Genomic DNA, 53,668 nt, shown 5'->3' with positions numbered 1-53,668 from the left:
AAGAGAGAGACCAGTTACAGAATAGTCTAAATACCAGGACCACAGAGAGAGACCAGTTACAGAATAGTCTAAATACCAGGACCACAGAGAGAGACCAGTTAAATACCAGCCTTTGGTCCTATGGTGAGTGCAGTCTTTTATTTTCTTAATTTACCTAGTATCATTTTATTTCATACTTAGAAGAGATTTCATATATTTGTAGACTTTGAAATGCCTTCTGTTCTATTTCGTTTATTTCAGAGAAACCCTGTCTGAATGAATGGTGGAAGTTTGGCACCAGCTGTTATTATGTCTCCTCCACGAGGGACTCAGGCGGGGACGGTCAGCGGCAGTGCAGAGTAATGGGTGCTGAATTGGTTGTTATAAACAGCAGAGAAGAACAGGTAATAGAGAATACATTAGCGATGCTATAATACTACTGTTTCTTTATTATTATTATAATTATTAATCATTATCTACATCTCTGATTAGTATTCAATATGTGTAAATAATTGTATCTCCAATGTTCATGTCACTGTCAATTTATAGAATATACTTCCTGTCAGCAAAGCAAGTTTGCATGAGATTATATCTATACCTATACTATAGTATAGCAGCTGAGGCTGAAACCTGATCTCATAGTTTCACTTCGACATTCGACGTAATCTGAATGAAAGTCTATTTTTGACGCATTCATTCCATGTGGTTACAGGGTTAATTCTGTGAGGTTACAGGGTTAAAACAGAAACAACTCAAAGGGTTATGGTTAGGGGTTAAGGTTAGGGCAATTGGTTGGGGAAGGCTTCAAACAAAAATGATTAAAAACAACGCTCTGTTTCCATCAAGTACTCTCCCTCTTGCCTGAGCATTGTGAACTGCCGTGGCGCAGTCGTCAGTGCAGATTGGTCTGTGTGGTGTGAGCACGCTTCCCCTCCAAGCGTCCTGAGTTTGCGCCAGTGCTCCGCAACATTTTTGTATTTTTTTGTGAGCGCTGAAGAAGGCATATATCAAAGTTCTCAGGACCTTTTCAAACATCCTAAATCCCCTTGTATTTCTATTGACCAGGCTCAGTACATTATACTACTACTACTATTATTATTTATAAAAATGTAAAAGTGTTTCTCTGCTGTGGAGATTAAATAATGGCCAATAATGCGGAAGACACATTTCAGTTGAATGCGTTCAGTTGTACAACTGACTAGGTATCCCTTTCTGTTTGCAATAAGGCACTAAAGTAAAACTGCTAAAAATGTGGCTAAGAAATGAAATGTATGTCCTAAATACAAGGTGTTATGTTTGTGGCAAATCCAACACAACACATAACTGTATACCACTCTTCATATTTTCAAGCATGGTGGTAGCTGCATCATGTTATGGGTATCCTTGTCATCGGCAAAGAAGTACAGAGATTTTTAGGATAAAAAGAAATGGAATACAGCTTTATCACAGGCAAAATCCTAGAAGAAAACCTGGTTGTCTGCTATCCAACAGACACTAGTTGTCACGATCGCTGACAGATGCGGACCAAGGCGCAGCGTGATAGGCGTACATACTTTATTGTGTACACACCAAGAACCAAACAACAAACGAAACGTGAAGTCCTAGGTTAACACAAACCTTCCGGAACAAGATCCCACAATGACTAGTGAAAACAGGCTGCCTAAGTATGGCTCCCAATCAGAGACAACGAGCTACAGCTGCCTCTGATTGGGAACCACCCTGGCCAACATAGATCTAAACGATCTAGAATGAAAACATGGAACAACTAAACATAGGAAAATCCACACCCTGGCTCAGCATTTAAGAGTCCCCAGAGCCAGGGCATGACAGTACCCCCCCCCCAAAGGCGCGGACTGCGACCGCGCCACACCAACACAAGAGGGTAGGGGCCGGGTGGGCATTCCGCCTCGGAGGCGGATCCGGCTCTGGGCGTAACCACCCCTCTATCTCTACCCCCCCGTAGCGCCCCTGGTCTGGACTGGCCCCGCTGGCCGGAGCTGGACTGGACACCGGTGGAGTGGATTGCTCTGGCTACGGTGTGGAGCAGCTGACCGGTGCCGGAACAGGCACGGACCGTGCCGGACTGACGACACGCACCACTGGCTTGGTGCGGGGAGCAGGAACGGGCCGGACCGGGCTGGCGACGCGCACCACTGGCTTGGTGCGGGGAGCAGGAACGGGCCGGACCGGGCTGACGACGCAGCACCACTGGCTTGGTGCGGGGAGCAGGAACGGGCCGGACCGGGCTGGCGACGCGCACCACTGGCTTGGTGCGGGGAGCAGGAACGGGCCGGACCGGGCTGACGACGCGCACCATTGGCTTGGTGCGGGGAGCAGGAACAGGCTGGACCGGGCTGGCGACGCGCACCACAGGCTTAGTGCGGGGAGCAGGAACTGGCCTGACCGTACTGGGAACACACACCACTGGCCTTGTGCGGGAATCAGGAACGGGCCGGACCGGACTGGTGACACACACCACTTGCTTGGTGCAAGGAGCGGGACTGGGTTTCCTCATAAACCTCCGCTCCCTCTGCTGCCTAACCAGTTCCTCTCGCCGTGCCTCCACACTCTCCTTCTCCCTCGTGACCAGTGGCCCCCGTAACCTGGCGGCCTCCTCTGCTAACCTGCTGAACCGCTCTATCGCGGCCTCCTGCTGCCTCGTCGTCCACGGCGTGAGCCCCCCCCTAAAAAAAATTTGGGCTTGTCTCTCCCCCGTGAACATGGCCTCCAAGGCTCTCGCCAGACTCTCACTCTTCTCCTCCCAAGTCCATCCTCTCTCCTCTTCACGCTGCTTGATCCAGTCGTGGTGGGATCTTCTGTCACGATCGCTGACAGATGCGGACCAAGGCGCAGCGTGATAGGCGTACATACTTTATTGTGTACACACCAAGAACCAAACAACAAACGAAACGTGAAGTCCTAGGTTAACACAAACCTTCCGGAACAAGATCCCACAATGACTAGTGAAAACAGGCTGCCTAAGTATTGGTCCCAATCAGAGACAACGAGCTACAGCTGCCTCTGATTGGGAACCACCCTGGCCAACATAGATCTAAACGATCTAGAATGAAAACATGGAACAACTAAACATAGGAAAATCCACACCCTGGCTCAACATTTAAGAGTCCCCAGGGCCAGGGCGTGACACTAGTAGACAAATGCCCCTTTCAGCAGGACAATAACCTAAAACCCAAGGTCAAATACACTGTAATTGTTTACCAAGATGCCACTGAATGTTCCCGAGTGGCCTGGTTACAGTTTTGGCTTAAATTGGCTTGAAAATCTATGGCAAGACTCGAAAATGGCTGCCCAGCAATTTTCAACAACCAACTTGACAGCACTTGAATACTTTTTTTTTTTTTACAAATAATGTGCAAATATTGTACAATGCAGGTGTGCAAAGCTCTTGGTGACTTACCCAGAAATACTCACAGTTGTAATCGCTGCTAAAGGTGACTCTAACATGTATTGACTCAGGGGTGTTAATACTTGTGTAAATGAGATATTTCTGTGTTTCATTTTCAATACATTTGCAAACATTTCTAAAAACATGTTTTCACTTTGTCATTATGGGGTTTTGTGTGTAGATGGGTGAGAAAACAATAATTGAATCCATTTTGAATGCAGGCTGTAATACAACAACATGTGGAATAAGTCAAGGGGTATGAATACTTTCTGCAGTATTATAGCACTGCAATCACTGACCTGTTTGAATATACTGATTATTGCTGCAAGGACTCATTCACATAAACACAATGACACAGCTATACAGTATGTGAGAGAAAAGTGTATTGCATCTTTGTCAAAGAACATGTAAAGAATGACTTGATTTATTTTTAAAATCTCAGCATTCTTTTATTATAGAAACATGCAACATATCTCGATTCATCTGCTAAACATTACACAAACAAAGATGTACACGATTTATCATTAAGTACTTTTTAAAATAACAATTGTTTATAGGAAAATAAATGAACACATAAAAAATAAATACAACTCATTGAATGAACATTATTTCTAATTGTGGGGTTGTTCCCAAATAAACTACAATAAGTATGAACACAGAGAGGAATGGAAAGTAAAAGGACTGAGGGAGACAGAGAGATGAAAGAGAGAGGAAGAAAAGTGTAGAAAAAAGTGGGTTGAGAGAATTAATTCTGTAATTTAATATCTGTGACCAATCTCTTTATATCATAAACACATTGAATTTAATGAATATTGGGACTCTGTACCGCTTTGAAATCATCCATGAGCTCCTTCACTCTTATAATGTCTGCTTTCTGACAACATTTAGGACCATCAGATCCACAAAGTCCTCTGCTTCCACCTAGAGGAACAAAGGAGTGATTACAACTGTCACAGGGACGACAAAAAGCTAATAAGAATACTGTATGTTTTCTGGTCTATATTCGTTTGTATGTCTGTATGTTACCACCATTTAACCAAGAGTTGAAGACATTTCAACTTGATAAAATATTTTAATGGAGAATAAATATTTAAAATAGAGTTTGCGGCGTATGCCAATGTCAAGATTTATCAGATGTGTTGTTTTTTCTAGATGTTTTAAATTAATTTTACACTATCAATGTTTGACAACACGAAGCTAAAACCTCTGTCTCTTAGAAAAACGTAGACCTGTTGTATTTTTACGGGGGGAGTGTTCAGCTGCAAAGTGTGGTAGGACCGTGAGATGATGGAAGCAGATGTGTCGTTTGAAGCTGAAAGCACGTCGAGGACAGTTAGCGAGAAAGATGAGTGGACAACAGTGAAGTCCAAGAATGAAACAAAAAGGGTTACAATTGTTGTGGGAAATGAGTCTGATGAATAGTTCCTTGTTGGAGGATGTTTTTTTGGATAAAAATGTTTATTTGGGAAACCCTTTTGAAGTCATGAGGATGGTGAAGAAGGCTTTGGGAAAAGTGGATGCAGTCAAAGTAACCCGGAGTGGTATGGTGTTGATATCATAGTAACCAGGAGTGGTATGGTGTTGATATCATAGTAACCAGGAGTGGTATGGTGTTTATATCATAGTAACCAGGAGTGGTATGGTGTTGATATCATAGTAACCAGGAGTGGTATGGTGTTGATATCATAGTAACCAGGAGTGGTATGGTGTTGATATCGTGTCTATCTAAACAGCAAAAGGAGTGTGCATTGTGGCTCGAGAAATTATTGACACATGACGTGAAAAGCTTTGATTTTCAGAGCAGGTCACTGGTAAAATGTGCTATTTCCGGCGTCCCGTTGGACATTGATAAACAATATCTTAGGCTAAAAAATCCAGGAGTAGTTAATGCACGTCGCTTGGCCCGTATGAAGAATGGGGAAAATGAGCAAAGTTTATCTGTACTATTGATATTTGAGAATTTACCACCCTATGTAAAGTTGTGATGTATAAGATACGCCGTAAGAGTGTTTGATGAGTATTTACCACCCTATGTGAAGTTTGGATATATATATAAGATATGCCTTAAGAGCGTTCGTGCAAAACCCTTTGCAATGCAAGAAGTGGATAAAGTGTGGCCATGTTTCAAGTGTTTACAGATGGAAGGAATATGTTATTGAAGAGTCTGAATGTAAAATGTTGAAACTGTGGTGGGGATCAAATTTCCGAATTCCCTGAGTGCCCTGTTAGGGTGAAAGAGGTTGAGCTATCAAGCAAATATCCTATGTGGAGGCGGTGAAGAACGTTGAAGGGGAAAGAGGCCACAGTTCTGAAGAAGATATGGCGGTGGATGCACCACAACCAGTTGCACATGTTATACATCAACCAAGTGATCTGGATACACTTATTGTGAAGAAGGTGCATTTTGTAGTATTTATAGCCACAGTTATTCATTGTACTGCACAAGTGTCCAAGAAGCTGGACAGCATTATATCTGCATCCGATACGTTTTTGGGCCTTCAAGACTTAACAGCAGAAGCACTGCAATGATCCTTATTATCTACCTGTACAGTAGGTGGCGGAATGCAGATACAATTGTTGCGAATGCCATTATACCAAAGAAGAAGAGGAAAGTCAATTCGACAACTCTTTTACGTGGCTTTACCCGAGTCTTCATGACAGCAGGAGAAATGGTAGGTTCATATTTTTATTAAATAAGTCAGGTGTAAGATTCTTTAGGAGTGCATTGTTATTTATCCCAACGAAACGTGAACATAATGGCCGATTTTTTACTTCTCTTTCTAATAAATGGCAGGTAAAAATATCAAATACCCAACTAGGCCCTCTACTGCGGAGTGCGCACAAGGAAGTCTACGAAAGGTGTTGGCTTTTTTCACAGCGATCTGAAGCTGACATGTAATCTATTAAACTGATATATTGATCCTAAAATAATACATGCTGATGTCGAAAGAAACAATAGGCAATCGTGCGTATACAGTGTATTTCTTTCAAACGTTGATAGGTGGTCATGTCGATGAGTGCCCTGTAGGCCTAATTGACTTGCGGTACATTTTTACTGTGGCCGTGTCCGAATACCCATACTTGCGTTTAATTAGTAGGCATTTTAGGTATGCGAAAATAGCGCGTTTTTTATATTATGTGAAATTTCGAAAATAATGTAACATTTCGAAAATTGAGTGCTTTAAATGCTAGGATTTTATACTCATTTTGGCTTTGGTAGAATTCGCTCCACACTTAAGATAATCGTCTTTACAGACAGGTGTTTGACAGATGGTTATCAGATTAGGGGAAGCAGTGTACTTAGTGCATACATTTTTACTAAACAGTACGTTCTAAATAGTACGTATTACGATTAGTACACTATGTAGTTTTAGTAAGTAGTGGACAATGCACATTTCAGACATGGCCTATGACTTCCAGGTAAAAATGACAAATACCCAACTAGGCCCACTATGGCAGAGTGCGCACAAGGAAGTCTACGAAAGGTGTTGTCTTTTACACAGCGATCTGACGCTGAGATGTAATCTATTAAGCCGATATATTGATATATTTATCCTAAAATAATACATCCTTATGTCGAAAGAAACAATAGACAATCGTGTCTATACAGTGTATTTCTTTCAAACGTTGATAGGTGGTCATGTCGATGAGTGCCCTGTAGGCCTAATTGACTTGCGGTACATTTTTACAGTGGTTGTGTCCGAATACCCATACTTATGTTTAATTAGTAGGCATTTTAGGTATGCATTTCGAAAATGGAGTGTTTTTAGTAAGTAGTGGGCAATACAGATTTCAGACATGGCCTATGACTTCCCGTCGCAGCTGCACCCAGTCAAACCGGACAACATGGACGCGTAAAAACGCATCCATTTTCGGTTTAAGTTGGAACCATAGAGCTAGATAGAGGACTCACCCTTGTATCTATTCTATTTAGCATCTCTGACATCATGGGCAGCGCCGATGAGGCTATCTCCATTTTAAAGGAGTACATTTTCTTCTTCAGCCAGTGATGTTGGAAGTCCCACCCAGTTGACTACATTAATATGATGGCATCCCTCAATGGCGCTGCCCATTCTAACGTGGCCTTCTGGCCGCTAGAGGCCTCTATCATTCTCTATGGTTGGGGAGTTTGGGCTAGAAGGGATACCATTTGTCAGAAATGACCAGGTTTGACTTTTCGTAGCATGTTGGTTAGGATAAATTCTGCAGCAAGTTAGGATAATTAAGGTTAAGGTTAGGAAACGGGTTAGGGTTAACTTAAATGCAAAAGGAAATCATCTTTTGACGTCAATTCGACATAAACTGTATCAGGTTAGGTCGAATTGGTGTCCAGCCTAGGCCTGGATCATTTCTACAATGCGTTTTCTGTCTCCAGGAAATATCAATTCTTATTTAGTTTAACATGTGGATTCCAAAAGGCTTTAAATATAAGGTCCGCCGTCCTTAAAAACACAAAAATATGGATCTTGAAAGGGAAGTGTATGTATTTTGAACACTTTTCAGTGGATGTTGGTGTTTTTGCCATGTCCCCGGGTGTTATTCATCAATTTCCACAAGAAATATAAGCCATAAAATATTTAATCTTTCTTCATTCTTTTATAGTCCAAGTTAAATTCTCTCATCAATAATGTTTTTTTATTAATTATTATTGTATTTAAGATGTTCTGTGTGTCCCTGATATCACTTTCCACCCTGTTAGTTTGTAAATCTCCATTTAAGAAAACCACCCTTTCCTACAATGACCCCACATTCAGGAATTATCATAATTTCTTTGGTGGGAAAACAATGGTCTAAAGCTACATGAAAATTAACCACATTTCAAAATGTTAAAATATGTTTGATAGAGAAGTTAAAATCATGTTCAAGGGTCCAACATTATGCTAGCTCAAACTTGTTCACTCACAAAACTATGGCTAATTTAGACAACAAATGTCCACCCAGTTAGTTTCCACCCTGTTAGGATTATGCACCTAACAAGTTGGAAAATGCACCAAAAAAATTAAGTGCCTGAGTTTGACCAATATATTTTTCTGAAAGTCAGACGTCCTTTTTCTGATAGAATACTACACTAAATTATTATTTGTTTTCTCCAAAAGTTATGAGGTCCAAAATGCACCACATTGTAGGAATGACCCGGCTAATACAATTTCCTAAAAGATGACCGACATGGCATTGGGTTTCATCTTGTTTCATTACTCAGGGTTGTACAGTACAGTTCTGAGGACGCTGAAAAGTTAGATCAGGTACAGTATCAGCAGAACTATTGTTGCAATGTGTGACGGCACCGTCAGTGTTTTATCCGAACATGTCTTTTTCTTTTATTGCAATGAAATGTGCAATTGTGCTTGTTTCTTTCACCGTGGCAAAACGTTCAGGAGAACTTCAGTGCCCGTATAAGTCGGAACGCTGTGGAGAAATATGTATGAAAATGAAAAAGTATGCACTCACTAACTGTAAGTCGCTTGGATAAGAGTGTCTGCTAAATGACTAAAATGTAAATGTAAAATGATTATACAGGTATCTGCCTAAATAAAGTATCTTAATAGGGAGTTGAGCCCCACGAGCTACCAGAACAGCTTCAATGTACCTTGACATAGATTCTACAACTGTCTGGAACTCTATTGGAGTTCTTCCACAATAAATTCTATAATTTGGTGTTTTGTTGATTGTAGACCTCCCGAGTGGCGCAGTGGTCTAAGTGTGCCACTAGAGATCCTGGTTCGAATCCAGGCTCTGTCGTAGCCGGCCGCGACCGGGAGATCCATGGGGCGGCGCACAATTGGCCCAGCGTCGTCCAGGGTAGGGGAGGGAATGGCCAACTGCATTCATATCCAACTGCATTCCAGGAACAGACCCCCTCACAGCCATTACTGACGACTGCCACAAAACCTTCTCAAACCTGCAACCTGGCACCGAGTACACTGTTAGTGTTGCAACTGTGCTGAGCAATGGGGAACAGAGTGAACCTGTCTCTACAACAATCTGCACTAGTAAGAGATCTTCCCCCAATTACAGCTCATCATCTCTTTACCAGAAACGATGGTGATTTTGTTGCATTACAAATAACATTTTTGTTTTGTTGTTAGTGTTCTGTTATGTTTTTTCTTTGTTTCATTTTTTCCCCATATCAAAAGCCCTGGATTTTTGTACTTTTCCAACTGTAAGGCAATAAACATTTTATTAAATTTTTTGAAAATGAGGTGAGCTAAAATTTAAGGTAGAACTAGGGCTTGCATGTACAGTAACAAACAGTTACATGACCTTTCAACATCTTCATATCAGAACCATGGACAGTGTCATGACTTGACTTTAACATTAATCTGAGGACTGTTATTTATCTAATCAACTATGATTAATTGTTACCCGATTAAATTAATAATGTAACAATTAACTCATAGGGATCTGGGGCACCACGAGAGCGGTTCTTTAAAGAGTCACCATCTCCCAAATTAAACTCTAAAAGGTCTTTATCTATCACATCTATAAACAGTCAACGTATTAATCATAACCTCGTATCATATCATCATTCTGAACAGTCATAACCTCCTTTCATCTGCAAAAACCCGAGCCTTACTTATGATTCAGTACTACAGAAATTAGTTTAATTATTTATTTAGTAGCTAATTAAATGGGAACACAGGATAAACACACCCACTGTACTGGTTATTGACTGGAAACTTAATACGATGAAAACAGGTCCCTAGTGGAATGACATCAACATTGATGCTTGTTAAAGAAGAGAGGGAGAGAATCACTTAACATTGCCACATTCGGAAACTACTCTCTTCTACTGTAACCATATACTTTGCACACGAACCGCCGCCCTCTTTGAAATGCCTGGTTCGCCATGTATCTCTCTCGGTGGACAGGGCCGCCTTGGAAAGGTAGTTGGGCCTTTTCGCGGCACGCTTTTAAGGCTCTGATTCTCCGAAGGGGTTCCAACAAGTCTTCTGTTTTTCTCCTCTGTAGTTGTCCGGTATCCGGTGACTTGTCATGTAGTCCTGAACAGAACTACAGAATTGATATTCCTTCCATACGCTCTTGAAGTTGCTTCTTTGAAGATAGGCTAGCCAGCCGTATCGATGGTTCCCCAGTGGGGTGATGAGAGTAGCGTAATACGGTGGTTTGGGCAGGGTAGCAGATGGTCCCCTGTGATTTTACCCACGCACAGCTACATATTATTCTGAACAAAAATATAAATGCAACAATTTAAACAATTTTACTGAGTTAAAGTTCTTATAAGGAAATCTGTTAATTGAAATAAATTCATTAGGCCCTAATCTATGGATTTCACTAGACTGGGCAGGGGCGCAGCCATGGAGGGGCCTGAGAGGGCATAGGCCCACCCACTTGGGAGCAAGGCCCAGCCAATCAGAATGAGTTTTTCCCCACAAAGGGCATTATGACAGACAGAAATACTCCTCAGTTTCATCAGCTGTCCGGGTCGCTGGTCTCAGACGATCCCGCTGGTGAAGAAGCCGGATGTGGAGGTCCTGGGCTGGCATGGTTACACACGGTCTGTGGTTGTGAGGCCGGTTGGAAGTACTGCCAAATTCTCTAAAACGATGTTGGAGGCGGCTTATGGAAGAAATATGTTCAAGTGAATGTTTCTTACTGGCTGTAAAATGGTTGATTGCCATAATTTCTTCGAGTCATTGCTGAATTATTTTATTATTTAAACATTAAACCTTGTAAACAATTCATGGTAACCTCCTAAACAATTAATTTAAACCAGGCGTTTATTTGAAACAGGCGTTTATAGACTGAAATGTGTTTTATTGTTCGGCTATTAAGAAGAACAGGAGGCTATTTGAGACTCAGCATTTCATAGAAGTTTTATGGTATGTTAATTCACGGTCAATTACCGTGAGACCGGCAGTCTATTGCATGACAATAACCAGCTGACAAAATGTCATGACCTCCACAACCCTAGCTAGAACATCTTAAAATACTACGGCAATCTTAGTGCAACACTGAGCCTAATCAAGAGATTTTTGCCTTTTGGGGACGCTGAAAGAAGCAACATTCAGCCAATATCTGAGAGGAAGTTGTGTATCTCTTTATCAAAAGCTTGAGGACTTTCTTTTTTTTTACAACTTTTACATTTTTCTGATTTATAAAATTGAGAAATGTTAAGTGGGACATTTGTTAAATACTTTATTACATTTGAGTGTACAAACATTTTGCCTTCAGAACAGCCTCAATTCATTGGGTCAGACTCTACAAGGTGTCGAAAGCGTTCCACAGGGATGCTGGCCCATGTTGACTCCAATGCTTCCCACAGTTGTGTCAAGTTGGCTGGATGTCCATTGGGTGGTAGTCCATTCTTGATACACACGTGAAACTGTTGAGTGTGAAAAAAACAGCACCGTCGCAGTTCTTGACCAAAATGTATGCTCCTGGCACATACCATACTCCGTTCAAAGGCACTTAAATATTTTGTCTTGCCCATTCACCCTCTGAATGGCACATGTATAAAATCCATGTCTCAGTTGTCTCAAGGCTTAAAATCCTTCTTTAACCTGTCTCCTCCCCTTCATCTACACTGATTGAAGTGGATTTAACAAGTGACATCAATAAGGGATCATAGCTTTCATCTGGATTTACCTGGTCAGTCTTTCATGGAAAGTGCAGGTATCCTTAATGTTTTGTAAACTCAGTGTATATCTGGAGTTAAACTGTAGCATTGACAATAATGTATTTATCTTCCCTTAGTACTTCCTGCTCCAGACCAGCTGACTGTTGACTCATTGGACACCACATCAGCTACTGTTAGCTGGAACCAGCCACCAGGATTGGACCAAACCCAACATCGTTACCAGATCTTCTACCACTGTCAAGGGACACAACCCCACTACACCACCACATCTTCACACAGAATCACTCTCTCTGACCTGCAAGGTGGTAGTCGGTACTTTTTCAATGTCAGCACTGTGCTGGAAAATGGAAGGCAAAGTAAACTAGTGTCAACAACCCTCACCACAGGTAAGGAAGTACCCAACTTAAGTATTATGTCTGGTGTCAAAGTTTATTTTTATCTAGTTATCAAAATGACTGAACTAATCATAATGGATTTGTCAGCATTGGATGTAAAGGTACATTATATTTTCTACTTTGACTAATATTCTACTTTTCCTCCTGTTCAAGATGATAGAAATCCTCATCATTTGAGCGTAATTATTTCTCTATAGCCTTTACTTTCTCACTCTGAACGCGAATGGGATAGGTGCGGCTTCTTGACAATGATCGCAAAGGCTCCAATGCACAGCGCCCCTGGAGCAATTAGGATTAAGTGCCTTGCTAAAGGGCACTGCAACATATTTTTCACCTTGTCTGCTCCGGTATTCGAACCAGCAACCTTTCGGTTACAGGCCCAACACTGTAACCTCAAGGCTACCTGTCTCTACCTTACCCCTACCTACAGTGTCCTCTGTTAATATTGAGGCTACCTGTCTCTACCTTACCCCTACCTAAAGTGTCCTCTGTTAATATTGAGGCTACCTGCCTCTACCTTACCCCTACCTACAGTGTCCTCTGTTAATATTGAGGCTACCTGCCTCTACCTTACCCCTATCTACAGTGTCCTCTGTTAATATTGAGGCTACCTGCCTCTACCTTACCCCTATCTACAGTGTCCTCTGTTAATATTGAGGCTACCTGCCTCTACCTTACCCCTATCTACAGTGTCCTCCGTTAATATTGAGTCTACCTGCCTCTACCTTACCCCTACCTACAGTGCCCTCCATTAATATTGAGTCTACCTCGCTCTACCTTACCCCTATCTACAGTGTCCTCCGTTAATATTGAGGCTACCTGCCTCTACCTTACCCCTACCTACAGTGTCCTCCGTTAATATTGAGGCCCTTCTGCCTTTACCTTACCCCTACCTACAGTGTCCTCTGTTAATATTGAGGCTACCTGCCTCTACCTTACCCCTGTCTACAGTGTCCTCCGTTAATATTGAGGCTATCTGCCTATACCTTACACCTATCTACAGTGTCCTCTGTAGTTATTGGGACAGTGCAGCATTTCTTCTTATGGCTCTATACTCCAAAAGTTTGGATTTGAAATAATGACTATGAGGTTAAGGTGCAGACAGTCAGCTTTAATTTGATGGTATTTTCATCCATGTCGGGTGAACCATTTAGAAATAACAATGTGTGATAAAGTAGTTAAAAGTTTATTATTCTCAGAATATCAGGCGCGGGCTGAAAATCGACATCTTCACATTGCATTTTTTTTAGGGGGCAGGAGAATTAAGGAGGATACATTAAGCGCTTTAATCATAATCTTTACATTGCAAACAGTACAGGTTCTGTAACGCATCAGTCCAAACTGGAGAGGTCCCGGATCCTGTGGTGGTGGTGGTGGAAGAGACTCTCTGGATTTTTGGCAGTGGGTTTTCTACTGGGTCTGATCATAGGCTGTAAGTGTTTTTTTTTTTTTTACTAAAACATTTGTAGTCAATGTTGTGACAGTTACACATTTTGATTGACTTTTCCCTTTTACAGATGCCACTGTAGAGCGAGACCAGCTACAGAGTAGTCTAAATACCAGGACCACAGAGAGAGACCAGCTACAGAATAGTCTAAATACCAGGACCACTGAGAGAGACCAGCTACAGAATATTCTAAATACCAGGACCACAGAGAGAGACCAGCTACAGAATAGTCTAAATACCAGGACCACTGAGAGAGACCAGCTACAGAATATTCTAAATACCAGGACCACAGAGAGAGACCAGCTACAGAATATTCTAAATACCAGGACCACAGAGAGAGACCAGTTACAGAATATTCTAAATACCAGGACCACAGAGAGAGACCAGTTAAAAACCAGGCTTAGGTACTATGGTGAGTGCAGTCTTTTATTTTCTTAATTTACAAGTATCATTTTATTTCATACTTAGAAGAGATGTAATTTATTTGTATAATGTGAAATAACAATGTGTGATAAACTAGTTAAAAGTTTAGTATTCTCAGAATATCAGGCGCGGGCTGAAAATCGACATCTTCACATTGCATTTTTTTTAGGGGGCAGGAGAATTAAGGAGGATACATTAAGCGCTTTAATCATAATTTTTACATTGCAAACAGTAACAATAATTTTTCATGCCACGAAAGGTAGCGGATCCGGCCAAATAGGTTCTGTAACGCATCAGTCCAATATGGAGAGGTCCCGGATCCTGTGGCGGAAGAGAGACTCTGGATCTATTGCATTGGGTTTTCTACTGGGTCTGATCATAGGCTGTAAGTGTTTTTTTTTTTTTGTACTAAAACATTTGTAGTCAATGTTGTGACAGTTACACATTTTGATTGACTTTTCCCTTTTACAGATGCCACTGTAGTCCATCTACAGAATAGTCTAAATACCAGGACCACAGAGAGAGACCAGCTACAGAATATTCTAAATACCAGGACCACAGAGAGAGACCAGCTACAGAATAGTCTGAACACTAGAACTATGGAGCGTGACCAGCTACAGAAGGAGATAGAAAGGCTGAATTGTAATATCAAAGGTAAGGACAGCCCTGTTTTAAATACAGAGAAATAAACACATACCTTTGAAGTCGGAAGTTTACATACACCTTAGACAAATACATTTAAACTCAGTTTTTCACGATTCCTGACATTTAATCCTAGTAAAAATTCCCTGTCTTAGGTCAGTTAGGATCACCATTTTATTTTAAGAAATAATAATAGTAGAGTGATTTATTTCAGCTTTTATTTCTTTCATCACATTCCCAGTGGGTCAGAAGTTTACATACACTCAATTAGTATTTGGTAGCATTGCCTTTAAATTGTATAACTTGGGTCAAACGTTTCGGGTAGCCTTCCACAAGCTTCCCACAATAAGTTGGCTGAATTTTTGCCCATTCCTCCTGACAGAGCTGGTGTAACTGAGTCAGGTTTGTAGGCCTCCTTGCTCGCACACGCTTTTTCAGTTCTGCCCACAGATTTTCTATAGGATTGAGGTCAGGGTTTTGTGATGGCCACTCCAATACCTTGACTTTGTTGTCCTTAAGCCATTTTGCCACAACTTTGGAAGTATGCTTGGGGTTATTGTCCATTTGGAAGACCCATATTGCGACCAAGCTTTAACTTCCTGACTGATGTCTTGAGATGCTGCTATATCCACATAATGTTCCTTCCTCATGATGCCATCTATTTTGTGATGTGCACCAGTCCCTCCTGCAGCAAAGCACCGCCACAGCATGATGCTGCCACTCCTGTGCTTCACGGTTAGGATGGTGTTCTTCGACTTGCAAGCGACCCCCTTTTCCTGCAAAAATAACGATGGTCATTATGGCAAAGCAGTTCTATTTTTGTTTCATCAGACCAGAGGACATTTCTCCAAAAAGTATGATCTTTGTCCCCATGTGCAGTTGCAAACCATTGTCTGGCTTTTTTATGGCGGTTTTCGAGCAGTGGCTTCTTCCTTGCTGAGCGGCCTTTCAGGTTATGTCGATATAGGACTCGTTTTATTGTGGATATATATACTTTTGTACCTGTTTCCTCCAGCATCTTCACAAGGTCCTTTGCTGTTGTTCTGGGATTGATTTGCACTTTTCGCATCAAAGTACGTTAATCTCTAGGAGACAGAACGCGTCTCCTTCCTGAGCGGTATGACGGCTGCGTGGTCCCATGGTATTTATACTTGCGTACTATTGTTTGTACAGATGAACATGGTACCTTCAGGCATTTGGAAATTGCTCCCAAGGATGAACTAGACTTGTGGAGGTCTACAAAAAAATGTCTGAGGTCTTGGCTGATTTCTTTTGATGTTCCCATGATGTCAAGCAAAGAGGCACTGAGTTTGAAGGTAGGCCTTGCAATACATCCACAGGTACACCTTCAATTGACTCAAATGATGTCAATTAGCCTATCAGAAGCTTCTAAAGCCATGACATCATTTTCTGGAATTTTCCAAGCTATTTAAAGGCACAGTCAACTTAGTGTATGTAAACTTCTGACCCAATGGAATTGTGATACTGTGAATTGTAAGTGAAATAATCTGTCTATAAACAATTGTTGAAAAAATTACTTGTATCATGCACAAAGTAGATGTCCTAACCGACTTGCCAAAACTATAGTTAGTTAACAAGAAATTTGTGGAGTGGTTGAAGAACGAGTTTTAATGACTCCAACCTAAGTGTATGTAAACTTCCGACTTCAACTGTGCATTGCCTTCGGAAAGTATTCAGACCCCTTTTTCCACATTTTGTTACGTTACAGCCTTATTCTAAAATGGATTAAATAAAGAAAAAATCCTCAGCAATCTACACACAATACCCCTTGACAAAGCGAAAACAGGTTTTTAGAATTTTTTTGCCAATTTATAAAAAATTTAAAAACAGAAATACCATATTTACATAAGAATTCAGCCCCTTTGCTATGAGACTCGAAATGTATCCTTGAAATGTTTCCACAACTTGGTTGGAGTCCACCTGTGGTAAATTATACTCATTGGACATGATTTGGAAAGGCACACACCTGTCTATATAAGGTCCCACAGTTGACAGTACATGTCAGATCAAAAACCAAGCCATGAGGTCGAAGAAATTGTCTGCTGAGCTCCGAGACAGGATTGTGTCGATGCACAGATCTGGGGAAGGGTATCAAAAAATGTCTGCAGCATTGAAGGTCCCCAAGAACACAGTGGCCTCCATCATTCTTAAATGGAAGATGTTTGGAACCACCAAGACTCTTCCTAGATCTGGCCACCCGGCCAAACTGAGCAATCGGGAGAGAAGGGCCTTGGTCAGGGAAGTGACCAAGAACCTGATGATCACTCTGACAGAGCTCTATAGGTCCTCTGTGGAGATGGGAGAACCTTCCAGAAGGACAACCATCTCTGAGGGACTCCACCAATCAGGCCTTTATAGTAGACGGAAGCCATTCCTCAGTAAAAGGCACATGAAGACAAGATTACCTGGTCTGATGAAACCAAGATTGAGCTCTTTGGCCTGAATGCCAAGTGTCACATCTGGAGGAAACCTGGCACCATCCCTACGGTGAAGCATGGTGGTGGCAGCATCATGCTGTGGGGTTGTTTTTCAGCGGCAGGGACTGGGAGACTAGTCGGGATCAAGGCAAAGATGAACGGAGTAAAGTGCTTATATCCTTGATGAAAACCTGCTCCAGAGTGCTCACAACCTCAGACTGGGGCGAGGTTCACCTTCCAACAGGACGACGACCCTAGGCACACAGCCAAGACAATGCAGGAGTGGCTTCGGGACAAGTCTCTGAATGTCCTTGAGTGGCCCAGCCAGAGCCCGGACTTGAACCCGATCGAACCTCTCTGGAGAGACCTGAAAATAGATGTGCAGCGACGCTCCCCATCCAACTTGACAGAGCTTGAGAGGATCTGCAGAGAAGAATGGGAGAAACTACCCAAATACAGGTGTGCCAAGCTTGTAGCATCATACCCAAGAAGACTCGAGGCTGTAATCGCTGCCAAAGGTGCTTCAACAAAATACTGAGTAAAGGGTGTGAATACTTATGTAAATGTGATATTTCTGTTTTTTATTTTAAATAAATTAGCAAAAATGTCAACAACAAAAAAATGTCTTCCCTTTTGTCATTTATGGGGTATTGTGTGTAGATTGATGAGGTAAAAAAAAACAATTTAACACATTTTAGAATAAGGCTGTAACGTAACAAAATGTGGAGAAAGTGCGAAGGTATATGCACAACTACACAGACACAAGACATACAGTGCTGCTTGAAAGTATGTGAACCCCTTGTGCAATTACAGATTTTTATGTTTTTACCATGAAATCTTCATTTAATCAGAACCAGTCTTTTTTTATCTTACATAACAGGTTTATATTTACCAATACCATATGTTGGTGTAGAGGAAATCATGCCTGTAGTAGAAAGACACAATTTAAAAGGAATTAGTGCAGGTGCAAAAATAAGTGAACCCCAAGTTGCATTGATTAAATCAAGTAGGTAAGTAGAATCAGGTGGGTAAATAATTAGCAACCAAATGAACCAATCAAAGGAGAGATCATTAGGAAAGAGTTTGGGCGGGTTTCTGATAAATAGAAACCTGGTCAGTTTGGTGTTACTCATCCAGGTGAATGCAAAGCACTCCATGCCGAGAGGAAAGGAGATCTGAGGACATCAGGACGAGGGTAGTGAGAGCACATGAGTCTGGGGAAGGCTATAAAATCATCTCAAAAAGATTTGAGCTCCATCAGTCCACTGAGGCAAATCATTTACAAATGGAGAGCATTTAACATGACAGCAACTCGGCCTAGGAGTGGATGGACTTATCCCCAAGGTCCACAAGAACAATCATAAATCAGGTAAAAGCCAACCCAAACATCTTAGAGATGTGCATACCTCCCTTGCTGCTTCTCAGATAACTGTGCATGCTTCAACAATAAGATTACTGAATCGAAATGCCATTCATGGGAGGGTTGCTAGGAAGAAGCCTCTGCTGTCAACAAAGAACCAAACTGCCCATCTTAACTTTGCCATGGACCACTTCGACAAACCTGAAGGTTTCTGGAAGTCCATTCTCTGGACCAATAAGTCCAGAATTGACCGTTTTGGTCACAATCAACACCCCGCGATGTTTGGTGAAAACCCAACGCTGCCTACCACTAAAATAACCTTAACCCAACGGTCAAGCATGGTGGTGGGAATGTCATGATCTGGGGCTGCTTTTCCTCCTCTGGACCTGGACGACTCCAATCATTAAGGGAACCATGAATTCTGAGGTATACCAGGAGATTATTGAACAGAAGGTCAGGCCATCAGTCAAGGAACTAAAGCTGGGCCGAAAATGGATCTTCCAACAAGACAACGACCCAAAGCATAAAAGCAAATCTACCAAACAATGGCTCAAGAGAAAGAAGATTTGTGTTTTGGATTGGCCAAGTCAAAGTCCTGACCTAAATGACTAAAATGTAAAATGTAAATCCAATCGAGATGCTGAGTAAGGAGGAGTGCGCAAAAATCCCTCAAATGAGATGTCAGAGACTAATTACTGGCTATAGGAGTTTAGTCCAAGTTATCGCTGCTAAAGGAGGTGCGACAAGCTATTGACTGAAGGGGTTCACATATTTTTGCACACAACAAATCTGAGTTTCTGTTACAGTGAGGGAAAAAAGTATTTGATCCCCTGCTGATTTTGTGTGTTTGCCCACTGACAAAGACATGATCAGTCTATAATTTTAATGGTAGGTTTATTTGAACAGTGAGAGACAGAATAACAACAACAAAATCCAGAAAAACGCATGTCAAAAATGTTATAAATTGATTTGCATTTTAATGAGGGAAATAAGTATTTGACCCCTCTGCAAAACATGACTTAGTACTTGGTGGCAAAACCCTTGTTGGCAATCACAGAGGTCAGACGCTTCTTGTTGTTGGCCACCAGGTTTGCACACACTCTCAGGAGGGATTTTGTCCCACTCCTCTTTGCAGATCTTCTCCAAGTCATTAAGGTTTCGAGGCTGATGTTTGGCAACTCGAACCTTCAGCTCACTCCACAGATATTCTATGGGATTAAGGTCTGGAGACTGGCTAGGCCACTCCAGGACCTTAATGTGCTTCTTCTTGAGCCACTCCTTTGTTGCCTTGGCCGTGTGTTTTGGGTCATTGTCATGCTGGAATACCCATCCACGACCCATTTTCAATGCCCTGGCTGAGGGAAGGAGGTTCTCACCCAAGATTTGACGGTACATGGCCCAGTCCATCGTCCCTTTGATGCGGTGAAGTTGTCCTGTCCCCTTAGCAGAAAAACACCCCCAAAGCATAATGTTTCCCACCTCCATGTTTGACGGTGGAGATGGTGTTCTTGGGGTCATAGGCAGCATTCCTCCTCCTCCAAACACGGCGAGTTGAGTTGATGCCAAAGAGCTCCATTTTGGTCTCATCTGACCACAACACTTTCACCCAGTTCTCCTCTGAATCATTCAGATGTTCATTGGCAAACTTCAGACGGGCCTGTATATGTGCTTTCTTGAGCAGGGGGACCTTGCGGGCGCTGCAGGATTTCAGTCCTTCACGGCGTAGTGTGTTACCAATTGTTTTCTTGGTGACTATGGTCACGCTACAGAAACAGGAGCAGGAGCCTAGATCCTATGAGCTGTTCCGGACTCTCTCAAGCCAAGGCTCGTGCAAAGCTACTCACTTATTGAATGTGTGATTAAATAGTAGTTGCAAAAGTTACATTTAATGTGAAAATGTCACACATACACTGAAGAAAAGAATATATAAACGCAACATGTAAAGTGTTGGTCCCATGTTTCATGAGCTGAAATAAAAGATCCCAGAAATGTTCTGTATGTACAAATTTGTTTACATCACTGTTAGTGAGCATTTCTCTTTTGCCAAGATAATCCATCCACCTGACAGGTGTGGCATATCAAGATGCTGATTAAACAGCATGATAATTACACAGGTGCACCTTGTGTTGGGGACAATAAAAGGCCACTCTATAATGTGCAGTTTTGTCCACTACACAATGCCATAAATGTCACTTTACATTTACGTCATTTAGCAGACGCTCTTATCCAGAGCGACTTACAAATTGGTGCATTCACCTTATAGCCAGTGGGATAACCACTTTACAATATATATATATATTTAAAAAAAACATTTTGGGGGGTGGTGTAAGGGGGGTTAGAAGGATTACTTCATCCTATCCCATGTATTCCTTAAAGAGGTGGGGTTTCAAGTGTCTCCGGAAGGTGGTGAGTGACTCCGCTGTCCTGGCGTCGTGAGGGAGCTTGTTCCACCATTGGGGTGCCAGAGCAGCGAACAGTTTTGACTGGGCTGAGCGGGAACTGTGCTTCCGCAGAGGTAGGGGGGCCAGCAGGCCAGAGGTGGATGAACGCAATGCCCTCGTTTGGATGTAGGGACTGATCAGAGCCTGAAGGTACGGAGGTGCCGTTCCCCTCACAGCTCCGTAGGCAAGCACCATGGTCTTGTAGCAGATGCGAGCTTCAACTGGAAGCCAGTGGAGTGTGTGGAGGAGCGGGGTGACGTGAGAGAACTTGGGAAGGTTGAACACCAGACGGGCTGCGGCATTCTGGATGAGTTGTAGGGGTTTAATGGCACAGGCAGGGAGCCCAGCCAACAGCGAGTTGCAGTAATCCAGACGGGAGATGACAAGTGCCTGGATAAGGACCTGTGCCGCTTCCTGTGTAAGGCAGGGTCGTACTCTCCGAATGTTGTAGAGCATGAACCTACAGGATCGGGTCACCGCCTTGATGTTAGCGGAGAATGACAGGGTGTTGTCCAGGGTCACGCCAAGGCTCTTTGCACTCTTTGCACTCTCGCTCTCTTGAAGACGGAAGGGACATAGCCAGTGGTCAAGGATGTGTTGATGAGCAAGGTGAGGTAAGGGAGAAGGTCACCGGAGATGGTCTGGAGAAGAGAGGAGGGGATAGGGTCAAGTGGGCAGGTTGTTGGGCGGCCAGCCTTCACAAGTCGCAAGATTTTATCTGGAGAGAGAGGGGAGAAAGAAGTCAAAGCATAGGGTAGGGCAGTGTGATCAGGACCAGCAGTGTCATTTGACTTAACAAACGAGGATCGGATGTCGTCAACCTTCTTTTCAAAATGGTTGACGAAGTCATCCACAGGGAGGGATGGGGAGGAGGATTCAGCAGGGAGGAGAAGGTGGCAAAGAGCTTTCTAGGGTCAGAGGCAGATGCTTGGAATTTAGAGTGGTAGAAAGTGGTTTTAGCAGCAGAAACAGATGAAGAAAATGTAGAGAGGAGGGGGTGAAAAGATGCCAGGTCCGCAGGGAGTCTAGTTTTCCTCCATTTCCGCTCGGCTGCCCGGAGCCCTGTTCTGTGAGCTCGCAATGAGTCATCAAGCCACGGAGCAGGAGGGGAGGACCGAGCCGGCCGGGAGAATAATGGACATAGAGAGTCAAAGGATGCAGAAAGGGAGGAGAGGAGGGTTGAGGAGGCAGAATCAGGAGATTGGAGGGAGAAGGATTGAGCAGAGGGAAGAGATGATAGGATGGAAGAGGAGAGAGTAGCGGGAGAGAGAGCGAAGGTTGCGACAGCGCATTACCATCTGAGTAGGGGCAGAGTGAGTAGTGTTGGAGGAGAGCGAGAGAGAAAAGGATACAAAGTAGTGGTCGAAGACATGGAGGGGAGTTGCAGTGAGATTAGTAGAAGAACAGCATCTAGTAAAGATGAGGTCAAGCGTATTGCCTGCCTTGTGAGTAGGGGGGGACGGTGAGAGGGTGAGGTCAAAAGAGGAGAGGAGTGGAAAGGAGGCAGAGAGAAATGAGTCAAAGGTAGACGTAGGGAGGTTGAAGTCACCCAGAACTGTGAGGGGTGAGCCTTCCTCAGGAAAGGAACTTATCAAGGCGTCAAGCTCATTGATGAACTCTCCAAGGGAACCTGGAGGGTGATAAATGACAAGGATGTTAAGCTCGAATGGGCTAGTGACTGTGACAGCATGGAATTCAAATGAGGAGATAGACAGATGGGTCAGGGGAAAAAGAGAGAATGTCCACTTGGGAGAGATGAGGATTCCTGTGCCACCACCCCTCTGAACAGATGCTCTCGAGGTATGCGAGAACAGATGGTCAGACTAGGAGAGAGCAGTAGGAGTAGCAGTGTTTTCAGTGGTAATCCATGTTTCCGTCAGCGCCAAGAAGTCGAGGGACTGGAGGGTTAGCTAGAAAGCTAGAATAGTTAGCATACTAGCTAGCCATTGCTTTCAGACAAAGAAGAAACCCCTCCTCCCACGGCACGAACACACAGAGAGAGCCAAGCTAACGTTAACTAGTCACACGTGTCCTGAATTCCCTTGAACGACTCTGGCTACCAGTATGTAAAAACAAAACACAAATGTAGGTTATAACTTACCCCTAGCAGCTACTGTTAGCTAGCCAAGTGCAAAGCTAGCCACTGAATTGACTCAGCCAGTTCGCGTCTGTTCGCTAGGTCGTTCCAGCTATTGTTTAGTAGCTATCCAGGTAGCAACAAGCTAGCTAAATTTCAAGCACAGTAGCCACTTACTACCTAACGTTAACGCTTCAGAAGAATGAGGTTAGAAAAACAGCTGAATGGTAGGCATTATTTTATGTAATTATTGTAGGCAGCTAGCTGGCATAATTACAGGTACTCTCAGGCGTGAAACAACTATCCACAGTTGCTAATACTTACCAGTAGCTACCCGCTAGCTAGTCCAGGTAGTGGGTTAGCTAGATTCGTGCTTCACCGGGCTCAGCCGAATACAATACTAACCTACAATAATTACATACAACAACCCACGATAACTACCTACAATACCTAACTACAATCTAAATACATAGTTTAAGCTTTACTCGACAAAGCCCAAACTATGTATATAAGCCATATAAGCCAAGCTTACCTCCCGCCAGAGAGAGACACAACCTCACCCGACGACGACGACTCTTCACATGTCTTGAGGGAGCATGCAGTTGGCATGGTGACTGCAAGAATGTCGGCCAGAGCTGTTGCCAGATAATTGAATGTTCATTTCTCTACCATAAGCCACCTCCAATGTCGTTTTAGTGAATTTGGCAGTACGTCCAAACGGCCTCACAACCGCAGACCACGTGTAACCATGCCAGGTCAGGACCTCCACATCTGGCTTCTTCACCTGCCACCCAGACAGCTGATGAAACTGTGGGTTTGCACAACCAAATAATTTCTGCGCAAACTGTCAGAAATCGTCTCAGGGAAGCTCATCTGCATGTAGCAAGGATCTGTACACAATTCCTGGAATCTGAAAATGTCCCAGTTCTTCCAAGGCCTGAATACTCACCAGACATGTCACCCATTGAGCATGTTTGTGATGCTCTGGATCGACGTGTGCAACAGCGTGTTCCAGTTCCCGCCAATAACCAGCAACTTTGCGCAGCCATTGATGTGGAGTGGGGCAATATTGACTGATTGCCTTATAAACTGTAACTAAGTAGAATCTTTGAAATTGTTGCATGTTGCGTTTATATTTTTGTTCAGTGTAAAAGCTATAGGCAAACAGGCAATTCACACAAACAATTGCTCTGTGAAATCCCCAGAACATTTGAATTATTACCTAAAGCTGCAAGGTGACATCTCAATCAGCTCATTGGAAGAGTTTATTAGAATATTTTATTTAAATATTTTTACTTTTCTATGTCATGCCCTTTTTTAATTTTTCATACATTCTTTTTTGTAACATTCGAGTGTCAAAGATAGTAAAAATGTCAAACTTCTAGGGTCCTGTCCTGAAGGATGGAGAAGGTTTGGCTGCAGATGTTACTATCTCTCTACTGAGAGGAAATCCTGGACTGAGAGTAGACAGGACTGTCTGGAGAGAGGAGCAGACCTGGTGATCATTAACAGTGAAGAGGAACAGGTGAGAGACAGAGACAGAGAGAACTACTGTATTTATCATGTATTATTAACAATGCTTTTTCTGTGCCACCACAACAGGCATTCATCAATGGGATTGAATCAGTCCGTTATGTCTGGATTGGTCTGACTGACTCTGTTACTGAGGGGACCTGGAAATGGGTGGACGGCACCCCACTGACCACCCCAAGGTAAGAGACTACTGCTCTAATAACACTGACCACCCCAAGGTAAGAGACTACTGCTCTAATAACACTGACCACCCCAAGGTAAGAGACTACTGCTCTAATAACACTGACCACCCCAAGGTAAGAGACTACTGCTCTAATAACACTGACCACCCCAAGGTAAGAGACTACTGCTATAATAACACTGACCACCCCAAGGTAAGAGACTACTGCTCTAATAACACTGACCACCCCAAGGTAAGAGACTACTGCTATAATAACACTGACCACCCCAAGGTAAGAGACTACTGCTCTAATTACACTGATCACCCCAAGGTAAGAGACTACTGCTCTATAATAACACTGACCACCCCAAGGTAAGAGACTACTGCTCTAATAACACTGACCACCCCAAGGTAAGAGACTACTGCTCTAATTACACTGATCACCCCAAGGTAAGAGACTACTGCTCTAATAACACTGACCACCCCAAGGTAAGAGACTACTGCTATAATAACACTGACCACCCCAAGGTAAGAGACTACTGCTCTAATAACACTGACCACCCCAAGGTAAGAGACTACTGCTATAATAACACTGACCACCCCAAGGTAAGAGACTACTGCTCTAATTACACTGATCACCCCAAGGTAAGAGACTACTGCTCTATAATAACACTGACCACCCCAAGGTAAGAGACTACTGCTCTATAATAACACTGACCACCCCAAGGTAAGAGACTACTGCTCTAATAACACTGACCACCCCAAGGTAAGAGACTACTGCTCTAATAACACTGATCACCCCAAGGTAAGAGACTACTGCTCTATAATAACACTGACCACCCCAAGGTAAGAGACTACTGCTCTAATAACACTGACCACCCCAAGGTAAGAGACTACTGCTCTAATAACACTGACCACCCCAAGGTAAGAGACTACTGCTATAATAACACTGACCACCCCAAGGTAAGAGACTACTGCTCTAATTACACTGATCACCCCAAGGTAAGAGACTACTGCTCTATAATAACACTGACCACCCCAAGGTAAGAGACTACTGCTCTATATAACACTGACCACCCCAAGGTAAGAGACTACTGCTCTATATTACACTGACCACCCCAAGGTAAGAGACTACTGCTCTATAATAACACTGACCACCCCAAGGTAAGAGACTACTGCTCTAATAACACTGACCACCCCAAGGTAAGAGACTACTGCTCTAATAACACTGATCACCCCAAGGTAAGAGACTACTGCTCTATAATAACACTGACCACCCCAAGGTAAGAGACTACTGCTCTATAATAACACTGACCACCCCAAGGTAAGAGACTACTGCTCTAATAACACTGACCACCCCAAGGTAAGAGACTACTGCTGTAATAACACTGACCACAGTGTAAGGAGTAGGACTGACTCTCTGTGTTGTTCATACTCTAGGTTCTGAGAGAGTGGCCAGTCTAACTCTGTTGTTTCTACTGCAGGTATTGGGGGAGTGGAGAGCCTGATGGTGGTAGAGTGGAGAACTGTGGGGAAATCTATTACATGTCACCAGGCCAAAGAGTATGGAGGGATTATAAGTGTTCATTTCCACAACAATGGATCTGTGAGAAAGAGGCTTCTCATAGGTAATTTCTCTGCACTGCTGATTAATCTACTTTATGTTAATGATGGTCTGAAGACTGGCGTGATTTGGTAGAATGGTACTCTGAACTACAGGTAGGAGACAAACACACATTCAGACGTGCGCACACACACACACACACACACACACACACTGATCTGAACCTGAGTCTCCAACGGGAGAAAACAACCTCTTAGTTAGAGGAAATTCACTTTTGGGCCGAGACACTGATTTTGAAGTTGCAGGCGGGGCTACCTCATCACGTGACCATGAGCAACCAATCATGACCGACACATGTCCTCTACACAAGCTGACACACAATCATTTATTAATATGTCAAACAATGAGTTGTATAATAGGGGTATATCATTCAATAGCCGCTGTCAATCAATTACTGTTAAGTTTTACAGTACTAAATACATTTGAAATGACTGTATATGTTTCAGATATACTGTATGTTTGCTTCTTGTGCTTTTATCATACTGAACGTAAACAATGTCTACGTCCTGCTATTTTAATAAATCATTTATCCTAGATTAAAGACACTTCCTTTCTAGTACATTATTGTTCTGTACTCTGTTTTATCTAACATGGAATCTAGAAGGACAAGACACCTCTGTTTTATACTTTATCTAATATTAACATGGAATCTAGAAGGACAAGACACTTCTCTGTTTTATACTTGATCTAATATTAACATGGAATCTAGAAGGACAAGACACTTCTCTGTTTTATACTTTATCTAATATTAACATGGAATCTAGAAGGACAAGACCCCTCTCTGTTTTATACTTTATCTAATATTAACATGGAATCTAGAAGGACAAGACACTTCTCTGTTTTATACTTGATCTAATATTGACATGGAATCTAGAAGGACAAGACACTTCGCTGCCACTTATGGATAGAGTGTGAATGTTACTGTTTCCATTTTAACTCATATTTTTAACCTCTTTGCAGTGACAACACCAGAATGAAGGGTTGGATCATAAATAACCATCAGTTATGAAAACAGTGTCTATGATTTTGTTATTAAACTAACTGGGACTAATCATTGACTACAGTAGGACAGGTGGCAATGACCTCAGATATCAGAAAGACAGCCTTAGGCATGGTGTGTCTGAGATTCATGTATGATTCATGTAAAAGTATATACATCAGTGGAGGCTGCTGAGGGGTGGACGGCTAGTAATAATGGCTGGAACAGAGCAAATAGAATGGCATCAAACACATAGAAACCATGGGTTTGATACCAATTCCGCCAAGAGTGTGCAAAGCTGTCATCAAGGCAAAGGGTGGCTATTTGAAGAATCTCAAATATAAAATATGTATATATATGTTTTTATTTGTTTAACACTGTTTTGGTTACTAGATGATTCCATATGTGTTATTTAATAGTTTTGATGTCTTCACTATTATTCTACAATGTAAAAAATAAGATAAACCCTTGAATGAGTAGGTGTCCAAACGTTTGACTGGTACTGTACATCGTTACTGTTGTTGGTTAGATAGCAAATTTTACCCATATACAGTGAGGGAAAAAAGTATTTGATCATTCTGCTGATGTTGTACGTTTGCCCACTGACAAAGAAATGATCAGTCTATAATTTTAATGGTAGGTTTATTTGAACATTGAGAAACAAAAAAATCCAGAAAAACGCATGTCAAAAATGTTATAAATTGATTTGCATTTTAATGAGGGAAATAAGTATTTGACCCCTCTGCAAAACATGACTTAGTACTTGGTGGCAAAACCCTTGTTGGCAATCAGAGGTCAGACGTTTCTTGTAGTTGGCCACCAGGTTTGCACACATCTCAGGAGGGATTTTGTCCCACTCCTCTTTGCAGATCTTCTCCAAGTCATTAAGGTTTCGAGGCTGACGTTTGGCTACTCAAACCTTCAGCTCCCTCCACAGATTTTCTATGGGATTAAGGTCTGGAGACTGGCTAGGCCACTCCTGGACCTTAATGTGCTTCTTCTTGAGCCACTCCTTTGTTGCCTTGGCCGTGGGTTTTGGTTCATTGTCATGCTGGAATACCCATCCACAACCCATTTTCAATGCCCTGGCTGAGGGAAGGAGGTTCTCACCCAAGATTTGACGGTACATGGCCCCGTCCATCGTCCGTTTGATGCGGTGAAGTTGTCCTGTCCCCTTAGCAGAAAAACACCCCCAAAGCATAATGTTTCCACCTCCCATCTTTGACGGTTGGGATGGTGTTCTTGGGGTCATAGGCAGCATTCCGGCGAGTTGAGTTGATGCCGAAGAGCTCGATTTTGGTCTCATCTGACCACAACACTTTCACCCAGTTCTCCTCTGAATTATTCAGATGTTCATTGGCAAACTTCAGACGGGCATGTATATGTGCTTTCTTGAGCAGGGGGACCTTGCGGGCGCTGCAGGATTTCAGTCCTTCACGGCGTAGTGTTACCAATTGTTTTTTCCTTGGTTACTATGGTCCCAGCTGATTCCTCACCATTATCATGATCATTGCATCTCCATTAGGTGAGATCTTGCATGGAGCCCCAGGCCGAGGGAGATTGACAGTTATTTTGTGTTTATTCCATTTGCGAATAATCACACCAACTGTTGTCACCTTCTCACCAAGCTGCTTGGCGATGGTCTTGTAGCCCATTCCAGCCTTGTGTAGGTCTACAATCTTGTCCCTGACATCCTTGGAGAGCTCTTTGGTCTTGGCCATGGTGGAGAGTTTGGAATCTAATTGATTGATTGCTTCTGTGGACAGGTTTCTTTTATACAGGTAACAAACTGTGATTAGGAGCACTCCTTTTAAGAGTGTGCTCCTAATCTCAGCTCGTTACCTGTATAAAAGACACCTGGGAGCCAGAAATCTGATTGAGAGGGGTTCAAATATTTATTTCCCTCATTAAAATGCAAATCAATTTATAACATTTTTGACATGCGTTTTTCTGGATTTTTTTGTTGTATAAATTTTTTTATTTAGTCATTTAGCAGACGCTCTTATCCAGAGCGACTTACATTTCTCTCTCTCACTGTTCAAATAAACCTACCATTAAAACTATAGACTGATCATTTCTTTGTCAGTGGGCAAACGTACAAAATCCGCAGGGGATCAAATACTTTTTTCCCTCGCTGTATTTCCCCGGGTGCCTTGTAGTTTCCAGTGTGCCTGTTTTCCCCACTGGAGTGTTTTTAACGCATTACCGCGTAACTCTGTATTCACAGAATAAAGCTTGTTATTCTGTGATTTACCCTCCTGCACCTGACTACTTCAACATCACCTCAATGAATAGTTATGCACGCTCAAGTTTCAGTTTTTTTTGTCTTATTTCTTGTTTGTTGCACAATAGAAAATATTTGGCATATTCAAAGTTGTAGGCATGTTGTGTAAATCAAATGATACAAACCCCCCAAAAATCCATTTTATTTCCAGGTTGTAAGGCAAAAAAAATTGGAAAAATGCCAAGGGGGGTGAATACTTTCGCAAGCCACTGTATGTAAAGGGAAATTGATCCAAAATAAACAAAGGCAAACAATTCACACAATTAAACAATGAATGCTCACGAATTGGCGGGAGACAGCTGAGTGCATTCTGGAGAGCTGCTGAAGTGCATGCATTCTGGAGAGAGACATGCCATATATCCGCCACACACCCCTCCCTTTCTTCTTGTTGCAACATTTTCAATTATACTCAAGACTCATTATCTTCACACATATTTTTTATGCTTTTCACTGACAGCCGCAACTCAATCAGCTAGTCCTATTGCCACGCACGCTTCCCAAATAGGCCTTGGCCTAGGCACTTGTGATTTGTATCAATCCACAGCAACAACAAAAAAATGGTGGCGAAGTCTTGCTCTCTGGTGAAGTATTTTGAATGATTTTATTTAGGCTGGCGTAATTGTATAATTTTGGTACAGTGTGCACCCGGCAACTTTCCCTTCCAATTCGCAAGAGGCTGAAACCAGAGATCTGTATATAATGACATGAGGCTCATGTCTCTGCCCTAACAATGGGATAGTTGTCCCAAAGGCAGGAAGGCAGGCTACAAGCTTAGGTCTGCATATTATGCTCATAGAAACACATTGGGTTAACTCTGGACAGATTTTGGCGAGAGTGAGCCCTCTCGCTTCGCCTCTTCCTCTCCGCTGAAGCTATCTCACGGGAGAAAGCATCCGAGCGAGCGAAACAGCGCCCCTCTGTCTTACTACACAGTGTGTAGCCCATGTCTCTAATGTTGTCTGGCCAGAAATGGTATGACATGCCATACTCTTTTGGTCCAGACAGCATCAGATACACGGTCTACACATACTGAGACAGAGGGGCGCTGTTTTGCTCGCTTGGACGCTTTATCTGAAATGGATGCTTCTTTCTGTCGGCACGCAACTGGGTCAAATAAATGATCAATATTTTAATATTTTATTTGGACGGGCAAGGACGTACGGTAGGGCGGGCCAGGCCTTCTAAGGCCCGCCCATAACGCCGGCCCTGTTGCCAGGAAACAAAACCAAACATTGATTGCTGTCATTAAAAAATAATAATAATAATAATACTATGTCCATAGACTGCTTACAGGGTAAGGAAACCAATATGTAATTTTGTAATTTGGGTGAACTATCCCTTTAACACATTTAGATTTTAGATAATGCACTTTGCGTTTGCATTACCCATATAGTTGTTTAAGGTCATACAAAGGCAGAGTGCAGTATCAACATTTTAGGGGTCATGTGTTCATGGTTGATATGCATACAAAATTACTTCATAATAAGATAATAGTCCCTCGGTGCATTATCTCTTATCTACCTACAATATATTTTTCTGGACAGCCAAAACACTTTAAAAGGGCCAAAGTTGAGGGATGGGCCTGGAGAAATGTAGCCACTCTCAAATTCATAGACAAAGCCATGGATACAAGGACTGACCATCCATGATATCAACATTATAGTTTTAACCATGTTTTGAGGCTATACAGTGTTTGTTTACATTTACATTGTTTAAAAACATTGGAGTAAAACAAGCTTTTATATGTTGAGTTCTGATCTAAGCTCATGAGGTATTTATAAGTTATATTCTTCTAGAATAAATAGGTATGTATCATTCATAAAAATTAAAATAAATGATGTAGCAACAGCCCTATGAAGCTATTTTTCTCAGTTTCGCTGTTTGCATAGTTACTGCTCTTTGCCTTTGTAGGGCAGTTATTGACCTCAGGTGGCTGCCCTTCCCTTGTCCCTAGTCTGCCTCCTTTCCCTCCTATCACCATGGAGACAGCTTCCTGACAACAATGGCACTGTACTTCGCTTAAACCTGTTCTGTCAGTTCATGTACTTAAAGATTAGAATGTTCCAATGTGGTTTGCCAAAAAGATGACAAGACAGTCATCCTGGATGATGACTGTGTGAACTGTCTAACAGATAAGTCACATTTCTGGTTCGTCCATAACTTCTTTCATGCTTGTAGAAGGGTGCGTTTACATGATTTCATGGACATTTTTTATTCAGTGAGGGTGTGTAATGCAAGTCAAGGTATCCTTGGATGATTGTTTTAAGATGGTCATACCAAGGATCATTTATCTATTTGATTTTGAATTTTAAGACCCCTGTAGGTATATAAAAAAAATGAATTTAGCCTTACTGCTATTAGCCCATAGAAACACACTGAATAACAAACCAGATAGTTAGACATTTATTAAAAAAGGAAATATGTTTTAAATTGTCTGTCCTATATCTGAGATATAAGAAAGCTCAGGAAATTATTATATATTTATTTTACCCATATTTAACCCCTTTTTTGTCATTAAAGTAATTCAATTATATTTTTTAAACTGGTACCTGGTTCAGACGAGTCCTGTGAGGCTTGTGTTCATCGCAGAGCAAAACAACTGACATGTATGTGTTCATGTGAGTCTCAGCTTTCGATGGTGGGGTTTGTGGTTTGAATTGAAGAGGGCAGTCCATAAACGCAGATGAAGGATATCAAGGATAAGGAAATATTCTGTATGGAGGAATGGTCTAAGATCCCTCCTAATATGTTCTCCAATCTCATATTTTGTTGTGGTTGAAAAAAGGCTCAGCGTCGTTATGCTTGCAAGGGGAAGGTGATAGGGTATTGAAAACAGGGCATCCAATAATTTTGACACCTATCTTTTTGATATTGCTTTTTTTATTACTTGTTATACAAAATCTCTTTCTCTGAGCAATTGAATTAGTATATTTATATATATATAATTATGTATTGTTTTGCATACAATATTTGTATGATTTATTTTATAATATTTTTTGCTCATCTTTATCAAGGGATCCAATAATTCCGACCCCACTGTATGTGGGTGAGTCAACTTATTTGAATAACGATATTGTGATATGATTTAATACATGTTCTCCATTTGAAGAATACATTGAAAGTAAACTTTATTAGATTAAACAAAATGTTTAATCATTTTGAGACTACAGGAAATAGGTAGACTGCTATGTTAAACAACTGCATTCACGGTTGCCAACAGCCTTGTAGCTGTTGTAGTCTTTTGACCGTAGAAAAACAGGACTCTCTAAATTTGTCCCAGGTGAGGCAGGAGGCATGCGAGGGAGGGGCAACTGTTCCTGCACCTGAACTAGACAGACTGGAACAACCTTCATGATTTACAAGAAATCACCTGACTGACTACAAAAGAAAAACCTTCAAGCTAAAGGTGACCAATCACATCATGAAGTACAACTAGGCCCCACATCGCTATAAAGCGTCAACTGCATCTCCACTTGTAGACATATGATTCTAGATACCAACTCAACAGGCAAAGGTAAGGACATCTATAAAGTTACTATTACAAGACACAAGCCTGAAACAATACATGGGTGTTTTGTCTTTCAAAATGGACATATAAAATGAAGTATGACTTTTGTAAAGACATTATGTAATTTATTTTATACAAAGCCTTCCGTAATAAGTTTATTGTTATGATAATAACAATGCATACATTTAATTAGTAAATATAGGTATTATATAAAAGGCATTATGATGTGGGCATAATGATAAAGAAATGATGATGATGACATTATGCCCATTCCTAAAAAGGGACTAATATGGACTTAAATATTTAATACACATTCTGCTGTCTGGCAATAAATTCAACAATTTCAGCCTGCACTATAAATGCTCTCTCACCCTTTTAACTGTGCATTGGATATGCTAAGGGAATCTTTGAAAGACAGTTTTGTACTATACTTACAGTACTGCTAAATATTTAAAGGAGGGTTCAGCTCTTCTTCCCGAGCAGTAGCGTCTGAGCGTTGTCGACTTGTGTCCCCCGTGGCTGTGGTCTCGGGGGACACAAAACAGGCAATTAGAACGTACACTGAACAATTGGATTTAGACTCTCACTTTAGGAATACAGCCAGATTGATGTCAAAATTGGACATCAAACCATGTCCCGAGGACGTCAGAAAATGCTTTCAAAACTGTCCACTAGGGACAACAGTGAGCACTATTACCATCAATTGGGCTTTAGTTTTGCAGAAGGTTGCGTGTTCAATCCCTTGTTTTAAATTGTTTGGTTTTAACCATGTCCCAAAATGTAACCCTTACCTTAACCATTTGGAATGAGTGCCTAAAGGTAATGTTTAATCCTAATCCCAAAACGTACCTTAACCCAGGGCATCCAAACTTATTGGGCCCACGACCCAATTTTGATATCTGAAAATTCTCGCAACCCCAACCATGTGAAACATTTGAAACATTTACGTAATTAACTGTCAGTGTTTACTTTTTTAATTGGAGCTATGGCAGTCAATTGCAAATTGGTCTGACAATGTATCTCATCTCACCACCACTAATGACATGGGTGTGCTTGATGCATGACGCGCTGGAGCTTCTCAAAGTCAGGGGGCGTGGTCAACAGTGCACACCTCATCGCTCCTGGATCGATATTTGTTTTTAATACAGACGAGAGCACTGAATCAGCGTAGCATGAGTTGTAATGTTCGGAGGGAGACGGCACAGTATTCCCTTTGAGTCAGGAACCAAAACTCCTCCATAGTGACTCGTGAATGAGTTGTCTGTAGCATTCAAACACATGACAGCTCCATCAGCTGTTCAATTTCACTTACTGGCACGTCAACTGAGCCAGGATTACAGTCAAACGGATTTCGCTGATTCGGTCACTCATCTGTAGATTTTTTTATTTCCCCTGCATGCCTGCGTTTAGTTCGTTCAGTTTTCCAAATATGTCTGTTACCTTCGGCAAGGAGACACATTTTATTTTCATTAGAAAGTCAACAAAGTCTGTTTTTTATATCCATTGCGAATAACAGTTCCTGTCTCAATTTGAAAAATTGTTCCAACACTACCCCTTGATAACCACCAAGCCTGGTGTGAATAGAACATTGTCATGCTCTGATCCCATATCTCCACAAAGTTTTGCGAACAGGCGTGACCGATGTAGTTTACAATCAAAGTTACCTTCTGCATATCTCTGAGTTCTACGATCAGCTCTTTTGCCACCAGTTGCTCTCGGTGTATCCATTATAGCTTAGTGGGTGTATCATACAATGGTCCATATGGCAGAGGGAGACACATTCATAACTAGAGTGCAGAGGCCTGCCCGCCGTCCCGTGATAGATGGAGCCCCATCTGTGCAAAAGCCCACCATTCGATCCCATGGAATCTGTTTTTTGTTAATATAGCCACGCAGCACACTGAACATCCCCTGTGCCGTTTCATGCTTGGAAATCGTGAGACAGAACAATTATGTCCTCATGAATAGCAGCCCCTGACATGTAGCGAACAGAAGTCAATACATCTCGCCCCTCACAGCTAACATCTATTTGGAGAGCTTAAGGCGGAGCTCCCGATTGGCGCAGCGGTCTAAGGCACTGCATCTCAGTGCTTGAGGTGTCACTACAGACCCCCTGATTGGGAGTCCCTAGCTAAATAACGGTTAAATAAACATTTTAAATTGTTGAGTAGTTCAGTCAGTTTCCTCTTGATTGCTAGTTATAGCATAAATTCTTAGTTTCACAGTGTTATCTGACAAAGGTATTGATGTGAGTTTCTGTGCCTCCCCAGGTCCCCACACATTGTTTTCACCATATCAATTGCGGCCAGTAATATCAAAGTCTCTGCAATAGTGTGTGGTTTCATAACATAGTGGGCATAGCCATTCACAGTGGGAATGATTCAAATGCAACGGTCAAGTGCTGCCTTTTCCTACGATCTGAGGGTGCTCTCTGGTTGAACTAGAACTTTTAGATTTAATTAATTTTCATTTAGATTTGTTAAGGTTAACCACATTACAATGATTTTGAGAGACAAAGATGATTTAATATACCAGGATTTTTTAAATTCTCCCGCGACCCCATTTTCATTTCACGCGACCACACATAGGGTCTCAACCACTAGTTTGGGAACCACTGCCTTAACCATTAAGAATAAGTGTCTAAACTTAACCCTTAACTTTGAAATTTGACGTTTGGAGAAATGGAACGATACAGAACAGCAGAAGCAACAAAAACACTTTGACATTTGACGTTTGGGGCAACTTCCAAAATGTAACGTTTGCAGAACCTGGACGACCGTCTAATTCTGCAGCGAGACAGAGCTTGTTGAGGTATAAGCACTTTCCTTTAGTAGTGCTATAGAAAGCGTTGAATGAGTTGAGATCTTGGCAGCCTGGCTCGGTTTTCGGTTGCTGCTTGCTGGGCTGTTTCTCTGTCGGCGACGAGCCTGCTGGGTTGTAGCGTTGGGTATAGCCTCTCGCAGCTGCGTCGGGCCTGTCCCAGGTGTCTGTACACTAAACATACAATCAGAGCATGTACTGGCCAAAAATTGGAGTCACTCACACACTGGAAATTAGTGATGTTACGTTTGCTACTGGAGCTCTGACACATGTCTCGTAATCGCTAAGCAGCTAACTTCGATGCAGTGTGCGGATACGTGTATCACTTTATCAGAAGGATGTCATCAATGACGTCTGAAGCTTCGTTTGATCACATGCTTTTCACACAGTGTTGCAAAATGCGAGATCCCACTGATTTCACCATGGTTCTGGTGCTTTCTCCGATTCTAAGCTACTTTCAAACACCAACCTCTATTGGACACCATACTTACACATATAGTTAGGATTTTCTACATGTAGTTTTGCCTGACTGGTAGCTTAGCAGGTAGAATAGGGAACTATGGAACATTCAGGTACATAAGGGTATGAGGTCCAACCCTGTCAAAGGCAAAATCTTTTAGATTTTGTTTTCATGTGAAACCACACTTAATGCATAATTTGTTTTATTTAGTATAGTATAAGCTTATATCTTACGCATCCTAAATAATGCCATAGATTATTTTTCTTTTTTTTAAATAGTCAACTTGAAGGCAAAAAAGGGAAGCGTGATGTAAAGCTCCACAGCCTTCAGAAAGCCTCAGTTTCCCATCAGTACTTTGATCATGTTGATAATTTGTTGGAGGGTATTTTGTACTTTAAAACAGAATACATTTTGATGTATCTTTGCCCAGTTGTCTTGAGTGAATGATCAACCAACACTAATTGTATTTGTTTTGAGAATAAACCACTAACAATGTTTATTACTTTACTTTGACAAACTCTGAAAAACATGTTTTCTTTAGAAGACTGTTGCAGCCCATCCATCTTTAGGTGTTGGGATTCCCCACCAGGTGGGGTTATAGAGGTGGAGAGGCCTGATGATGAGGGGTCACCAGGTGGGGTTATAGTCATGGAGAGGCCTGATGATGAGGGGTCACCAGGTGGGGTTATAGTCATGGAGAGGCCTGATGATGAGGAGGGGTCACCAGGTGGGGTTATAGTCATGGAGAGGCCTGATGATGAGGAGTCACCAGGTGGGGTTATAGAGGTGGAGAGGCCTGATGATGAGGAGTCACCTGGTGGGGTTATAGAGGTGGAGAGGCCTGATGATGAGGGGTCACCAGGTGGGGTTATAGTAGTGGAGAGGCCTGATGATGAGGAGTCACCAGGTGGGGTTATAGTGATGGAGAGGCCTGATGATGAGGGGTCACCAGGTGGGGTTATAGAGGTGGAGAGGCCTGATGAGGAGGAGTCACCAGGTGGGGTTATAGTCAGGTGGAGAGGCCTGATGAGGAGGAGTCACCTGGTGGGGTTATAGTCATGGAGAGGCCTGATGATGAGGGGTCACCAGGTGGGGTTATAGTCATGGAGAGGCCTGATGATGAGTCACCAGGTGGTGTTATAGTCATGGAGAGGCCTGATGATGAGGAGTCACCAGGTGGGGTTATAGAGGTGGAGAAGCCTGATGATGAGGAGTCACCAGGTGGGGTTATAGAGGTGGAGAGGCCTGATGATGAGGAGTCACCAGGTGGGGTTATAGAGGTGGAGAGGCCTGATGATGAGGAGTCACCAGGTGCAGCAGGTGGTGAAGGTGGTGGCAGAGACACCACACCTGTTTACAGCACTGGCACTCCTGATAGCATACCAGATATGTTAGCAATGCTACAGGGCTTCATGTTGAATCAACAGCAGCAGCAACAGGTGCAGAAGATGCAGCAGCAGATCAGCCAGCTGCAGGAGGAGGTGCAGAAAGGAAAGACAAAGCAGCAGTGTGTTTAGCAGAAGTTGCACCTGTTAGAAATAGCGTTAGTTCAAATCTGGTATTGGAATAAGAGAAAACATGATCAAGAGGTATTCAATTCAAGCTAAAGTTATTATATGCAAATGTAATATGATAAATTTGAAGGTTCGTATACGGGCTCACTGAAATACCACGCAGGGCAGACAGAGAACTAACTTCCTTATTACAAGCTCTTCTTTACATACCCTGACAGTGATAGTTCCCGCTCCTTGCTGGGCCTATCAGGGTAGAGGCTGAGTGTGGTTTAGACTTACTCAGCCTATCGTTGGTGCACAGGCTGGTCCCAGACCCTTGGCGCTTCACTGTTGCCAGGCATAAGTTGTTATCATCACAACTTGTCAAGAGAGTCGGCACTTTTTGCAGTACACGTCCTTGAGCGCGGTTTAACAAAGAGGCAGTGTTCGTGTATGTGAGACACAAGTTCCTATCTCCCCCTACTCCCTAACAGCTCCTCACATGAATCACAGCTTGTTATGTTAAACAGTCTATATCAGTACAGCACAAACCTATTATGTTTAATCATTAATATATTCTTTCTAAGCTAGGCATCACATCTAGTTATAAGAAAATAGATTCCCACAATCCCCCTTTTCACACCCACTGGGTGTGAACCCAAAATAAGAGAACCCAAAATAAGAAATTTCAGGGAAATTTAGGGTGTCACTCATTAAAATACAATACAAACAAAAATAATCACACTTTTATTGATAGGCAATAATGATAATAAATAGGCCTTCAGTTCTTCCATCTACACCCAACTTGTACTAAGTTGGCTACCAGCCACCCAGGAACTTCAAACCTTCACATAAGGAAAGACAAACATTCACAATGGTTAACTTGATTAATAAAGCATAAAACACAGGATTAATAAAACATAAAACACAAAGATTAATAGAACATAAAACACAAACAGGGAAGTACATTTTGGCCCCCTTTAGACACCCTCTATGGTTTCACTCCACCACCTCACCAATAGCAAACCAAGGGTCATCCTTTGTCAACCCCATCTCAGTGTCTGCATCTCTTTCTTGAGCCCCTAGGAGCGGCATCATACCAGCCGTATGCACGACATCTGTAACATACTTTCTCAGACAAGGAATTACACAGGCAGTACAGCACATTAATATTAGAAACACAACTACTAGGGTCAGAAATCCAGTAACCACCATAACAGAGTACCCACCAAACCAATCACCCAACCAGGAGAACAGTCCGTTTCCCTCCATTCCAGCCATGCTCTTCATTTCAGCTGATAGTTTATCGAAACCAACTAGGGCTTTAGAGATACTCCCGTCAGGACTGGTATTGTTAGGGATAAACGTACAACAATGGCTTACCATTCTATAGACACCACCCCTTTCTGCCTGATCTAGAGCCAACCTCTTTTTACTAAGTCATAGGAGTGAGATGGCGGATAATTGTTCAAAAGATCCCTTCCGTTGCATCCCTAGTCCAGCCAATAAATCGTTGTTGGTCGTAATAGATATAATTAATCCAATTCACAATTTTGTTTATTGTCACCCACCAAAAGAACGTGGTAGTAAACCCTTCCCCTAATTGTTTCATAGCTCGGTATCCATCCGATACCCCCCTTGGTATCCCAATCGCATCCATCTAAATAGGGCTATTCTCCTTCTTGTTAAAACTCCTCCTACATCTGTTTATTCCTTGGTTCCTGGTGACTAATTCTAACTAGTTGAACCAGTATAACCAGGGCGCATGTATCTAGCCACCCCTTTGGAATTCTCTGCCTTACACTGCCCTTACTGGCACACGCCCACCACACATCGGTTACAGGGGCTGTAAGGTTCAGAATTCTCTCCTGTGCTTCCGAACTTAAGTCTCCAATTGATAATTGGTGATGTCTTTATTTCTCTTTACCCCCCTTCTGGATGTTCAGTCCCCCTCGGTCTCATATCCCCATCCCCAAGTGTATTTCAACACTTGAGTCTAGGAACAATCCGCCGTGGGGGCCAAACACGAATATAATAGGATTTTATAATCCCAATTTGCTTATTGACATGTACCCCACCCATTGGCTACGTCCCCAACCCTTATTTTGAATCTGACAGTCTGCCCTTCTCTGACTCCCATTTTGTAGGCCACTCGTCCTTGACGGTCAGTATGTCGGGTCGCTTCTCTTCTCTTTTACTTCTTAACAATGGTAAGGGCATAGCATAATTGGTGGTGGATCTTGACATATCAAGACCATTACCGAGACTATGATGCAACTCAAGTTATCCATATTCCCAAAAACCGCCAACCCTCTCCTGTCCTCAGTCTTTCTGCTTGGTACTATCCCATACTCACACCTCTATAAACACCCCACAGTGATGAAAGGTCGGGGTAGGGGATCTTCATTAACAGAGTTTACCCCCAGACCCTATTGGTTCCAGTTCTTCTCTTTATCTCTGTGTGTGTTCAACAGTGTTGGTATGTGGGCCTACCTTTTTGCAGTGGGTAACGTTGACCCAAGTGGCTCTTTCAGCTATTCTAATGGCAAAGGCAGTGACCAATATAACCTAATAGGGCCCTTCCCAACAGGCCTGCTTCCAGTTTTTCTTCTTTAGGGACTGGATGCTCACCAGTCACCTGCTTAGATAGAGTGGGTCACCTTCTCCTTTAGTTCACCTGTGGGGCACAAAACCTCTGACATACGGGTGTGGTTAATAAACTATCTTCACACATGTTCAGCTCTCAATTTCTATTCCAAACTTTTTTTTTTTTTAAGTATTTTGTCCTCTCCTTCGTATATATTTATTATCTAATCCTACCATCCCCTTTTTGACACATATTTTGCCCATGTGTCAATATTACCACCTACCTAAACAATCACTTAGGTAATATTGGTAATTTATCATCCAATTGCCATCCCTTATTTATTTTTGAGACTGTCCCTTGCTTCTTTATTGCTCCTATCTTCCTGATCTCATTACTAAATAAATGATCTAGGTTATAGCTGTTTCGCATTAGATTGTGCCTTCCTCTGATTACTGCAGCTCATTGCATTAATTTAGTTTCAAATACCAACTTGTTGTTTATTAAAGCATACTAAAAATGAAATTTAAATGACAACATTTGATAATACCTCAATTTACTTTTATCCCGTAAAAGTAATCCAAGATTAGTCTGCTAAATGACTAAAATGTAAATGTAAATGTAATTAGTACAATTGACTAGCAACAGGTATCCCTCATTCAGGGAAAGCTCTCTCTCTCTCTTCTGTTATTTTATGGTTCAAATCACATATATTATTACCAAATTATAATCTTCTTCACACTTTTCACAGTATTATAAATTACCCTCAATTTAGTAAAATAAACTATCTTATAGTCCTCCTCTCATGCCTTTAGAATGTACTAGTGTGGATGATTAATTAACACCAGAAAGTTAAAACAGAGTTCAGAGGCAATTGAAATTATTAAACGAACTGTTCCATCCCATAGTATACCAAACATTACCATTAATCTAAATATTTCATAAATGTTACTTATCCCAAGTGTTCATTAAGTCCTCATGACATTCATTCTCATAAGAAATCATATATACCCCAAACTCAGCCAAAACCGAAAAACTCCATAAAGTTCACTGTGCGTGCTCCTCCAAGACCTATCACCCTTGACCTGCTGAAACCCCCCCAAAATTGAAACAACAAGGCTTTATAAACATCATACTAGGTGTGTTGTTTTTTGTTTGAAAAACAACAACCACAAATAGCCAAGCCTCACTTGATTTGGTAGCTCACTTTTAATACTGCCTAACTTCACTACTGCTCCCCCTAGCCCTGGGCAACATTCTAATGAGATAAACTAATCTCTTTCTCCTGGTTATAATCTAAAGATGGTAGTCCACACAAAACATGATACAGATATCCCCATTCCTAACCCATCAATAATTGTTTGTATCAATCTAATTCCTCATAACTAATCCATAAAACCACTCAAAATTCCTCGAGTATACAATGATTATTTAATTGATTACCCTAAATCTGCTACATGTGATCTCATCTCAAATGATCCATTATCAATTATTTGATCAACCCCCTAGGAAAATCTGACTCCCCTTCTATTGTTCCTGTCCCCCCTGTAAATGTCATATTTCATTTTTTAGCCAATACAATCACGGTTACATCAAATGTTCCCTCAGTTAATGGTATTTTCTCCCTAATATATCTTCATACTCTTCCTCTTTCCCTAAATGAGATTTAATCCCTTGCCTTTCCTCTACTATCCTTCTATCATTACTGGATCAATGATAATAACTGTAATAACTATTCATAATAATTGTAATAACTATTTCACATTATATTGTGCCCTTTTTCTGATAATGTTATAATTGTAGCCTATTGCATTACTTTAGTTTAAAATATAAAAGTTTCTTTATTTAACAAATCTAGAACCTACCACACGCTGGCGCTATTCCCCCAGCACAACAGCCAAAGCCACTTGCATCCCCTGGTCCCCGTAACGAAAATAAATTATCGTCCTAGAATTCACCAACTATTTGCATACACCACTGGCGTCAAGCAACCCATCGAATAAAGTAATAACAATTAGAATTTATCAAAGCACTGCCTTCCAGTCAAGCATTCAGACCTCCACTTGAAATCCCACAGCTCAACCCAACTCGCTTGACTGTCTCTATTTTTTTCTTCTAACCAGAGCCATGAATTACTCTCCTTTGTGCTCAACTCAATTTTCACAGCTCTATCGCCATTTCAGTTCGCTATTCAATTTCTTTAACTGTTCTCTCTGATTTGGCCAAATTAATAAAACAAATACTTGCTATCGTTGATAAGCATACATTTAATGATATTCCTATCATTTGAACTCTCTCTCACCCCTCCCCATGCTCCTTCCTACACAACGGGGAAGGCGCAAGGGGACCTTGTAACATATTTTCATAGACCTTTCTAGCATACTTCTACTTAAGCTATCTAATTCAACCTTTCACATTTCTCAATCCACGTAGTAATCTAGGTCTATAGCCCCAATGCGAAAGCTTTACCCACTGTCCCTACCTGTGTTCGAACCAGGGACCTTTAGATACATTGCCAGTCACCCCACACATTCCGCAATGCTTTCAAAGTACGCCAAACAACCACTTCCATGTCGCACAACCAGCCACGTCATCACTCCCGACTAGCCAGCCCTTTCATCTCAAACACTAAATCCCCTAGTAGCAAAATTAAAACACACTCCTTCAAGTCGCTCTGGACAAGAGCGTCTGCTAAATGACCAAAAATGCAAATGTAAATATTCTCTACTTTATATTTCAACGATAAACCAAATTATTTCAGTCTAATTATTTAACCAGTATTTTGCAGGGTCAAACATCAACCGTTAAATTAAATAATAAACCAAATAGCTTCAACTTAATTATTTAAAATCAGTATTATGCTTTCATAAAAAAATTGCTTCAACATAATTATTTAAAACCAGTATTATGCTATGTCAAACATCAAATGTTACAGTTCAATTATATCCATTCAAACGTTTCAGTTTAGTCATACTAGTTATTCATTATTTTACCTTTATGTTCCCAATTGTTATTAACCGGTTATACGGTTCAAGCACCCACAAACCCAACAGTTGTTCACAAATTATACAGTTTGGACAGCCACAGACGTCTTTAATTCCTAATTAGTTTTCTATCAAGGTATACAGGTTTGTTAACTTTAGTAACCCGCATTCACTCTTTTATTTCGTCTGCAAACACTCTTTTATTACACTGGGATCATTCGCACTCTCATGCATACGACAACACTCTATACTGTAAAGTGTCCCTCTGATCCTAGCCGTACCTAGCCTTTGCTGATACGTGTCAATAGCGTCACCCCTTTCTTAAAGAATTTTAAGTGCCTCCTATGAACCTAGTCATATCTAGTCTGAACTGATATGTGCCATAGCGTCGCACCGCCTATCTATTTAAAGTACCTCCTATGAGCCTCAGTCATAGCGTCGCACTGTCTAACTATTTAAAGTACCTCCTATGAGCCTCAGTCATAGCGTCGCACTTATGATCATACAATTCCCATGGGTTTAACCATCACAATTGTCAAACATTTGCATAGTATATTATGAAATCGAAGTAGTATACTGTAATCGTTATTTATAGTACAATAGGGTACACTTACATCAAACAGGTGCTTCACAAAATTAATTTGGATAAAGCCAATGTGCAGAACTTTAGTTACATAACAATAGGTGTCTGCTTACCTGTTTTTAGAAGCCTGGGCACTTTGTGAAACACACCGTCCGACGACAGCGATGTCCAATGGGCTGGATGAATTCCAGCGAAGTTCCGCTACCAGATCACGTTGGGGTCACCAATTGTTAGAAATAGCGTTAGTTTAAATCTGGTATTGGAATAAGAGAAAACATGATCAAGAGGTATTCAATTCAAGCTAAATGTATTATATGCAAATGTATATATGATAAGTATGAAGGTTCGTATACGGGCTCACTGAAATACCACGCAGGGCAGACAGAGAACTAACTTCCTTATTACAAGCTCTTCTTTAAATACCCTGACAGTGATAGTTCCCGCTCCTTGCTGGGCCTATCAGGGTAGAGGCTGAGTGTGGTTTAGACTTACTCAGCCTATCGTTGGCGCACAGGCTGGTCCCAGCCCCTTGGCGCTTCACTGTTGCCAGGCATAAGTTGTTATCATCACAACTTGTCCAGAGAATCGGCACTTTTTGCAGTACACGTCCTTGAGCGCGGTTTAACAAAGAGGCAGTGTTCGTGTATGTGAGACACAAGTTCCTATCTCCCCCTACTCCCTAACAGCTCCTCACATGAATCACAGCTTGTTATGTTAAACAGTCTATATCAGTACAGCACAAACCTATTATGTTTAATCATTAATGTATTCTTTCTAAGCTAGGCATCACATCAAGTTATAAGAAAATAGACCCCCACACACCACAGGTTCAAAAGTGTAGTCACAAATGTGTACATGTGTACATCTTTTCTGGGGCCTGGGGTTTTTCCTGACCTCATGACCTGGTCAGCTAAAACCATGGGTCCCATTCATAGGCTATGAGTATCAGTTGGCCAAAAATGTACTGTCCTGAACCAAATTTCTACTGGCCCAGACATGGTGTAGTTTCTAAATGCATTAGGGTCATACAGGGTCATAGGTTGGCATGCTTTCTCTCTATATTCAGCTATTAATAGGCTATATTTGGTTATTGTGATATGCATTAAAAAGCTGTTTAATATAATTTAGCAATGTAAGTCGTCTATTCTTTAGAATTGCATTGCATTTATCTTTGTAATTTAGAGATTTTTTTTATGCATCTCAAAATAGGACACTGCCCCTTTAAGCGAACTGCGTTCCAAAAAAGTATTCCAGAAGGCTAGGCAAGATGAAAACTGGAATGTATTTTAGTAGATTTATTTTAGCAGACTATCAACAGTAGCCAGCATATTGGTAGTATGTTCAATATTGAAGATCACTAAACCTCAAATAAATAAACTCAGAGAGTAGATTGATTATTTTTGATCAGGACAGCTTGCGTGTGCTGTGTGAATGTATCAACTGCTGTACTGCTCGAGAAGTTGTGGCTTGCGGGAGCATAGTGGCGTTTGAATGAATGGCCAATCATATATACGGGTTGGTTGTTTAGCAACAAAACCGACTCGTGCACAACCATGGGGCAAAACAGACGGGGTTGGTTTAGATTGTTGACAACAAGTAAGCTACATACCTGCCAACTTTTCAAAAAACCTTGGAGTGAGATTTTGTCCTGGGTCTGCCTGGGTCCTGCAGTCGGTGAAAAGCAATTGCACTGCCTGCGTCTCAGAACTGCGGCCGCCTTGATCTCATGAAGTTATCGTTGTCCACGTGTGCATGACGTCAGAGAAAGTCGGGATCAAGTCGGACACAAATCTAACCAGCATGCATTGGGCGGTGATCGCCGGTGATCGATTCTGCGCAGACCTGGCTCATCTCAAATCAGCCTCTTGTCTAGGATCTGTCGGCATGGTTATACTGGCCTGTGGCCTTCTTGGAGGCCTTGATGATATCGGAGGGGGGCTCCCATTTGAAGCAGGGCTCCAGATTGGCCATCTTTATGGTCATTATTGAGGACAGGGTGCCATCCAATGCTAGGCTGTTTCTTCTCTTGGTTTTGTTCAGTCCCACAAATGAAAACACCCTCTCAGCATCTGCATTTGCATGGGGCAACACCAGGACAAGCTTGGCGAAGGCAGCAAGCCTCTCAAATTCTTTGGCTCCTGTCACCTATGGAAAATGCACCAAAACACAATGGAAAAACATACCTTGATTTTTGATTGATTAATACTGTAAGTATACTGTAGGTTGATCCATTAACAAAGTTCAGATAAAAACATACATAATTTGCAACATGCATGACACATATACAGTGGGGGAAAAAAGTATTTAGTCAGCCACCAATTGTGCAAGTTCTCCCACTTAAAAAGATGAGAGAGGCCTGTAATTTTCATCATAGGTACACGTCAACTATGACAGACAAAATGAGCGAAAAAAACCCAGAAAATCACATTGTAGGATTTTTAATGAATTTATTTGCAAATTATGGTGGAAAATAGGTTTTTGGTCAATAACAAAAGTTTCTCAATACTTTGTTATATACCCTTTGTTGGCAATGACACAGGTCAAACGTTTTCTGTAAGTCTTCACAAGGTTTTCACACACTGTTGCTGGTATTTTGGCCCATTCCTCCATGCAGATCTCCTCTAGAGCAGTGATGTTTTGGGGCTGTCGCTGGGCAACACGGACTTTCAACTCCCTCCAAAGATTTTCTATGGGGTTGAGATCTGGAGACTGGCTAGGCCACTCCAGGACCTTGAAATGCTTCTTACGAAGCCACTCCTTCGTTGCCCGGGCGGTGTGTTTGGGATCATTGTCATGCTGAAAGACCCAGCCACGTTTCATCTTCAATGCCCTTGCTGATGGAAGGAGGTTTTCACTCAAAATCTCACGATACATGGCCCCATTCATTCTTTCCTTTCCACGGATCAGTCGTCCTGGTCCCTTTGCAGAAAAACGTCACCAAAGCATGATGTTTCCACCCCCATGCTTCACAGTAGGTATGGTGTTCTTTGGATGCAACTCAGCATTCTTTGTCCTCCAAACACGACGAGTTAAGTTTTTACCAAAAAGTTCTATTTTGGTTTCATCTGACCATATGACATTCTCCCAATCATCTTCTGGATCATCCAAATGCACTCTAGCAAACTTCAGACGGGCCTGGACATGTACTGGCTTAAGCAGGGGGACACGTCTGGCACTGCAGGATTTGAGTCCCTGGTGGCGTAGTGTGTTACTGATAGTACGCTTTGTTACTTTGGTCCCAGCTCTCTGCAGGTCATTCACTAGGTCCCCCCGTGTGGTTCTGGGATTTTTGCTCACCGTTCTTGTGATCATTTTGACCCCACGGGGTGAGATCTTGCGTGGAGCCCCAGATCGAGGGAGATTATCAGTGGTCTTGTATGTCTTCCATTTCCTAATAATTGCTCCCACAGTTGATGTCTTCAAACCAAGCTGCTTACCTATTGCAGATTCAGTCTTCCCAGCCTGGTGCAGGTCTACAATTTTGTTTCTGGTGTCCTTTGACAGCTCTTTGGTCTTGGCCATAGTGGAGTTTGGAGTGTGACTGTTTGAGGTTGTGGACAGGTGTCTTTTATACTGATAACAAGTTCAAACTGGTGCCATTAATACAGGTAACGAGTGGAGGACAGAGGAGCCTCTTAAACAAGAAGTTACAGGTCTGTGAGAGCCAGAAATCTTGCTTCTTTGTAGGTGACCAAATACTTATTTTCCACCATAATTTGCAAATAAATTCATTAAAAATCCTACAGTGTGATTTTCTGGATTTTTTTTTCTCAATTTGTCTGTCATAGTTGACGTGTACCTATGATGAAAATTACAGGCCTCTCTCATCTTTTTAAGTGGGAGAACTTGCACAATTGGTGGCTGACTAAATACTTTTTTTCCCCACTGTATGCATGCAACAATTTTAAGCAACAGATGTAGCCAAGCCACACCTGCCAAAAGGAAAGACAAAAAAGGAAAATATGTTTACCTTATGTGTCACGATCGTCGAAGGGAGTAGACCAAGGCGCAGCGTGAGATTTGTACATCTTATTTAATTAAGTGCACACACAATAAACAAAACAACAAACGATACGTGAAGTCCACGGTACAAACACAAAACCAACTGGAACAAGATCCCACAACACCTGTGGGAACACAGCCTTTCTAAATATGGCTCCCAATCAGAGACAACCAGCAACAGCTGACACTCGTTGCCTCTGATTGGGAACCACTCTGGCCAACATAGAAACACAATACTAGACAGTGAACATAGAACAAAACCACATAGAATTTACACACCCTGGCTCAACATATAGAGTCCCCAGAGCCAGGGTGTGACAGTACCCCCAAAGGCGCGGACTGCGACCGCGCCTCAACATAAACCAAACAGGGGAGGGCTGGGTGGGCATTCCTCCTCGGAGGCGGTTCCAGCTCCGGGCTTGCCCACCACCCTCCAACAATCCCCCCGTAGCGCCCCTGGTCCGGTCTGGCCCCGCTGGCTGGAGCTGGACTGGACATCGTAGGAGCGGATTGCTTAAACTCCGGTGTGGAGCAGCTGACCGGTACCCGACCAGGCACCGGTGACCCAGGCACAGGTTGTGCCGGACAGACGACGCACACCCCTGGCTTGGTGCGTGGAGCAGGAACGGGCCGGACCGGGCTGACGATGCGCACCCCTGGCTTGGTGCGTGGAGACGGAACGGGCCGTACCGGGCTGACGATGCGCACCCCTGGCTTGGTGCGTGGAGCAGGAACGGGCCTTACCGGGCTGACGACTCGCACCGTAGGTTTGGTGCGAGTGGCAGGAACAGGCCGGGCCGGGCTGGCGACGCGCACCGTAGGCCTGGTGCGAGTGGCAGGAACAGGCCGGGCCGGGCTGGCGACGCACACCGTAGGCTTGGTGCGAGTGGCAGGAACAGGCCGGGCCGGGCTGGCGACGCGCACCGTAGGCTTGGCGCGAGTGGCAGGAACAGGCCGGAACGGGCTGGCGACGCACACCGTAGGCTTGGCGCGAGTGGCAGGAACAGGCCGGGCCGGGCTGGCGACGCGCACCGTAGGCTTGGCGCGAGTGGCAGGAACAGGCCGGGCCGGGCTGGCGACAGCGCACCGTAGGCTTGGCGCGAGTGGCAGGAACAGGCCGGGCCAGCTGGCGACGCGCACCGTAGGCTTGGTGCGAGGGGCAGGAACAGGCCGGGCCGGGCTGGCGACGCGCACCGTAGGCTTGGTGCGAGGGGCAGGAACAGGCCGGGCCGGGCTGGCGACGCGCACCGTAGGCTTGGTGCGAGTGGCAGGAACAGGCCGGGCCGGGCTGGCGGCGCGCACCGTAGGCTTGGTGCGAGTGGCAGGAACAGGCCGGGCCGGGCTGGCGACGCGCACCGTAGGCTTGGTGCGAGTGGCAGGAACAGGCCGGGCTGGGCTGGCGATGCGCACCGTAGGCTTGGTGCGAGGGGCAGGAACAGGCCGGGCCGGGCTGGCGACGCGCACCGTATGCTTGGTGCGAGGGACAGGAACAGGCCGGACCGTACTGGGAACACACACCACTGGCCTTAAACGGGGATCAGGAACGGGCCGGACCGGACTGGCAATACACCTCAGTACCTCTCGCCGTGCCTCTACATCTTCCTTCCCTCTTCTCACCAATGGCTCCCGTAACCTGGTGGCCTTCTGAACTCGCCCCTTATCTGCCTCCAGCAGCCCCGACGTCCATGCCATGTGCCCCCCCCCTAAAAAATTGGGGGGTTGCCTCTCGCCTGTCCGACGTTGACCCGTTTGGCGCCGCTGCTCCTCTCTACGGCGCGCCTCCACCGTCTCTTCCCACGGACGCCGATCCATCCCGGCCTGTATCTCCTTCCAAGTCCAGGACCCTTTCCCGTCCAATATCTCCTCCCATGTCCAGGCTGCCTGCTCCTGGACACGCTGCTTGGTCCTGGTATGGTGGGATCTTCTGTCACGATCGTCGAAGGGAGTAGACCAAGGCGCAGCGTGAGATTTGTACATCTTATTTAATTAAGTGCACACACAATAAACAAAACAACAAACGATACGTGAAGTCCACGGTACAAACACAAAACCAACTGGAACAAGATCCCACAACACCTGTGGGAACACAGCCTGTCTAAATATGGCTCCCAATCAGAGACAACCAGCAACAGCTGACACTCGTTGCCTCTGATTGGGAACCACTCTGGCCAACATAGAAACACAATACTAGACAGTGAACATAGAACAAAACCACATAGAATTTACACACCCTGGCTCAACATATAGAGTCCCCAGAGCCAGGGTGTGACATTATGCTTCCGGGTTCCCATTTCAGCCCAGAAGCTTTCCATTTCAGTTACGTCCTGCAGGGATATCATTGGCATGGTCTGATAATTTAGAAACTCCTCACCCAGAAGGTCATGCTCCTCTGGCCCATGGTATGGGAGGAGATGGGGAAACCTATTTATGAAAGTAGAGTTACAAGTTGTTACGTTTTAGGTATATAGTCATCAACCAGCAGCAGTTCATACACATCTTTGAGGAGAAGCCACATAAGAATATCTCATGTGCAGTTTAGGAGTGAACACACCTCATCATAAAACACAGGGTATTTTAGCTAAGATGATAGACAATAATTAGAGAAAAAAAACTAACCTTTCAACAAAGTACAGGACATCTTCGATGTCACTTTCAGCCCTCTGCCGTACATCTACAAATTGTGCGTGCTTGATCAGTGGCTCTTCCAGTGGCAGCTACTTAAGTGCATAGTCCACAGCACTTGTCAGGAAACACAACACAGCTTCATGGAATGAATCCACCTGCTGTGGTGTGATGTCACCCTCGTCGAGTAATCAGTTAAATTTAGCCCTGGTTGTGAACCCAATGTTCAACTTTCTTCCTGTCAAAGATACAGCATATCGGTATAAGGTACAAGGCTAAATATCACATATCACAGTGTTTGATCATAATAATAGTCAAATACTAACCTGGTAAATGGTTTGCCTTTTCTTTAAAGGCAATTTCACAAGGCTCCTCATGGCACTGCAGAGCTGCTGGAACCATAAACTTGGAACATAGCTTGCGTTCGAATTTCACCATCTATAACAGACATTTACAAAAATAGTAAGTGAAACCTGTTTTAGAGGATCCCTGCAGATATCAGCAAGAAACACAGAATGGAAAAAAAACAGCAAAATCCAATCCCACCTCATCATGTAACAAAAATATTGATGACTGCTCTCTCTGAAGCAGCGAGTTGAAAGAAGTGAAAGTTGGTATGGTGGCTTGGAAGAACAGCAGGTATACTTCTATTGCACACATTTCCTGTATTTATGTTAAATTCTTTGGAATACATCTTACCTGATTGAAATCAGCTGAGTTTACATTCACCACACTAAATCATGTTCACAATCACAAACAAATAATTTCTTTCAAGATTTAAAGTTTAAGAGAGTGAGTACTCAATTGGACGACATTTCATTGTTACATACCTAGTCTCAGCTCAGCTTCTCATCAGACTTCTTGAGGTAGTGACCGTTTCTTCTCCTGTTGTCTTTCGCGGCAATGGTTTCTCTTCTTCTGTCGCTAACTTCGGGGTGCAGCGCATATGGTTCAGTGGCGCTCATCAGCGCCATCTACCGTCGGGGAGTTTGAAAAAAGGAACAAACGAGTCTCGGCCAAATTTATTTGCGTGAGAAATTGGATGTGTGGCGTGAGTGCGTGTGAAAACAGGCAAAAACGTGTGTCACACGGCGAAAGCGTGAGAGTTGGCAGCTCTGAAGCTATATTTTGTCTCCAATGTCTTTTGACAACATATATACATTTGCACAATAAGCACCTGTTGTCTCTCAAATACATCATTACAGTAGTTGGTTAGCTAGCTAGCGAATCTTTGCCAAATTAGCATTGACATGAAATCAGTCAAAACACCTCAAAACAAGACATGGTATCAAGAACAAGATGAAACGAGCTGTAAGGAGTCACTTACGATTCCCCACATGGCAGTTTATTGTCATGGTTACTAGCCATCTGGCCATCCAGAATCACAGCAACAAACTGACTTCTGCCCCATGGAAGTGCACACGTCATTTTCCTGACTGTCAACTAACCCATCTATAATCAAATACAAATAGCACGACTTTTCTGCGTGTAGTCTTCAATGGTTTTCAATGGTGGACTGCGGAACTGAGGCTTCGCAAAGGTCAATGTGGATCTTGAATCTAATGGCGGTGGAATCAAGGAGAATTGGACTATTGTCCAAAAGAATGGACAACGGAGCAAAGTAGCGTACAGTGCTGAGAATTTCCCTTCGTGTCTTGTAGGAGTACAGTTTGTTAATGAGGAGCAGCTGATCGGATTACCAATCTTGGAGAATCCATTTGAGATATCCAAACTGGTGGAGAGAGTACTGGGTAAAGTGAAGGCTGTGAGGATCACTAGAGGCGGGCTTGTTTCAATTTTTTTGTACTTCTGAGGATCAGAAGGAATGTGTGTTGCGTCTCACCGGATTTGAGAAATTTGACTTGTCGTGTGTCTCTTCGGAACAGGGCACCCCTCATCTTGTGGGAAGTCGATGTTGCAGAGATTAAAAATATTCCTGTAGTGATTGATATACGTCGGATGAATCATGTGGTGAATGAAGAAAAAGTGTATCTGTTCTTTTGTTTTTTGATATGGAGTCTCTCCCTACTCAAGTACAGTTGGGGTATATAAACTACAGAGTTAGAGCATTTATCCCAAGACCAATGCAGTGTGATCACTGTAAAGCTTTTGGACATGTTTCAAGTGTTTGCAGAAGGGAGATGCCGAGATGTCCAAGTTGTGGAAAAGATCATATCATGTGTTTTAAAAGTGATGAAAATGTGACATGTTGCAATTGTGGTGGGAACCATGAAGCCACGTCTTTTGAATGCCCGACAAGGGTGAAAGAGAATGAGGTGGCCAAAGTCAGGGCTGTCCAGAGCATTTCATATGCAGCGGCTGTTAAAAGGGTTCAGGGTTGAATGGTGCTCCTGAAGAGTCCATGATGGTAGATAGGCCTTCACTGAAAGCTGCAGGGGTTGCCTTTCACCAGCAGGACCCAGATATTTTAAAGGTTAAGAAGGTGGACTTTGTGGCCTTTATAGCTATGGTGATTAATGGTACTGCCAAGGTGGAGAGGAAGTCCAGGAAAATAGATATAATTGTGGATGCGGCGGAGCGGTTCCTGGGACTGAAAGACTTCTCAGCGGAGGAGTTGCATGGAGTATTGTCACAATCCGTACCAGCCTCTCAGGCCCCAGAGCCTGAGAAGGGAGATGTGAAGGAAGGAATAAGTGGGAGTTTTGTGTTTGATTTTTGTTTTGTCAATGTACTGTTTTTATTTGGGTGGATTAAGTTAGTTTTCCCTATCAAGTATGGATGTTTTTTCAATCCTGTCCAGTTGGTGGCGGCAATACACCTTTTGGGGTTGTAGTCCACCATAAAACCCACAGAAGAAGAATGGT

The 53,668-nt window shown here is 42.8% G+C and overlaps 1 protein-coding gene and 1 long non-coding RNA gene across 2 annotated transcripts; one reads left to right on the top strand and one right to left on the bottom strand.

Annotated features, from left to right (window-relative positions):
- The first annotated feature begins 14,158 nt into the window (after nucleotides 1–14,158).
- On the top strand, nucleotides 14,159–27,060 carry LOC123485987 (C-type lectin domain family 4 member M-like). Its single transcript, XM_045217123.1, has 6 exons — nucleotides 14,159–14,238; nucleotides 14,509–14,634; nucleotides 14,721–14,903; nucleotides 24,593–24,732; nucleotides 24,810–24,919; nucleotides 26,385–27,060. Exons 2-6 carry the CDS (start codon nucleotides 14,553–14,555, stop codon nucleotides 26,530–26,532), a joined length of 663 nt encoding a protein of 220 aa, XP_045073058.1. The 5' UTR covers nucleotides 14,159–14,238; nucleotides 14,509–14,552; the 3' UTR covers nucleotides 26,533–27,060.
- A 23,984-nt stretch (nucleotides 27,061–51,044) lies between these two features.
- Nucleotides 51,045–51,692, bottom strand: LOC123485989. The gene is made up of 3 exons (XR_006659211.1): nucleotides 51,674–51,692; nucleotides 51,170–51,281; nucleotides 51,045–51,081 (listed from the first exon to the last, which is right to left on the bottom strand). It is a non-coding gene; the product is annotated as an uncharacterized LOC123485989 (long non-coding RNA).
- Nucleotides 51,693–53,668: the final 1,976 nt, after the last annotated feature.

The sequence above is a fragment of the Coregonus clupeaformis genome, unplaced genomic scaffold, assembly GCF_020615455.1.
Source record: "Coregonus clupeaformis isolate EN_2021a unplaced genomic scaffold, ASM2061545v1 scaf0926, whole genome shotgun sequence".
NCBI classification, from domain to species: domain Eukaryota; kingdom Metazoa; phylum Chordata; class Actinopteri; order Salmoniformes; family Salmonidae; genus Coregonus; species Coregonus clupeaformis.
This window is presented reverse-complemented; position numbering and strand designations above follow the sequence as displayed.

What these genes read in the sequence shown, in the direction of transcription:
- LOC123485987 (XM_045217123.1), top strand. Translation starts at nt 14,553, where the DNA reads ATGGAGAGGTCCCGGATCCTGTGGCGGAAGAGAGACTCTGGATCTATT. An exon ending in TTAACAGTGAAGAGGAACAG is followed by an intron (nt 24,733 to 24,809) that starts GTGAGAGACAGA and finishes CCACCACAACAG; the next exon opens with GCATTCATCAATGGGATTGA. An exon ending in ACCCCACTGACCACCCCAAG is followed by an intron (nt 24,920 to 26,384) that starts GTAAGAGACTAC and finishes TTTCTACTGCAG; the next exon opens with GTATTGGGGGAGTGGAGAGC.